General features: G+C 35.2%; 3 protein-coding genes across 3 annotated transcripts; all 3 read left to right on the forward strand.

The window, feature by feature from the left end:
- The first annotated feature begins 443 nt into the window (after nucleotides 1-443).
- LOC145066460 (histone H2B.3-like) lies at nucleotides 444-1,075 on the forward strand. The gene has a single exon (XM_079013717.1). It carries the CDS (start codon nucleotides 523-525, stop codon nucleotides 952-954), a length of 432 nt encoding a protein of 143 aa, XP_078869843.1. The 5' UTR covers nucleotides 444-522; the 3' UTR covers nucleotides 955-1,075.
- A 28,305-nt stretch (nucleotides 1,076-29,380) lies between these two features.
- On the forward strand, nucleotides 29,381-29,977 carry LOC145065477 (histone H2B.3-like). The gene has a single exon (XM_079012463.1). It carries the CDS (start codon nucleotides 29,446-29,448, stop codon nucleotides 29,875-29,877), a length of 432 nt encoding a protein of 143 aa, XP_078868589.1. The 5' UTR covers nucleotides 29,381-29,445; the 3' UTR covers nucleotides 29,878-29,977.
- A 13,717-nt stretch (nucleotides 29,978-43,694) lies between these two features.
- Nucleotides 43,695-44,328, forward strand: LOC145065476 (histone H2B.3-like). Its single transcript, XM_079012461.1, has one exon. It carries the CDS (start codon nucleotides 43,776-43,778, stop codon nucleotides 44,205-44,207), a length of 432 nt encoding a protein of 143 aa, XP_078868587.1. The 5' UTR covers nucleotides 43,695-43,775; the 3' UTR covers nucleotides 44,208-44,328.
- Nucleotides 44,329-72,089: the final 27,761 nt, after the last annotated feature.

Raw genomic sequence — 72,089 nt, forward strand, 5'->3', positions numbered from 1 at the left:
CTTAAATTAATATGATGTAAATATTTTTTTTGATATATATCTCAAAACATATTCATTTGGACGATGAGCCTAGTGAAAAAAATATAACATGCATTTTTTTTTTAAAAATATTCTATTATAATGTTTGTATTCAAATAATGAATGTAAATTTATTCGAAAAGCGTAAACCAACAAATATAAAAAAAAACTTGATGGAGTAGATGCTTCGAACCCATAATCACCACATATGTTTAAAAGATTTGAATTTCATTCCAATTTAAGTTCTAGAAAGTTTTTACCGCTAGAAATTGAAACCTCTTTAAAAATTTCGAGATCCGCTACATCCACCGTTCAATCGCGCTCTAAAAACCAACGGCCAGTAAACACGATCCGCGTCAGTCTAATCCAACCAATCAGATCAGTTTTACACAGCCTATATAAACACATCCCCAACACATCAGCAATCACATCCAAGCTTTCGTATTCCTCTTATTCAAACACATCCTCTCGATTTCCATTTTCACTTCAACTCTAACATTAGCAATGGCACCAAAGGCAGCTGCCGGAAAGAAACCAGTGGCGGAAAAGACTCCAGCTGAGAAGGTACCAGCAGAGAAGAAGCCTAAGGCAGAGAAGAAACTCCCAAAAGACGCATCGGCTGCCGGAGCAGATAAGAAGAAGAAGAGACACAAGAAATCAGTCGAGACCTACAAGATCTACATCTTTAAGGTTTTGAAGCAGGTTCACCCTGACATTGGTATCTCTAGTAAGGCAATGGGCATCATGAACTCATTCATCAACGACATTTTTGAGAAGCTCGCTCAGGAGGCATCTAAGCTTGCAAGGTACAACAAGAAGCACACTCTTTCTTCGAGGGAGATTCAAACTGCAGTCAGACTTGTACTTCCCGGGGAGTTGGCTAAGCATGCTGTGTCTGAAGGTACCAAGGCTGTGACAAAGTTCACTAGCGGTTAGATTGTGTTGATCTGTTGGTAGCTTTTTCAACATGGTTTTTGTTTGTTTTTGTGATCTATGATGTAAGTACTTTGTAGTGGAAAAGTTCTTGAATTGAAATGAAACTATCTTGTTTTGGCAATGGAAGGTTTTGTTTAATCAACCATATTATATTTCCTTTTGGTTTGTTTGTTTGTTTGAAATGAAATTAGGGATGATATTGTTCGTTGATATCTATTTTGTTAGTGTTTTGTAGCAATTAGGTTTCACTTCCATCAGGTGTTTGTGTTTATGCCTCAGGCGACCCAGTTGAAAACGTGAACAAAAGTGTATCATTTTTATAGTTTTGATTAACAGCAGCACTTGTGAGATCAAACGTTGATTTTAAATGTGTTGTCGACCAGTCTTTCTCCGAAGAATCCGGTGAGCAATTTGTTTCTTTTGTTGGTTTAAAGTTGAGTCCACATTTGTTGCTTTGCTTTTAGTAACTACGAGTATGGCGTGTTTGCGCATATATGATAAAAGTCAATCCTGTAATAGCTCCCATAAGTCGAATGATTAAAGTCCTTCATATTTTGGGCGCTTTACCATATGGTGTTGGTTTGAGAGCAAATGGGTGGTCCTCCATTCCAGCTGGTGATCAGATTCCGCACCTCCATTTTTCTGTATTCACTTCTTCATTATGTCCTCTGTAACGATCTTCACCCATAGTGACAAAATGAGAAGAATCGTAACAGAAGGAGAAGCAGAAGAAAAAGAAATAAACTAAATAAGTTTTGTTGAGCAACATTATAATTGAAACAATACAACAATTATGATAAAACCTGAAAAAAAAAAAAAAAAAAACCGAAAAAAAAGGATAACGTCTTATAAAATGGTAATGTATCTTTTTGATTTATACATATTTAATCACAGATTTTATTTTTTTCAAATTGTTAAACTGTACAAAGTTAATACTTATAACCGGCTAATCCAGGTTAGCCGGTAAAATTATTTAATAGGGTAATAAATTTTCTTACTTTGTACAAATTTAATCTTTAATATTTTTGTATACATTTAGTCCTTAATATTTTTATACATATTTAGTTTTTAATATTTTTTTGTTGCAAAATAAGTTATTTTCTTTACGTTTTTCTTACGACATATTATTTGAATAACCGTATAGTGGTGGGATAGGTTGGGTGATCCTGCTATATGTTGTAGACCAAGATATCTGGTGCGAGCCGGATGTAAAGTGTAGGCACAGAGGCTCGAAAAGAGCGGTTGGGTTAAGGCGACATGCCGACAAACCCGGGTATTCCTGACGACTGATTGGACTTGTTGAATGTTGGCATTCCAATCCGATAACTGATTAGGCCAATGTATTCTAATTTGATGAGTGTGGGCTCGTTGTGCATGATAATACGTTTGGTGTATCGAATATTTTGGGGAAAATTCATTAAACTTTGGTCTTACTCAGTTGTTTATGTTTTTAGGTTCTATCGTTGATCGTGGGAAGGCGAAGACATGATTGTACACATTCATCAACAATATTAAGGATTTCGCGTTTCTTATATTACTCTGATTGTACACACTCGATAAATGTATTTTGGAATAAACGTTTTTTTGTTAATAATGGATTTATAATTAGGGACTTTTGCCTTATTTAAAAATGAAAATTTTTTGTTCTGAAAATGAGACGTTACACATAAACATCAACAACCCTACACACTTCATCAATTATTGTCCGATGTAAGATATCGTGTAAAACCTAAAAAAATCATTTATAAGTACTGAATGAGTACAAAAACAAAAATGACTTATTTTGAAACAAAAAAATAGTAAGGACTAAATGTGTACAAAATATTAATGACTAAATGTGTACAAAATGATAAATATATTACTTTATTAAGTCATTTTTTCGGGCTAAACTAGAATAACTGGTCATAAGGACTGAATGTGTACAATTTAACAAGTTGAATGAGCTTTTAAGCCATTATCACAAAAAAACTATGATTATATTTTTATGAGCAAAAAGGACAACTATGTCCATTCCTTTATAAATTATGAAAAAAAATGGAAGTCTAGATTCTTATCATCTATATCATATCATACTATCATACTATATTATAAAGAAAACATTTTCCTTTCACCACATTCACTTGAAACTCCCATGTATTTTTCGTTTCATCACATTCATTTGAAACTCTCATGACTTTTCAATTTCTTTCTAATAATAATTATAAGTTGGTTAATAAGGTTAAATAAATATCAAACTTAAAGTTTAATAACATATAAACTAAATTTCAATATTAAAATAATATTATTTATTTCTACTTATTAAGTGATTTTTTTAACTTTTAACATATTATATTTAATTTATTAGTTTTAATATATTATTGGATATAAACCATTATCATTTGAAAAATACAATTTTGGAACAATTTGTATAACATACGAAAATTATTAATTTCAATATAACATTACAGGGTCAACTTAAATATGAATTTTAGTTTAACTTAAACAACCTAAAAAATAATATGTAAATAGTTAAAAGTGATTAATTGTAGTGTTTTTCTAATAATGATTATAAGCTGGTTAATAAGGCTTAATAAATATTAAACCTAAAGTGTAATCATAAATAAATTAAATTTCAACTTTAAAATAATATTTTCCACTTCTACTTATAAAGTTATGTCTTTAACTTTTAACATATTATAATTGGTTTATTAGATTTAATATGTTTTTGTATATAAATCATTATCAGTTTAAAATTAAATCTTTTGAACAGTTTGGACAAAATACCTAAATCGTAATTTTAGTTATAACATTACAATGTCAACTTAAATATAAATTTATGTTTCACTGAAAAAACTAAAAAATATTTTTTAAATAGTTAAAACTGATAGATTTTAGTGATAAATGCAAAAACGAAATTCTAATCTCAATTTAACTAATATATTTCCTAAAGATATTTTTATAATCGTTAAAAGTTTTCAATAAGTAGTTTTAAATAACTTACAACAACAATAGTTGAAAATAACGCTATATAAATGATTGTATTGTTACCTTTAAAATTGAAAAACAATGTTTGATGTTTTAAATAATTATAATGATAAAAATTAAAACATTAAGCAAATAAATTTTATAAAATTAATTTACAATGACAACAACTATAAATAACATTAAACCATATATATTATATTTAATTTTATTCATGTATAACTTTCGGGTATAAGTCATTCAAACGATTAACATTATGCAGTTATAATAGACTTATATTTTATCATATAATTTAAAATAATCAATACATCATCTCAATTTAGCATACAAATTATTATATCAAATTTAACAACAAACGATTAACATTATGCAGTTATAAGTCATTCAAACGATTAACATTATGTAGTTACAATAGACTTATATTTTATCATATAATTTAAAATAATCAGTACATCATCTCAATTTAGCATACAAATTATTATATCAAATTTAACAACAACGTTATTGTTATATTAAACAAAAATATATTTGTAAAGACTCCAACTATATTGGTGTTTCTGCGCACCGCGCAGACATTCGCCTATTATCTTATAATTGAAACATTTTTCTAAGCATCACATTGATTTGAAACTCCTTTGTATTTTCATATTTTTAAATGACTATATTTCTAAGCACCACATTGATTTGAAACTCTTTTATCTTTTCATATTCTTAAATGACTTTTCAAATGTCTTTTAAGTAATTGATTTAGCATTAAACACCGAACATGCTATATAAACTATTACATGTAAGAAGGATGCATAAGAAAAGGAAAAGAAAAATTCAATAGACACAATTCTTTTAGAACATATTTGTAGTGACGAAGTCCCTAAAAGAGCTCTACAAGTCAATGTTGTGGATGAATGTATCATTTTTTTACTCATAGTTTGATCGTGTTATATTTTTTTCTAGTAGTATAAATGAGACCATTCAAAATCATATGTTTAGATATATTTTGTTTTTCTCAAACCATATTGATTTGAAACCTACATAACTTTTTATATTCCTTAATTAATAACATTTATAATATTTATAAATTTCCAACAATTTTTTGCATTCTCTTATTATATATGTAGTTATATTAGTAAATTTTTCTTACAAAAAGTCGTCATTTGGTTGAAGATATTGTGATTTAAAAGTTTTCATATAGTTGAAGCATCCACGATCCAAATATGATAATTTGAAGAAATGAGTTATGTTGCATTGATGGTAATTGTAATATGATTTTTTTTCTTTCAACCAAAACAAATGAAACTTTTCTATTCTTTCTTTATTTTCAGTTTCTCATTTGATATTTATATGTGATTTTTGTGTATTACTCAATCTTGAATGTGACTCTCCAAACATCATTGTTTTACTTGGAATATATTTCTTATTCTTTTTTTTTTCCGAGAAAAACATTTTGATTGCAGGTTAGTGAAGAATTGTCATCAAGTTTTTATGGTTGAATGGTCTTAAATGAAGAAAGAAGATTCAGAAAACAGATATAGTTTTTTTTTTTTTTTGTTTGAGCAAAGTAGATGAATGTTAGTTATTCCTTTTGATTTGAATGTATATTTATGTAACATTTTTATTTATATATTCAACCACCCGATGTTCTTATTTATTTGATTGTAGTTTTTCTATTTTGATTACATTTATTTTTTATTATTTTTTGTTGGGTTATCGTACACAACGTATTTACAAGACAATATTTAAAAGATAACATAATTTTTTAACATTTGATATGTAATTATGATTGACTTATCATTATATGTTATTTATATGAAAGTAATTTATTCATATTACTACGACAAGAATTACATATGATATTTACGAAAATATATATTATAGACAAAACTTCAAAAATGGTCTCTGTGGTTTTCAAAAATATCAAGTTTAGTCCCTAAGTGCAAAAAAACTCACAGATGGTCATGTGGTTTCAAAACTTTAAACATTTGGTCCTTCCGACTCACTCCGTTAGCATTTCACCGTTAAGTAAGGGCATTTTTGTCATTTCACTATCCAAGGACCATTTATGAGGTTTTTTTTATTACTTTTTAAAATAATAATAATAATAAATGAATAAAATTTAATATGCAAAGGGTCCCACCCATCTCTCTCTCTTTCTCTCTCTCTGTCGTTACCGACAACCATCAAGAACCCAATCACACACTCTCTCTCACTAATCTTTGAAGGGATCCGCTCACTGGAAAATCTGATGTAGTGTCTCAAGATTCTGAATGTGGGCAAAGATGTTCTTTCCAACAATTTGTCGAACACCTTCAGTGTACGACTTATCTTCGCCACTTTCGAACCCGTTAATTAAATTATCAATATCCAGAGCATGCAAATTAAACCTTCCCCTCATACATCCAGTTCAGCAAATAAAAAGATCATGCATAAGGGGGGGGGGGGGAATACGAAATTGAATAAATTGAGTAAAATAAAAGAAAGATTAAACACCTTTAATTGAAATAGTTGGTTGTAGGCAACCAAATTTTGGCGATGGGTATTTGAGATAATTGTGCATAAAGGAGCATGTGGGTTCTCAATACATAATCCCGGTTGATTCGTAAAAAACAACCCCTCCCAGATTACGAATCCTAAATCGACATTTAGAAATTGAGTCTCTGCAAATGGTGATGTTGATACTTAGATTGGAGTAGAGAAGGTTGGAGCAGCTCTTGCGTGCATCACCAACAATGTAGGGTATTAGGTCGAAAGTTTAATCATGAGCAACAATAGCACTAGATATTAGTGTAATTCCAGCCATATTCAGTGTCTCAATATTCTTTAAACCGAAGAGAGCATTGGAATCATAAATAGCACTAGATATCGTCTCGTTGGTTAAATCCAGACCGATAAATGGCCCCCGATGCTGCATTTGGGTCCCAAGACACAAGTCTTAATGATAATGGGGTTGGGGGTCGACTCTTGAAGAAAGTTAGGTTTTAATTTTTAGGTTTAAGGAAAACAAGAATACAGAGGTGGAAGACGACTAGAAGGGATGGTGGTCGCCCTTTCTCTTGTTCAAATCGACGTTCAATTTTGACTTTTTTAGTCAAACATTGTTATTCTATTTGATGATTCCATAAGAGAAATATGTGGGACCCATTATATATTAAAACGATTTTTTTTAAATAACAAAAAACTCATAAATGGTCCCTATAATAGTGAAATGACGAAAATACCCTTCACTTAATGGCCAAAAGCTATCGGAGTTAACGAAAATGACCATTTGTTAAAAGTTTTGAAACCACATGGACGATCCGTGAGGTTTTTTGAACTTAGGGACTAAACATGATATTTTCGAAAACCATAGGGACCATTTTTGAAGTTTTGTCTATATTATATGTGATTTGTTTAACATATAAGTGCACCTATGTATGTTATAAATCTATAAATAAATATCTTTATGTTTGATAATTAAAGGGATTAAAATGACGCATCAAAACCTATTATTTAGACGAATATAATAATAATAATAATAATAATAATAATAATAATAATAATAATAATGATGATGATGATAATAATAATAATAATAATAATAATAATAATAATAATAATAATAAAAATACATATTTCCAAGTACCGCTTTCATTTGAAATTCACACTACAACTCAAGAGTTTTCTAATTATGTATATTTATTAGGTATATTTATTAGTTACAATTCAAGAGTTTTTAACATATTTTTATTAATTAATAATCACTAATAACTTTTTCTTTTCCTTTCTTTTATAAGGCTGTAAAGTTTTGCTCACTAAATGTAACATCCCGAAAATTCAGAAGTATTATTCAAGGGCTAAAGTGTAAATTAAGGAGGGGACTCGACGAGTAGGTGTTCCGACTCGCCGAGTTGGAGTGGGATTTGGTCGCGGGTTAAGTGACCAACTCGCCGAGTCAGTAGCTGGGACTCGACGAGTTGATGCTGAAAGGAGAAAACCCTAACCCCGGGGGTTGTAACCTATATAAAGCACATATCATCCATTCTTCATCCTCTTTACCACCCTTGAGAGCCTGAAAACCCTAGAAATCGAGTGGAACTCCATTGATAGTGAAATTGGAGCTTTTGGAAAGGAAATCTTGAAAAGGGAACTTGAAGACTAAGGGATTACAGCAAGGGAGTGGTATAGATTCGAGGTCTACTTTAGTGGGAGCTTCCATTGGAGTGGTGGAGTTTGTGTCGGAGGTTGGAGCAGCGTGATTTTATCTTTTCAGTCATCAGTGGCGAGGTGAGTTATCCACACTATATCGACAGGGTCTAAGGCACCAAGGCCGACCCTTTATCGGATTGTAATCCGAGTATCGTTGTTATGTTATTGCTTTGCTATGTTTGCATCCTGGTAGTTAGGATGGTATATGTTAGAGACCTGGTTAAGTTTGGTATCCTAGTATATAGGATGATGCTATGCTAGTGACTGGTTAGGTCGGTATCCTGGTTAGGATGATGTTATGTTATGTGATCTGCTAGATCGGTTTGATTGGATGTGAATTGTTATATGATTGTATGTTTATGTGCACATGGTTGTTGGACTGGGGATGGGTTGAGGCGGGTCCTGCTTTGTGTTGTAGGCCAACATACCCAGGGAGGACCGGTTATCCCGAAGGCCCAGCGACCCGTCCGGATAGGCTGTAGGCCCCAAGAGGGCGGACCAGATGCGCCGATGCTCGGGGAGTGGACAAGGCCGACTGAAGGTCCGATGCGGGCGGACCTGTCATACTGTAGACTCAGAAAGTGGACCAGGTGGATTGAAGGCCCGATGCGGGCGGACCAATCACACTGTAGACTCGATGTATATGGCTAGACTCGAAGGGTGGACCAGGTGGACTGAAGGCCCGGTACGGCGGACTAGTCACATAGTAGACCCGAAGTGCATGGTTGTTCTATGTTATGTTATGATATGACATGTTATGTGTATGGTATATGTGGTTGGTATTTTGGGGGTATCTCACTAAGCTTTCGAGCTTACAGTTGTGGTTTAAATGTTTCAGGTACTTCAGGAGACCGTGGCAAGGCAAATGCGTGATCGTACCGCTCCTCATGTTTATGTTTTATGATATGGTTCTGGGAAGACTCTGATAATAATTGTATTGAAAACCTTTTTGTAATGACTTAACGAAACTGGGTTGTTTTTGAAAAGTTTAAATTGGTTGGAATTTTTAGAGCGTTACAAGTTAGTATCAGAGCCTTGGTTTGAGTGAATTGGAGGAACATTCGTGTGAATCCAGTCTCAAATCAAGGAGAGTTTTCAAAAAGAGAATTTAAAATGGTTTTCAAAATGAGTAAAAGAGGATGCAGAGGTACGATCAGCCGGAGCCAGTAAGTAACCCCAAAATACCATACAAGTTATTTGTTTATAAGATATGATAGAACAGCATGCTAGTACTAGGCTAGGGATCTTCAGGAATTGCATGATAGAGTTGCCTGATTTATGATGCATGCTGGCCTAGGGTTTCTTTTTGTATGAGATTTCCAGTGTTCCTCTAGGAGTGAGGGTTGAGTGCTTGTTATGCCTGTTCATCACTAGGGTGTTGTGGTGATACTTGATATAAATATGGGTAGGTGTGGAAGGTAGTATGGGCCTGTACTACTGAAAGCACAGGACCCATACGCGTATCAAGGTAGTCACAAGCCCTAGGGCTGGGTTGAGAGTCGGTTCTCGGGTTAGTGAGAAGCGTCTGATGTTTTGCGGTAATTTCAGTATGGTGGATACGAGGCATGCTGGGAGCGGATCCGGATCAGGATCGGGAGCAAGAGAGGGCGGTCAGGGTGGGTCAGTACCGCCCGAGGTTATTGGTCAGATGAGTATAGACGAGTTGGATGTTAGGATTCGTGAGATCCTGCGTGATGAGGTTGATGCGTTGTTCAGGGCCGAGTTGCCGGAACTGTTTGGGTCGATCAAGACTGCCATAGTCGAGTATTTTGATGAGGGCTATGCAGCTCTTACAGAGACGGCTGCCGCGGCGACTACAACAGTTGTAGCAGCGGAAGGGGGAGGAGCCGGTAGAGGTTTTTAGTATCGGGACTTCGATAATACGAAGCCCCTACCTTCGATGGAGTTCAGGACCCGATTATTACTATGAGATGGTTGTCAGACGTGGAGGGGTGTTTCTTCACGTGTTCATGCCCTGATGATCAGAGAGTGAGGTGTGCTGTGAACCTGTTGAGGCTCGGGGCGAAGGATTGGTGAAGATTGACCACGGGGTCATATTCGGATGCGCAGCAAGCTGCGGTTTCATGGGATCAATTTCGGGAGATGTTCAGTACCCGTTATATTCCATGGGTTGGCTCAGGAGTTCTTGGAACTGAAGCAGGATTCAAAGTCGGTGACGGAGATCAATAGGATGTTCACTGAGAGGGCGATGTTTTGCCCGAAGTTTGATTCGGAGCAGGTTCAGATGTCCCGATATCTGAGTATGCTCAAGAGGGATATCAGGCAGTTTGTATATACGCAGAGGTGCGAGACCTTGCTGGAGTTGCAGGAGGCCACTCGGCGACGTGAGTTGGAGATTGAGTTACAGTTGAGAGAGCAGAGGCAGGCCTCGACATAGTCGCAGTCGACGCCGAAACGGTCCAATACCATTGATACTAGGTTGGGAGATCAGAGCAGCCGCACTTGTGGGAAGTGCGGGAAGGGACACACCGGAGTCTGTAGGTCCGGTGGTGCGTGCCGCAAGTGCGGAAGAGAGGGGCATTATGCGAGGTTTGGCCGTCAGTCAGCCCCAGTTCAAGATATGAGGATCTGTTATCAGTGCCATCAGGTTGGTCACATGAGGGCCAACTGTCCTCAGCTTACTGCAGGACCGGTGCAGGCTCCAACACCAACCACTTTAAGGATTACGGGTGGAGGTCAGGGTGGAGCAGAGCCCGCGAGGGCTCAGGGGCGTGCTTTTCAGCTTATAGCAGAGGAGGTCAGGGCAGAGTCAGATGCAGTTGCGGGTATGTTTCCTTCTTGATATCTTGTTATCTTATGGTTGTTATGGAGTATTATATCTGCTAGTCTTGTTCGCATAATTTATGGTATTGTATCCGTTCGATCTTTCAGGCTTATGGTGTTGTATCCGTTCACCACATTCATTTGAAACTCACATGACTTTTCAATTTCTTTATGTTAATAGTTATAAGTTGGTTAATAAGGTTAAATAAATATCAAACGTAAAGTGTAATCTTATATAAACTAAATTTAAGTATTAAAATACTATCTTACTTCTACTTATAAAGTTATGTTTTTTTTTCAACTTTTAAGATATTATACTTATTTTATTAATTTTAATATATTGTTGGATGCAATCATTATCATTTTAAAGATATAAATTTGGAACAATTTGTATCAAATATTTAAATTATTAATTTGAATATAACATTATATGGTAAACCTAAATATAAATTTTAGTTGAACTTAAACAACCCAAATAATATTTTGCAAATAGTTAAAAGTGATTAATTGTAGTGTCTTTCTGATAATGATTATAAGTTGGTTAATAAGGTTAAATAAATATCAAGCGTAAAGTGTAATCATATATATATATATATATATATATATATATATATATATATATATATATATATACATACATACATACACACACACACACTAAATTTTAGTTTTAAAATAATATCTTTATTTCTACTTATAAAGTTATGTCTTTAACTTTTAACATATTATACTTAATTTATTAGATTTAATATGTTGTTGTATGTAATTTATTATCAGTTAAAGCTACAACTTTTGAAAAGTTTGGATAAAATACTTAAATTGTTAATTTAAATATAACATTACAATGTCAACTTAAATATAAATTTCAGTTCCACTTAAAAAAATCAAATAATATTTTTTAAATAGTTAAAACTGAAAAAATGTAGTGATAAATGCAAAAAGAAAAGTGTAATCTCAATCTAACTAATCTATTTCCAAAAGATATTTTTATAATCGTTAAAATTTTCAAATAAGTAGCTTAAAATAAATTGCAATAACAATAGTTAAATATAATTCTATATAAATGATTATATTGTTATCTTTAAAATCAAAAACAATATGTGATGTTTTAAATAATTATAATGATATAAATTAAAACATTAAACAAATAAATTTTAAAAAAAATTTAATTAACAATAACAAAAACTATAAATAACATTAAACCATATCTTATATTTAATTTTATTCATGTGTAACACGCGGATAGGAGTCTTTCAAATTATTAAGATTATGCAGTTATAATAGATGTATATATTATCATATAATTTGAAATAATCAATATATTATATCAATTTAGTATACGAATTATTACATCAAATTTAACAAAACGTTATTGTTATATTTAAAAAAACATATATTTGTAAATACTTCAACTATATAGGTGTTTATGTGCAACGCACGGACATTCGTCTAGTTTGATTTATAAATGATAAAAACAACTTTGTAGATGCCTATTTGATGTATACATCAAAGTCTAAATGTTAATTTTTGTAAAAAAACGAAAAACTTAAACTTTATGTTATAAAACTCTTTAACAAAAACGTATAATGATGATATATGGTGAATATATATATTAAAAGAGTTTTAAAAAACTATTACAACAACAAAATATAATTTGTGAAATCACCGTTACACCCATTATGCTAAAAAAAATACAAAAAAACTGACATTATTTCTGTAAGGGAAAAATTCAAATATTTTCTTTATAATTTATGAAAAAATAAAAACAAATGATAAAAAAATAAAAACAAACACCTTGTTGGTATCTTCTTCTGACGAAACAGGTACCATACATAATGAAAGTAAGATGATATATGAAACTCAATTCTACATTAATATTCAAGCTATATAAAATATATTGGGGAAAATAACAAAAGAAATCCAAGGACTTCATCATTATATTGAAAAACAAGGTGTAACACCCATATATTATATGAGTTAATTAAAAAATTAAATATAAATGTCTAAATATTTAAGAATTTTGAATTTATAAGAAAATAAAAAAATAATAAATTATTAAAATTGATTTTTTTTAACTTTTAAATTTAAATAAATAAATAAAATAAATTAATGAGTTTTAATATGAGAATTTTGAAATAAGAATGGAAATCCATTAATGAAATAAATATTCATTTATTACTACATTTATTGTAATTATTACATTAAAATATTATATGAAATTTATTAAAATAGAAAAACCCATAAAATGACATGTGAAAAATAAATTAATTTAAAATAACAACAAAATGATATTTGACAAATTGAATGAGAGTGTGACATGTGGCAAAAAAACCCTTCATTTATTAGAGTAAATGGCATGTAATTTGTATTTTCAACTATAATTGATTGAGAGATTTCTTTTTACATGGGTGAATCAAATTAAAAAGGGTCTATATATATCTTTTTGTTGATACCTTTCAATATAAATACATACATACATACATGTATGATGTTTATAATTAAAAGAAACTCTTATTTGTCCAATATATATATTTTTTGAAGCCGATTTTTTTTCAATGTACCTTAATTGTGTATATGGGTACCAAATCCGTTCTTTAATAATAAGTGTTTATAATCTAATAATCATAATCATTCAAAACCCAATTCCCATGCAGGTAATCTACTGAACATATTGATAGATATTATTAATATAATAAAAAAAACATATGAATTATTTAATAAAATGGATAGAAAGAAACCTTGAAACAAACGTCAATCTGTTTATATTTACCGAAATAAACATTTATAGACTTACCAAACATCAATTTGTGTCCTAAAGTTTCAGCAGCACAATACCTATGAAGAAAATAGAAAATATAATTAATGAAAACAAAGGAAAAATATAATTAATACATTAAGTGGTAATAATACCCTGAAAGTGTAATGAGATTTGATTCACATAGAGCCCAATGTTTAAAAACTACAAGTGCAATACCACCACTAATTATTCATGGCGTAGCAAAAAGAGAACAGGGTCAGGAGCACCAAGTAAAGACCGGTCAAACTTGTGAGCTACAGCAAGTCAACATAAAAATAAATTAAGGAAAAGAAAAGAAGAGGTTGAATTATAAAATGATTTTTGTGTTTCTAGTAGCATATGTATCTTTCACCAAAATCCTTCTGCCTTCTCCACTTAATGAGTACTTTGTAATACAAATCATGTCCATTGAGGTTTCCAAAAGGCATTAATCATGAAAGATTAGTATGCTTTGGTCTAAAAAATAACATTAAAATTTTTAAGGAAAGAGGGTACTTTGGTCTTGTTCAAATGCTTTACTCGGTTAAAAAAAAAACAATGTAGCAACCCGATATTTCGACTCTATGTAATGACCTAAAAAGTCAAATATTATAACCACTTTTGAAATAATGAAATTAACTTAGAAAATAAAATGTACAAAAGTCTCTATTGGGTTACCTACTATGTTAGATATTGTGTCAAGGTTTACAGAAACACTAAGAACACTAAAATCCGAGTTATAACAAATAAGTTATGACCATTCTAAAATTTCCGACAAAACCGGCAACACTGATAAAACAAAAAACGCGAAGTTTCAATACAATAGTTTTTAGCCTTAAGTATCTAAATGAAAGTTGTAGATATCATTAAACCGTAAAAGTACGTAAAAAGAATGTCCAAATCTGACTTCGTATGAGGAAGTTATGATTTTTCCAATATCCAGATATAACAGTAGACAACTAAAAACTCGAAATAGAGATCGAGAGACTTTTGGCCGAAACAACCTAAATGAGAATCGAAGGTCTCAACAATAGTAGCGCAATGGTGAAAAGTCTGACGAAAACGGACATCGGATGAAGAAGTTATGGATTTTTAACGGATTTTTCGTGTCCCGGCCCGTTAAACATAATATAATAAAAATAAAGTCAAAATTAGCCGATGAAGTCTAAACGAGAGTTGTAGAGCCTTTTCACACCTACGCGTGCATATAAAGAACGTTGAAATCGGAGCTCATAAGCAAAAGTTACGGATTTTACAAGTTCGGGACACAAAATCCGAGGTTGACTCAGCCTCATGACGTAAGGGGACCAGAATCACGACGTGAGCTCGTGACTGATGGGTTCCAGAGTGTCAGCCACGTCAAATTGTTGAAGAGGATCATGCTGACTAAGCCTCACGATGTGAGGATCCAAAACTCACGACGTGAGACCCCAAATCAGCCCCTATAAATAGAAGCTTAAGGGTGTCGGGTTTGGTGCTCATTTCTTCCCTTCTAAGTGTTGTTACTCTGCGTGATTACCTCGATAAGCCTTCCCGAAGCCCCGATTTTTCATACCTGAGTCCCGAAGGAAGTTCTACACTCCCGAGATCCCCGAGAATCCCGAGATTTTAACTCTCTCTAGTCGAGGTTTTGCTCGATTCTTCTCTCGACTACTTCAAATCAACCACTTCAATCAGGTGAGTTCATACCCCTATAAACTACACTTTCAACTGTTTTATCGATGCTTTTTATACACTTTTAAGGGGGGAATACAAGTAAACACACAGTTATTATCGTGTGTAACATAAAGTTTCACTATATGCTATTTTTATCAAGTGAATCATATGTGATTCATAACCACTACATAGGAACTTTCGTATGAAATATATATTCACGATAACATCTTGTCTTTTGGAAATAAAACTTTATATATATATATATATATATATATATATATATATATATATATATATATATATATATATATACACGAATCAAACACTTTATTTATACTTTAAATATATGTGATCATTTATGTCACTTTAAATGTTATACTTTACATAACAAGTGAGCATTACACTAGGATTTACTATACGAACGAAACACACACTTTGAAAAACAATAATAGGTATAGTTTACGAGAAAATCATGAACATTTTCATACTAGATACACTATATCAAAGAGATATTTTCATACACAAGAACAAATGGACATTTTCATACGTAAACCTGTTTTATACTAAGTTTTGTGAGACATTTCACGTACTTTCGAGTATTCATTTTAAGTCATGTATTATATACCATAATCCCTTATAGGGGGCGTGATTCTTGTGTATAGATCTATACGGGATTGACAATCCCACACCTAAGTTGTTAGCTACAGCTAGGCCGGCAGGCATGGGGTGACAAACGTCATAACTTTCCAACGCCTAAAGAACGTTGTTATAGACATCCTAGTCAAATAGTATGGTTATAAGACTCACATAGAGTATTAAAAACACATTGATTTACGGGGTTTTCAATTGCCTTAGCGATTTATACATAAACCTACTATTTTAGGCATGAAAAGCACTATTGCGTTACAGTTTTGGAACAATTGAACTACCATCTACTATAGTAGAAAATATGAGATTTTCTAGAAACATTTAAATACGTACAAAGCATTTTCATTCTATTTCATACAAACATTGTCACTAAATACTTATGAACTCACCAGCTTAAATGTTGACCTACTCTTTCAAAACTACTTGTATTTCTCAGGGATTCAGTAATAGAGGTAAACTACTTGCATTAAAGAAGGGACGCTGCGGCGTTAGTTTAATTTCATTTTGACATCATATTGTAATTTCTTTTGAAACAAGTACTTTCTACAATATAAACTTTCAAATTACATATATGATGGTTGTGTTACTTTCTTTACTATATATTCAACTGTTTCGATACTACATGAAGTCATTCGCCCTCGAACGATTCCGCCGTTCTGGTTTGGGGGTGTGACAAACAAATTTAACATAATTAAATGCAAATAAAAAGCAGAATTTGACATGCGTAGATGATCAATGTAAAAAATGTTATTTCACTCAAAAGATGCATATTTTGCATCTACTTCATTCACTTCCACATAAAGATTTTGCTTCCACCGAAAAACCCTTCATCGCCTTTCAAGATTCAACCCTTGATTTTTTGTTTGGTGGAATTTGAAACCAAGCATCGTAATCGACGCTAACACTTTCAACATTTGGAAACCGGGAAAATTCCTAAATTGATACAACACAGAAGCCAAAATCGGTAGATGTTGGTGGTGGAGGGACTAAAGGAGCGATGTTGGTGCGACGCTCACTTTGCAAACCCTAAAAAAATGCGATGATTCATAGAGAAAGGAGAACATTATGGAGGAAAATGGAGTGGAAGATAGAGAAGATGAAATGAGAAGAAAGCGGTGGAGAACCAGACAGATGTCGTAGCTCATGTGCGGTGGTTTCTTGATAATAGAGAATAACGATCGAAGATGGAGTAATGAAGGGGTGGTGGTGGAATGAACTGGAAGAATTCCACGGTGAGCGAAGTATGTAACACCCGGAATCTAGAAGGCTAATTAAGAAAAATAAAACATCATTTTGAAAGGTATACTCGTCGAGTTTAAGGTATAAACTCGACGTGTAGGAATTATGAGTCACACGCATTTTCGAAGATCAACTCGACGAGTTGGTCGCTGATATGTGCATATTTAATCATTTATTTTGTATAATATCTTAATATTTCTTGGCTATTTTATCTCGATTCATGAACAAAATGTACTTAATTATGTTAAAATTATATTTTCAGCATTAAAGACACGCTCAAGTGAAAAAGGAAGAAGAACTAGCAATTGGAAGCTTGATAATTAAAGTTTAAAGAAATAAAGCTTAAAAGAGGAAGAACTCGCCAAGTTGGCCATCAAATCGACGAGTAGGTCAGAATCTTCGGGAACCAACAGTGTCTTACCATACACGCCGTACACACGATTTAAGTAAAGAGCTCGTCGAGTCGATGCAGAATTATGAAAATTCTTATATATATCGGACATTCCCGAAACCAAAACACTAGTGGACGACTCTTGGAGACTTTTGGCGACTCATTGGCGATCAAAAGGGTTATTGAAGCTCTGGTTTTTGAGAATTTGGCTTAGACATCTAGTTAGGAGAGATCAAAGGCAATAAACACTATTCTTTTTCTTAATTACTGTAGATATGAGCTAAAAGCTTATAACTTCTGTTTAGAGTATATGAATTTATGAATATGGTGTGATTTTATGGCTTGGATTAATTTGATTTGGTCTTGTTAAGCTTGTTAAAGACCATTATGTGTTGATAACAATTATTTTTCTGTTAATAATCAAGTTGTTGAGTTGCATGAACATCTTCTTAATTGCTTGAATCATATAATTTTGTGAACACAATATTTTATGCCTAGTATTAGTGAATATGAACTTAGGATTAACTAGAAAATAAGTATATTAATGTGTAAGCATGTATGATGAACAACTGTAGCACCTGGTTCCTGGTATGTAAAATTTATCTAAGTGTTTTGCATTTTTAGCCTTGGACTCGGCGAGTTGTAGGCCCGACTCGCCGAGTAGAGACGAGATATGGAGCACGTTTAAGTTGGCGACTCGGCGAGTCCATATTCTGGACTCGGCGAGTCCCCGCTGTCTGATGAAACCCTAAATTTCAAGGGTTTGCACCCTATTTAAGTCATCTTATGCGCCCCCAAGCTCGCCCCCTTCACCCTCAGAGCTCCCTATATCGTCCAACCCTTGTTCCTTGTGAGATTGAAGTGCTTTAGTGTGTTTTCTTGAAGATTTTGAAAGAAAAGGAGAGTAGATCAAGAAGAGAAGAAGGAGGCCAAACATCTTGGTGTTATTTCAGTGATTTCCTTGAGGTATAACTCAGTTTCCCTCTTTCATGCCTATAGTCCCTTATAGCTCCATTAAAGTCCTTCTTGAGCCATTTCCAAGCTTGATTATGAATTAGGGTTTGTAATAAGTTGATTAACCTTTAGATCTAGGCATGATTGAGCTTCAGGAGCTCGGATCTACTGCCTTTGTGGAGCCATATTGCATGAAAGCCCTAGATCTACTCTTTTAGTGCATTTTGAGCCCTAAAACCTTGATTGGTGTTTATTTACACGTAAAGTTGGAAACTTTACGTGTTAATCAAGCCCTAGAAACCCAGATCTATGAATGACATGAGTTGGATTCAAGCAAAATCAAGTATATAGTATTTGCATGTGAAAGACTCGACGAGTCGTTCATCGGACTCGGCGAGTCGAGTCGCGAGTCCCCGAGTTTTCCCCCTTTTCGTGTTTGCTGGGTGGAGTAGTGAGTCATGGGGTGTGACTCAGTGGGTCGGAAGCCAGACTCACTCATGAAGGAACTCGGCGAGTCAATGCCCTGACTCGGCGAGTTCAAGGCAATCTTCTTGCCTCAAGAATAGACTCGGCGAGTTGTTCATACAACTCGGCGAGTCTCAGCATAGAATGTTCTTTGGATGAAGATGAACTCGACGAGTTGTTCATACAACTCGGCGAGTAGGATGAAGGACTATTGGACTTTGGTTTAGTAGGAAAACTCGTCGAGTCAATGTCCAACTCGACGAGTAGAGACGAGATTATGGTCAATCGAATGGATAGGGACTCGGCGAGTTGGCAAGCCAACTCGGTGAGTCGGGTCAACTGGAAGTTGACTTTGACTTTGACTCTTGGTTTGGTTAAGGGTAAATGGTCATTTTACCCTGAGGTCGGTTAGCAGTATTTGACTAAGTGTTTTGTGGGGATTATAGCCGGAGGATCTCCGAGGAAGCAGAAGAAGAAGGCAGTCAGTTCCCACGTAGATCAGCAGCTACTTTGAGGTGAGTTACCTTCCGGTAGCGGTGGGTCTACGGCCACAATGTCGGCCCACCAGTAGGAGTTGTATGTTAGATGATTGTCTTTGTGATATCATCTAGGTTTCCTACTACCTGATACGTTTATATGTTGGCATGATATGTATATGTGATAGTAGTAGAGTTCGGTTGTTAGGACCGAAGGGTAGGTCAGACACCTCAGATATGTCTGACAGTATGTGATGATATGTTTATATGCTGGCATGATATGCTATATGCGATAGTGGTAGTAGGAGGGGAATAGTCCCTAAGTTCGGTCGTTAGGACCGAAGGGGAGATCGGACACCCCATATATGTCTGATAATATGTTATGTTATGATATATGTGATAGTAGCAGTAGGGGTGAAATACTCCCCGAGGATCGATTGTTAGGACCGATGGGTAGTCAGCACCCCAGAATGGCTTGACATGGGTAGTCATCACCCCAGAACGGCTTGACACGGGTAGGTCGGCACCCCAGAATGGCCGTACCGGGTAGGTCGGGTACCCCATAATTACCCGACAGTATGTATGATATGTGATTTTATGGTATGTGGTATGATGGGGGAACTCACTAAGCTTCGTGCTTAGAGTTTTCAGTTTTGGTTTCAGGTACCTCTTCTTCGAAGGGGAAGGAGCTGGCGCGGTAGCGGCACATTACATACATACTTTGTATTCCGCACTATGAGATTTTCCTGGGGATATGTACTCTGATATTATTATATTTTATAAAATGGTTTCCAGACATGCGACATCTTTTATGAAATGATATGATCGGTGAATGTTTTATTTCTAATGTTTTGCTAAGTATATGTTTTTAAAAATGAAATTTTTGGCTCGTATTTTTGGGACGTTACAACAACCATACATGAGTTAATTGAATTGAAAATTTTAGTTAGCTAATATTACAAGTCTTACTTGATCTGAATAAAATAGTAGGAATCATGTTAGTTTAACCAATTGACCATCGTTTGAATTAACCTGTTTGCTAAGGATTAGTAATAGTGAACATTAATCTAATCACTTTAGGAATCGATAGTCAATTATATGTTAGTCCGTTGCACTTGCCATGAAATCAACCATAGGAATAAATGAGTCGAATTTGAACTTAAGTCTCTTTTATCATTGAATCTAGTTACCTTCTAGTTGCTTTAATTGTTAATTGTTTTGTTTAAGTGTTATTTGCTTATTTAAGTCTCTAGTCTTGCCAAACTAGAGAAAACCATCTTTTATTACTTGTTTTTAATTAGGTAATTCTAGTAGTTAATCTTAATTGTTACCGGTCCATGTGTTCGATACCATACTTGCTTGAACTATATTGCTAATTGATTGGTACATTGCCTTTCATGTGTTTATTTTCTGTTTGAAGTAGTAAGATTAAAACTAGTGCATTTTACACACATTAAGTTTTTGTCACCGTTGTCGGGGAACGATTTTAATAGTTATTTTAATTTCTAGTGTTATCGATTATTTGTGTAAGATTTAACTTGCATAAAGTTACTAATTTCGTCATCAATTTACTTAGTTTAAGTTACTAGCTTTTTGTTTTAAATTTTTCGTTTTTATTTTTTGCGTAGGCGTTGAACTCGTCGAGTCCAGATGAAGCAACTCGACGAGTTGACACATTTTTCACTTTCGTTTTTCTGTTTCATTTTGTTCGTTTTACACGTGTTTTCTGTTTCATTTTGTTCGTTTTACATGTATTTTCTGTTTTTCTTTCAGGGATTTTATGATCCGTGGATTAAATACACCTTTGATCCCACCACTTGAAGACCCGAAATAAGGTTTTAAGAAGAACAAGGATAAAACTGTAGGAGAATCTGCAACCCCAAAGAAGTCACCTTTTAAGAATCTCAAATCAGTTTTTGGCAAGAAAAAGGGGAAGCAAGTGGGAGAATCCAACACAACATTGAAGGACGAAGACCCTAAGAAAAAGGAAGATATCGAGTACGAAACATAATTTGAAGAAGAAAGCGAACACGATAACACCATAAGTGACATTGGAGACATACCCATGGGTGAGTATAAGAGAAAGATGCATGATGATACCGGGCCGGGACTCATGCAACCCATGATTCCAACAACTGCTAACTTTGAATTGAAAGGTCACATACTCGCCCAACTCAAGGACATCCCATTCTACGGGAAGATCACGAAGATGCATACAAGCATATCGACGAGGTCAACGACATAGTCGACTACTTCAATATCCCTAATGTGCCTTACAAGACTGTTTTGCTCCGTATGCTACTGGTCACATTTAAGGGCGTCACGGAAGATTAGCTTAAATTACTCCCTCCAGGACTCATCACCACATGAGTTAAAATGCGTGAATACTTTATTGATCAATTTTGCCCTCTCTCAAAAATAGCAAACACTACAAGGAAAAAGGCCATTACCGGCGACAAAAGTCGCCGGCAAAAGTCCCAAAAGTCGCCGGTAATACTAATAGCGGTGATGCGTCGCCGGTACTAAGTCGCCGGTACTGCCTCGTCGCTATTGATCAGTTTGTCGTCGGTAATGATAAAAGTCGCCGCTATTGACTCTATCGCCGCTAATGAGTATTGTCGCCGCTAATAAGCTAGTCGCCGGTAATGACTTTAGTCGCCGGTAAAAGTGTCGCCGGTAAAAGTGTCGTCGGTAATACCTTTTGTCGCCGGTAAAAGTGTCGTCGGTAATTGTTTTTCAATTTTTTAATTTTTTTTTAATTAATGATGGTTGTCGGTGATAATATCGTAGGTAAAAGTGTCGCCGGTAATAACAATCTTCGATTAAATATCAAAACCAATAGTGTCGACGCTAATTATAAAACAAACATCGTATTAAATATCAAACTTAATAGTGGCAATGCATACAAACAAACATCCAAATACAATTAAATATCAAAAGTCATAATATCCGAGTAGCAAAACAACAAAATTTTTACAATCTACCAAGTAGCAAAACGTGACAACATATGCAAATAAAACCATCCTTACATACCATCATCGTCGTTCCCATCGTTTCCTTGATTATTTTGGGATTGAAAAACGAATAAAGTTCATCCCTACATGTCGGGTCGGCGAGCATTGCACGAAGATTTTCCAACTACATAATTAATAACAATATATATAAAAACTTATAAGTTAGATCGTCAAACATAAACAAAAACTATCAAAATACATTGTTATTTTTAAACTAAGATAAAAAACCAAAGTACATTGCTATTTCTTGCACTTGGGACAAAAACCAAATTACCAAACTTTTTAGCAAATAATCACCACAAACCCAAAACTACCAAATCAACATGCATTTTACGATGCTAAAGTAGATTGCTATTTTTAAACTAAAATAGAAAACCAAAGTACATTGTTATATTTTGCACTTGGGACAAAAACCAAATTACCAAACTTTTTAGCAAATAACCACCACAAAACCAAAACTACCAAATCAACATGTATTTTACGATGCTAAAGTAGATTGCTATTTTACCTGTGATGGTTGTGATGGTTGCGAAGGATGTGGAATCGTCGGGAGACCAGAAGGTTTGCGGCCAATGCCTCTAATGTGGTCACGTCGCTCTCCTAATACTTTCTCGAAAGTCACTCTTTCTTGAGCGGGCGTTAACTCACTTTCACCTTGAGTTTGTTCTAACAGCTCTTCAACTAACCGATTTTGTAACTCCCAAAAGTAAGTAACAATAATGTATAAATAAACATTTAAATATATGATAAAATTATAATTAAATACTTACATATTGTTGTTCCGATTTAGCAGTAACAAATACACCATTCTTATCGGTATGAGCTTTGCGAAATGTTTCCACTCTCTTAAGGTTCTGTTTAACTTTAAAAATTAGATTATATTTTAAATAAATAATTACGTGTAACGTATGGTACCTTCTTATAGCAAGTACTGATATACGAGCTCGAACCCCCACGATTCACATTTGTTTGCTTTTCACGGATTTTTTTGTTCCTTTCTGAAGCAATTATGTGTTCGTCAGTTTGAAAATACTCAACTGTCTTCTCCCAGTTATCAACAAGCATACCATCCGGAGGATTTGCCAATGCTCTCGGGATATCTTCATACCCTCCAACCATCTTGAAATATTCTTTTGCGTCGGCTTTACGGTCTCGAAAACCTTTTAACAAGGCTGCTTGAAAACTCTCTGTCAATAGAGTAGCTTGTGCATCCTGGTACATTTGATTGAGATCAAACTTTGTCTACAAAAAAAAAAGTTAACCAAGTAAAAAACAATTATAGTTAAACCTATAAAATATATTTAAATAAATAATTACCGCTAAATGTTGTAATACATTGTCCTTTATATCAGGGGAAACTCTTTTCCAACTCCATTTGTCAAAAGGGACCATCTGCCACATTGTTTTCCCAACTTCTCAGGAAAACATGTCTCCCGCCTCTCCTACGGGATTAAATGTGATATCCCTATCATATTGCATGCCTATTGGTTTCCCCTGGTTCTGCAATATTGCTTTTTCAAGCTTTATATTTTTTGCTTTTCCTCGAACTTTCCTTCGGGCACGTCCCTCAACTACAAATGTAATTAAAAATTATTAGAAACGACATTTAATTTATGATAATTGAACAAAAATAGTAAATAAAAATTCATGATAAGACTTACCATCCTGCTCGTGTTGGCCAGGACCTCTACCACCTGGGAAAGGTGGGTCCTCGGCTCCGTCTCCCCCATGTCCACGACCCATGATAGCAGCCATGGTAAACATAAACAAAAGCCACACTCTTATCATTTCCTGAAAAATTATAAGATATACAAATACAATTTTTATTATAGATACACATTACATAGAAATAAACATTTAGATAGGATTAAACATTTAGATAAGAATAAACATTTCTATTTAAACTATAAATCCAAATAAAGTTCATATTACAAACACATATTACAAATACACATTACATAAGAACTATTTTAATCAGAATGTTCCTCATATCCTTCAATGTCTTCTTCGGTATCATAGTCAGAATCGGTGTCATCGTAATCAGTCTCGCAATCAGAAACATCATTGACTCTACCAGTTGGCGGAGGAACTTCAGATGCACTTTCACATTTTTCCAATCCACATTTTTTTTACATCTAAAATAATACAAAAATTAAGTAATAAAAAAATAAAAAAAATAAATTTAAAATTTTTATTTATGCATTTTTTTAATTAATTTTAATTAAAATTACTTGTAAGTTTTTAAACAATTTTATAATTTTTTTTTGTGTTTTTTTCCAATTATAACAATAATTTATTTTTATTTTTTTTTCCAATTATAGCATCCTTTAACTTATTTTTATGGTAACCGATTATTATTGGTTATAGAAATATAATTTTATGAATTAATTTGAAGATTATAAGTTAACTATATAAGTTATTGATTAATTAAATTGGAGTTAGTTTGGGTAAAAACTAGAAACTTTCTAGTTTTTGTATATAAGTTTTTAAACAATTTTTTATATATATTTTTTTATGTTTTTTTTTCAATTATAACAATAATTAATTTTTATTTTCTTTTCGATTATAGCATCCTACTTATAAGAAAACCACATAATTTTACATAATATATAAGAACATGAAATTCACATAGTTTTACATACATATTATGTTGTTGTATTGTTCTTTTTTACCGTCGAGATTAAAATATATATAAGTTTTTAAACAATTTTATAATTTTTTTTGTGTTTTTTTCCAAATATAACAATAATTTTTTTTTTTTTATTTTTTTTTTCAATTATAGCATCCTTTAACTTATTTTTATGGTAACCGATTATTATTGGTTATAGAAATATAATCTTATGAATTAATTTGAAGATTATAAGTTAACTATATAATTTATTGGTTAATTAATTTGGAGTTAGTTTGGGTAAAAACTAGAAACTTTCTAGTTTTTGTACCAAAACCACATACTTTTACATAATATATAAGAGGATGAAATTAACATACTTTTACATACATATACGACATATACACCAAATACAAATACATACACATACACACAAAATAACATCCTACTTAAACCAAATACATATAATTTCACATATACATAATAACATCCTATTTATACCAAATACAAAAGTTTCACAATCATATACCACATTTACAACAAACATACATACATTCATATACACACAATAATATCCTATTTATAACAAATACATATCATTTTTACCAAATACTCATATACCACATATATACATCAAATACACATACATTGGCATATATACAACAAATTCACATATATTCAAATTAAAAGTAAAATTAGCAAATGAACTTACCTTTGTTGAAGAATTGAAGTTAGAAATTGGTCCCAAAAGCTTTAACCACACCTAATCCAAAACAACACCACCAAAATCAAATATATGAACAATTTATTACCATTCAATCACTAGATGAAGCTAAAAATCAAAATTAACATACAAATTGAAAAGGAAATTACAAAATCAACTTACCTTTGTTGAAGAAATGGAGTTAGAAATTGTTCCCAAAACTTTAACCACACCTAGATTCTTAATAGGACACAATGAGGGAAGAAATTTGCTTGGAAATGGAGAAATACAGCCTTAAAATCGGATGAAGTTGGAATATTGGGGAAGGAAAGAAGTAGCAAATAGAAAGGAGATGGAGAAATGAACCCTCGTCGTGCGTTTTTTTTTATCTGCGAGAGGCAATAGCGGCGACAACTTGACCTTTACTGGCGACTTTTAGCAATAGCGGCGACAAACTGGAGGGAAGGGTACCACGTGTTTTTTCGTCAACTATTAGCGGCGACTATTTTAACTCTTTAGCGGCGACAAATGTGTCGCCGCTATTAGGTTTGATACGATAAGACACCCCACACGTTGGATTAGATATCTCGTCGAACGGTTCATATGCAACAGAGGGGGAAAGAGCGGATCCGGGTGCCAACCCTTTACCGGCGACAAGGGGCTTTAGCGGCGACAATATCTATTGTTGCCGCTAAAGCCCATTGTCGCCAGTAATAGTGTCGCCGGTAAAGGGTACAATTCTTGTAGTGAAAGTGGAAGAAAGTCATTTCAAATTTAGAGCAACAAACAGACAAGTCACTTTATGAGGCGTGGTAAAGATACAAAGACTTGTTAACTGCCCCCACAATGATTTAAACATTCAGCAAGAAGTCTCTATTATTTTTTTTAAATTTACCCCATCATGGAAGATAAGTGTAACATCCCGGAATAGCAAGAGTATAGTTGAAGGGCTAAAAGAGTAAGATTGGAAGGGGAACTCGGCGAGTCCATGGGTGGACTCAGTGAGTAGAGTCGCGACTTGGTCGCGTGTTAAGTGGCCAACTCGGCGAGTCAGTAAGATGGACTCGGCGAGTAGGCGCTGAATGGAGAAAACCCTAAATCCGGAGGTTGGGCCCTATATAAAGAACATTATGTTTCCTCCCCAACCTCCTTATCATCCCTTGAGTTCCAGAAACCCTAATTTCGTGAGGAAACCCCATTGTTGAGTGAATTGGAGCTTGGAGAGGTGGTTGTTGAAGAGATCTTGAAGGAAAAGAGACTTGGATCAAAGGGCTTTGCAAGGATTCGGGTTAATCTTCTTTTGGAGCTTCCTTTTGAGGTATCATTTCATTGTTTGAGCTGCTATTGTCTAGATTCTTCATTTTGGGGGTGTTAGAGATCATATCTTTTGGTGTTTTGGAGTTTAGAGGTTAGATCTGAGGTTGCTACCTCAGATCTGGAATGGAGAAGGGTTGGAATGCCTGAAAGTCCCTGTGTTTGAGTGTGTAGTGAAGCTATCATGTCCCAAACCCTAGCCCTAAAGTGTAAAAGGCCTAGATCTCTTTGGATTCACGTAAAGTTTGCCACTTTACGTGATGGATGAGTTGTAGGAGGCTAGATCTATGTTTTGGATCAATTGCATGGCCTGGAATGCTTCTGTATAGATTCAGACCGGCGGTACTCGGCGAGTCACATGGGTAGACTCGACGAGTTGCTTGAAGATAGGCTGAGACTCTACGAGTTGGAAGAACAACTCGGCGAGTTGGATGAAGGTTGCCTGGAACTCGACGAGTTGGAAGAACAACTCGGCGAGTAGGTTGAAGATAGCCTTAGACTCGACGAGTCTGTTCTTGGACTTGGCGAGTCTTGTCGAAGGGTCCCAATATTTTCTGGTTGAGTCGAGAATTGGTGAGTTAAGGGACGACTCGGTGAGCTGTGTGCGAGTGGACTCAGAGTTGTTGGACTCGGCGAGTCTCGGGGTGACTCGGCGAGTTAGGTCGTGGATTGAGGGAAGTTCTGAGCTTGGGGACTCGGCGAGTCATCGGGTTGACTCGGCGAGTAGAGTCAGTCAGGGGTTGACTTTGACTTTGTCCAAGGGTTGACCAGTGTTTTCTAGGGGCGTTTTGGTAATTGTTGGATATTGTTATGAGTTTAGTGCTTTGTTGATTGTTCAGTGGAGGAGTTCGTGTCGGAGTTTGGAGTAGCGGGATCTTATCCTTTCAGCCGGCAGTTTCGAGGTGAGTTATCCTCACTATATCAACAGGGTCTAAGGCACCAAGGTCGGTCCTTATCGGATTGAGATCCGGGTAGTTGTTGTTATGTTGTTGCCTTGATATGTTTGCATCCTGGTAGCTAGGATGATATATGTTAGAGACCTGATTGGGATCGATATCCTGAGAGATAGGGTGATGCTATGCTAGTGACCGGTTAGGTCGGTATCCTGGTTAGGATGATGATATGATATGTGATCTGTTTGATCGGCTTGTTGACTGTGAATTGCTATATGATTGTCTGTTTATGTGCACATGGTTGTTTGGACTGGAGTTGGGTTGAGGCGGGTCCTGCTTTGTGCTGTAGGCCAAGATACCCAGGGCGGACCGGTTGTCCCGAAGGCCCAGCGAGCGGTCCGGATAGGCTGTAGGCCCCAAGAGGGTGGACTAGACGTGCCGAGGCTCAGAGAGTGGACCAGGCCGACTGAAGGCCCGGTGCGGGCAGACTAGTCATACTGTAGACTCAGAGAATGGACCAGGTGGATTGAAGGCCCGGTGCGGGCGGACCAATCACACTGCAAACTCGATGTATGTGGTTAGATTCGGAGAGTGGACCAGGTGGATTGAAGGCCCGGTGCGGGCGGACCAATCACACTGTAGACTCGAGGTATATGGCTAAATGCGGAGGGTGGACCAGGTGGACTGTTGGCCGGTGCGGCGGACCAGTTCCACAGTAGACCCGAAGTGCATGGCTGTTATGTGATCGGATATGTTATGGCATGTTATGCGTGTATGGTATATGTGGTTGGTATTTTGGGGGTATCTCACTAAGCTTTCGGTCTTACAGTTGTGGTTTAATGTTTTTCAGGTTCTTCAGGAGACCGTGGCAAGGCGAATGCGTGATCGTACCGCAACTCGTGTTTATATTGAGATGAGATTCTGAGAATACTTAAAATGAAATGTATTGAAAACTTTTTTGTAATAACTTTAATGGTATTAGGTTGTTTTTGAAAATTTTAAATTAGTTGAAATTTTTGGTCGTTACAATAAGAAAAAAAATAGCTATAGATTTTCATTTTTGGTCATATGCTATGGTTGTTTTATTTTTCCCTATTTTTATGTGTGTATATTTGTAAGTTATATCTTAGGTTTATTTTTCGAAAAAATGTTAATGTACCGTGGCCATTTATGTATGGTCGTTAATTACGGCCTTTTATGTAATTTTTGATAGCAATATATTTGTAAATTATACTATCATTGTTTTCATTTATTTTCTAAAAACCAACGGCCAGTAATCACGATCCGCGTTAGTCTGATCTAACCAATCAGATCAGTTTTACACAGCCTATATAAACACATCCCAATACGCCAACAAACGCATCCTACATTTCGAATTCTTCTACTACAAACACATCTTCTCTATTTCCATTTTCCCTCCAACTGTATCAATGGCACCCAAGGCAGCTGCCGGAAAGAAACCAGTAGCGGAAAAGGCTCCGGCTGAGAAGGTGCCAGCGGAGAAGAAGCCCAAGGCGGAGAAGAAACTCCCAAAAGACGCATCGGCTGCCGGAGCAGATAAGAAGAAGAAGAGACACAAGAAATCAGTCGAGACCTACAAGATCTACATCTTTAAGGTTTTGAAGCAGGTTCACCCTGACATTGGTATCTCTAGTAAGGCAATGGGCATCATGAACTCATTCATCAACGACATTTTCGAGAAGCTCGCTCAGGAGGCATCTAAGCTTGCAAGGTACAACAAGAAGAACACTCTGTCTTCGAGGGAGATTCAAACTGCAGTCAGACTTGTACTTCCCGGGGAGTTGGCTAAGCATGCTGTGTCTGAAGGTACCAAGGCTGTGACAAAGTTCACTAGCGGTTAGATTGTTTGATCTGTTGGTATCTGGTTTTTGGGATCTCCGATGTAATTACTTTCTAGCTGAAAAGTTCTGAAATTGAAATGAAACTATCTTGTTTTGGTAATTGAACGTTCTTATTAATCATCTTATGTTTCTTTTAGATTGCATCAAATGAAATTGTGCTTGATGGTCTTCGTTTTTATCTATTTTTATTGTTCTGTATCGATTGCATTCGACTCACACCAGGTGTTTGTTTTTATGCCAAAGATCACTCATTTACAATTTTGAACAAAAGGATATCGTTTTTACGCTTTTCATTTTCTCCAACATTTGTGAGAAGAAACTTTGTTTTTAAACGTGGAATTTTTTTTTTTAAACCTTAAAATGACATAACTTATAGAATTAAATAAAATGACATAACGTGCAATCAAAGAGTCCCTTGTGATGAATGCGATTAACAATAGTTTTTTTTTTGTTGGTAGAAAGTTGTGAGGACACATTTGTTGGATTGATTCTAGTTGCCGTGTCTATGGCTTGTTTGCGCATATTGTGTAGGATTCTAAGTTATGGACATGAGACGCAACTGAGGTCCGAGGTCCCAACTCCCAAAACAGCCGAGCAATGTTTTTCTTGCATATATATCATTGCTTTAGAGTTTTTTGTTGGTGTTGTACATTGCATTATATCCGTGTTAGTATCGCTTGGTTATTATACTATATAGTTAGCCCAATACGTTTAATGATGAGCAATGGTTCATGTGAAAACCTAACTCTGATATGGAATGCCTTTGATGCCCTCTAAACATAGATCTGAATTCATGCTCTTGACCGGTGTCCCCAGCGCCATTATCAATCTCCCTCCTATTTCTTTCATCACCTTGATCTTTTTTTGGGAAAATGACTTAGGAGGGTAATTACCTCTTATCCGTGTTCATATATTGGCAACTTCTTCTTTTTTGTACATAATAAAGCAACTAATTTGCTTTAACTGTTTAAATTACACTAATATTACCGATTAATACCTGTTTTAGCCGGTAACTCAAAGGGAAAATGACTTAGGAGGGTAACTACCTCTTATCCGTGTTCACATATTGGCAACTTCTTATTTTTTGTACATAAGAAAACAACTAACTTGTTTTAACTGTGTAACATCCCAAAAATTATGAACAAAAATTTCGTTTTTAATTTAATACTAAAACAATAATTGTCAAACCATCAGGTCCCGTCTGGCATCGAGCCCCGCTTGGTATACAGATCTGTTTCTCTTAGGCCCCGCCCACTAAACACATGCAATCATATAACATGCTAACACATAAAGAAACATATTATACCGTATCCCTGTCATAAGAAACATACTCTGTTAATAATGAGATACGGAACTTCGTCCATACTCAACTAGTTCCAGCCAAGGCTTCAGCAGTGCAAGGTGAGTCTCCTTACTGTGTGAATGGGTCTAAGGCCACAATGTCAGCCCATGTAGTCTATGAGTAGGAAGACTCGGGGGTCAGCCCTAGGCATTGTATGTTAGTATGTTATTCTAGACCAAGGTCCGATGTCGGGCGGGTGCCCGAGGAATGTTTGCATGTTAGATTATACTTGTTGTCTATGTGATACTTGTATGTGCCTGGTAAGGAAGTGAGTGTGGGCGAGGTCCCATATCTCATCACTAGCTGAGTACGGACGATATTCCGTATCTCATTATTAGTAGAGTATGTTTCTTAGGACATGGATATAGTAGACTATGTTTCTTTATGTGTTAGCATGTTATATGATCGTATGTGTTTAGCGGGCGGGGCCTAAGAGAGACAGACTTGTATACCGAGCGAGGCTCGATGCCAGGTAGGGCCTGATGTCGGGCGAGGCCCGATGTCGGAGTATTAAATTAATGGTTTGACAATTATGGTTTTAGTATTAAATTAAAAACGAAAATTTTGATCATTATTTTTGGGATGTTACACAGTTAAAAAAAGTTAGTTGCTTTCTTATGTACAAAAAATAAGAAGTTGCCAACATGTGAACACGGATAAGAGGTAGTTACCCTCCTAAGTCATTTTCCCTTTAAGTTACCGGTTAAAACATGTATTAGCCGGTAATATTGGTGTAATTTAAACAGTTAAAACAAGTTAGTTGCTTTATTATTTACAAAAAAGAAGAAGTTGCCAATATATGAACACAGATAAAAGGTAGTTACCATTCTAAGTCATTTTCCCATCTTTTTTTGGTTCTCTTGCCATGGCTGGAAATATTACTATTAATATGAAACAGTACGTGATAGCGGACATAAAAGCCCTACAATTGCCAACAAATCGGAATGTTTGAACACATGATTTTTATAAAGGGTGGTTAAAAGACATCCCAATTTTCCATCTAGACATATATTTGATTTTTAAGGTTTTTTATTGGTTTAATTTGGGGTAAATGACACAAAAAACACTCTTTTTACAAAAAAAATTCGATTTTGACACCGTTTTTTTTTTGTCAATTTTGACACTGTATTTCTAATTTGTTACAATTCTGACCACTTGACTGGTTAACCAGGTTGTATGCTGACTTGACATGATGACGTGTCAGTTTTTGATGACGTGACATGCTGACATGATATGCTGACGTGTCAAAATTGAATTTTTTTCTCACAAAAAACACTAAGTTTTTTTTTTTTTTTTTTCGATTTTGACACTAAGTTTAATTTTTTCTTTCAACTTTGACACTATGTTTTTTTGTTCCAAATCGAACATCATTTTTTCTAATTTTGTTCAACGTTAACAATTTTTCTATTTGACACTATATAAATATTTTTAATATATTTAAACAGTATAAATATGTTTTTTTTTTCATTTAAAAAACATAGCTTTGTATAAATACATTTTTTTAACACTCAAACCATATTTTTATGTATAAATATGTATTAGTTATATAAAAATTGTATTTTATATTAAATATGCAACTCTAAAATGTGTTTGGAGGTTTGGAGGCGTGTAGTCGACCAAAACTCGGATATCAAGTTTGCAACCCATCAAATTTTTACATCTTATTAGAAGCTGATGGTTAGTTTGATTCTCATGATATAACTAATGCTTTGAATGTAAGAAAAAAAACACATTGTATTTAAATAAAAATGTGGTTTTAAAACGAAAAAAATATGTTTATACGGTTTAAAATTTAATAAAAAAATATATTAATACGGTTTCAAATGTAAAATAGACAAAATTGAACAAAATTTGATAAATGATGTTTGATTGGAACAAAAAAAATATAGTGTCAAAATTGAAATAGAAAATTAAACTTAGTGTCAAAATCGAAAAAAAAAAAGTTAAAATTAGTGTTTTTTGTGGAAAAAAAATCAATTTTGACACGTCAACATATCATGTCAGCATGTCACGTCATCATAACTGACACATCATCATGCCACGTCAGCATTTAACTTGGTTAACCGGTCAAGTGTTAGAATTGTAACAAATTGGAAAACACAATGTCAAAATTGACACAAAAAAACACGGTGTCAAAATCGAATTTTTGTGTAAAAAAAAAGTTTGTTTTGCCATTTACCCTTTAATTTGCATTGTTTTTTGAAAAAAGTAAATTGTAATAGTTTATTATAGGTTTACTTTTAATAAAAGTGTTTATAGGGTGTCTAAGAGGTGTCAATTTAGCAACTCCCTTTTCATAATTAGTAATGTTATATGAACCTTTATGGCATACATCATACCAGCCTATTAGGTCGAATCTTTATATATGACCAATCACCTCCTCAACATTACCCAATCCACATCTATTGGGAACGAGATACCATTCGCCAAATTATTCAAGAAAACTCCCTCATTCTCACATGAGAGTCTTCGAGTGCTTATGTTACACACTTATCAATCTCCAACATAAACTTGCTACACAATCCATTCCTTGTATCTGATGGGTTTCAAGCAAAACATCAATCCTATGGTGTACATGCAAACCCTAATAGCTTTTGGATCTAGTTTGTCTAATGAACATGTAATTGAATATCCAAAGCTATAAACCCTAGATCCAGTATACAATTAATCATATAAACATAGAATAGGGTTTAGATCTGACCATTGATTGTTATATAGCAATAACAATCTAATCCTTGGCTTCAGAAAGCTTAGTGCCTCAAGTGCTACACCTCTAATGGAGTTACAAACACCACTAAGCAACTTGGATGAAGAGGGAGGAGATAGGAGGCACCAAAAACGGCTGGAAACCCTAATCCTAGTGTTGGCCACGTTTTTGGTGCATAGAGGGCCTTTATATACATGTAGGCTATTAAGGTTTACAACTAGGAAACCCTAATCTTGCTGCTTAAGCCCTAAGCAGCCCATGGACTCCTTTAACATATCCCTTGGACGAATTCCTTATGGGCTTCCCATAGAATTCGTCCAACCTATATTATTTAGGTAATCCATAGCCCAATTGCAATTATCTTATAATTACAAATCCAGTCCCCTAAGTTTAATTAATCTCTTTTAGCCACAAAATTAATTCTTAAGTAATTCTTGACTAATATTAATTAAACAATATGATTTCTCCTTTAATATATTATTCTCATAATATATTAATAAATCATAATTAAACCTTTCTCTCCTTAATTCATCATACATGTTGCTATGGTGAAGGCAACCCAAAAGGACCATGCTCATAATCGGGTCAAGTACATACCAAAATAGTTATGGACTTAGACACTAATCCAACAGTCTCCCACTTGGTGAGATCAATGAGGGTCACGTCGTGATCTATCATATAATACTCTCTAACGAACTCACTATATGATTCAGGAAGTGACTGAAGAACCCAGTCAACAACCAATATCTCTGAGATATCGACACCCAACATCCTTAACCTATCAATGTGTGACTTCATCTCTAAGACGTGTGAACACACAAACTTTCCATCTTCATGCTTAATTGCCAAAAGGGCTTGAGTGAGCTTGAACTTTTCAAGCCTTTGAACTTATGGGTTAGGGAGAACAATTGGAGGAAGTGGAGGGAGTGAAGCATGACTCTCATTTCCTTGATCGTATCTCAGAACATCATCTTCATTTGGAAAGCCTGTTCTAAAGGATTTAGGAAGACCATTGTAAGATTCAGACATCTACAAAACGGGAGAAAATTCAAGTCAGTTGATAAGAATCCTTGATGTAACACCCAAAATGAAACATCAAGGCTAGGATCCAACACAATGCTCTACAACCTATAAAAGGGATGTCGTAATCTAGTTGCAGAATATTTGAAGGTAGGTAAATGACGATTTACCAATTTCCACCATGAAAAACGAAAATAAAGTTTAAGTTTTAAATGAATTGAAACTCTTAGATCTTTTGAGATTCACTGAACTTTTCAATGGCATGTTTAATCTCGATTATGCCCTTCAATTTGTGACTGGGATGTCGTGGATCACAAAGAAGGTGTGAATAACCATATGAATCACGTGGTGCACCTAATGCTACTATCACCTAATCAATGTGTCGGTTAGCCACACACGTTCCATTGATCTATGATAAGCATCGAGCCACCCTTCGCTACCAATGTCATCCCCAAATTAGTGTGTCGGTTAACCACACACGTTCCACTAACGTTTGACAAGGGTATGAAGTGTAATTCCATGGATTAGCATACAATTTCACATTTTTCCTAAAGTAACTATGATTTGGGAATTTGTAAAAGCATGTAGTTACTTTGTGCTTCGTTATACTTATAATGGAAGGTTTCTGTCCTATCCTACCCGTTCGGATAACGACCCTCCACTAGTTAAGAGTGCAGTGGGTAAGAGTGGATACCCATTCAATCGCCATTTTATAGGCAATTCTTTTAAACACCCCTTATAAACCAACTTCGTGAATGAGGCCTACTAACGGTAAGACTGACTGTTTACTCATATATATATATATATATATATATATATATATAATTAGACTTTTAATGTTATATATAGTATAGGGTGTATTTTATACTTTTAAAATATTAGGTGGTTTAATTTAGTAAGTTATACTTTTAATTTAATTAAATGTAAACCAAAACTTTATGGGTTTATAAAATCTCTTTTAATTATACACTTTAATTAATTAATAAAACCATAAGGGTGTGATTTGAACTTTTCAAATTACTAGGGTTTTAGAATTTAACATTTCAAATTAAGACTTTTAATTAATTTTAAAATCCAAAACTTGAGGGCAAGTTTTGAAACTTTTCAAAACATTAGGGTTTAACTTATTTAAATTTCAAAAACAAAACTTTTAATTTCAAATTTAAACTATAAAACCTAAAGGGAGTAATTTGAAACTTTTTTTTCACAAGATAATTCAAATCTAAATTACAAATAATCAATATTTATCTAATAAAACAAAAGATTATCTAAATTTGACAATTATCTTCAATTTTGGCAAGGACAAACTCCAAATATTGATAAAAATCAGATTTTATTAATATAAAACGTTTTAGGTAATTATCTACAGCCAAAATAGGAAGAAAATCGTGAAATATAGCTATCAGACCCGCTGACTCGTCGAGTCAGCATTGGACTCGTCGAGTACCCTGGGGACTCGGCGAGTTCAGTCATGGACTCGGTGAGTCTAGCCCCAAAAAGTCAAAAATTTCGAATTTTTATTCAAATAAGCGTCAAGTTCATTAACAAACAGCCATAGACTCTGATACCACTGATGGGTTTCAAGCAAAACATCAATCCTATGGTGTACATGTAAACCCTAATAGCTTTTGGATCTAGTTTGTCTAATGAACATGCAATTGAATATCCAAAGCTATAAACCCTAGATCCAACATACAATTAATCATATTAACATAAAATAGGGTTTAGATCTGACCTTTGATTGTTATATAGCAATAACAATCTAATCCTTGGCTTCAGAAAGCTTAGTGCCTCAAGTGCTACACCTCTAATGGAGTTACAAACACCACTAAGCAACTTGGATGAAGAGGGAGGAGAGAGGAGGCACCAAAAACGGCTGGAAACCCTAATCCTAGTGTTGGCCATGTTTTTGGTGCATAGAGGGCCTTTATATACATGTAGGTTATTAGGGTTTACAACTAGGAAACCCTAATCTGGCTGCTTAAGCCCTAAGCAGCCCATTGACTCCTTTAACATATCCCTTGGACGAATTCCTTATGGGCTTCCCATAGAATTCGTCCAACCAATATTATTTAGGTAATCCATAGCCCAATTGCAATTATCTTATAATTACAAATCCAGTCCCCTAAGTTTAACTAATCTCTTTTAGCCACAAAATTAATTCTTAATTAAATCTTGACTAATATTAATTAAAAAATATGATTTCTCCTTTAATATATTATTCTCATAATATATTAATAAATCATAATTAAACCTTTCTCTCCTTAAATCATCAAACATATTGTTATGGTGAAGGCAACCCAAAAGGACCATGCTCATAATCGGGTCAAGTACATACCAAAATAGTTATGGACTTAGACACTAATCCAATAGTATCTTCATCGGGTACCCATCTAACCATCATGGATACCGATGTCTTGACCTCTCATATGGTAAAATTATCATATCTGGTCATGTAATTTTGACGAATCCTCATTCCTTTTCGATCCTTGACTTCCCACCAATCCCCACCATACACCTTCCTTGATTTGAAGGACCTCACATCCCTAGTGCATCGTCAATTTTTTGAGACACATCCATCTAAGAGAATCCAACCCAACCCACCCCACTACCGAACATCCACCTCTCCTCCATACCACCTCGGCTCTAACCCTACTACCCCATCCTCCTTCTATTCATCCTACGGTCACAAGCTAGAACATGGTATCATTAAATCCACCGCTTGCCTAATCCTTTATAGCACAACTGAGTCACACACCCTCAAATCCCACTTGCATGCCCTTTGTTACCTTAACTGCTTGCCTTATCCGTTATAGCACAACCAAGTCACACACCCTCAAATTTTGCTTGCCCTTTGTTACCTTAACTAGAACATTGCTATAAATGTATGATTTTCTGCTCTTATGTCTAACATAACTTACGCCTTGTTCCCCGTTTTTTTTTGTATATTCATTAAAGGAAAAGGAAGGAAAATTTTGACCAAAAGAAAGGGAGGGGAAGGAAAATATTAATTATACCGTGTTCCCAAGTTCGAAGGAACTGAAAAGAAATGAGAGGAAAATTTTAAGTTTTTGTGTTCCCAAGTTTGGAGGAAAAAGAAAATAAAACTTGAAATTTTCCTTCCCCTCACTTTCTTCCCAAATCCGCCCAATTTGGAAGGAAAATATGACTCCAAAATCCTTCCCCTCCCTTTACTTTCCTTCCATTAATGAAACTCGGGAACACGATTTTCCGTCGACACCCCTCGCTTTCCATCCGTATCCTCCCATTTCCCTCGTTAAGTAGAACTCGGGAACAAGGCGTTAGGTAGTTGTTCTGAGGCCTCCAAGGGGAAATATTGTTCATTCTATGTGGTCATTTAAAAAGATATACAACTTCATTGTTACTATTGAGTATTGACCGGTATAAAAAACATTTGGTCGCTAAAGAGAAAAGTCAACGACCAAACATCGATTGTGCTTGATTGTCAAACCATTGGCGATTTGATATCTTCTCAACATAACTGTCTTTTGTCACTGATCGATTCATCAGTTATGCATCAATAACACTTTCTTGCATGGTCACTTAAACAAGACTCTTTACATGCATCGACCTCTGAATTTCGTGACCTCGATCATCAAAATTATGTATGTTATCCCTAGAAATTCCTATACAACATGAAATAGGCACCACATGTGTGGTGGAATCGATATGCTGAGTTTATTACTTGGGTCAGTTTCCAACAACAAAACTAACTCCTCACTGTTCATCTTCTAATGGGGGATGGTAACACCTATATTCTTTTCTACGTGGATGAAATTATCTTGAATGTTTCTTCCTCTTACTTAATTATTCGAAATACCATTTCTCAGTTCCCGACCGAGTTTTCTAGGACCGATTTCAACGTCCTCTCATAGTTTTTGGGTGTTTCAGTGGTCTGCGACAAGACTGGTGTTTTTCTCTCTCAACACAAATATGCGTTCAAACTTCTAGTGTGGGCACACATGTAAGCCTACAACCCTTGTAGCACTCTCACAAAATTCTCAGTCGAAGCTCGATCTCATGGGTCCCACATTGTGGATCCCATTTATATCGTAGTTTTCAGGCGACCTCTAGTATTTGAGTTTTACTTGCCCCGATATCTCCTATACTACACAATAAATATACCTCTTCATGCATGACCCTGTATGTAACATCCGGTTTCGGGAAATTTCTTATTTACGAATGACAAACTTTAATTTAGTCAAGGGTAGATCTCGGGATTCAAAGGATAAAGTTTGGCGAGAAACGGTTAGATCATTGTCTTCTAAAAACCACAATTGGTAGGAGATAAAGTAAACGAAAATTTATAGGAGTTGTGTGTGGTTTTCTCGGTTGTGGATAAGGCTGTGATAGTCGCCATGATCAATGAATGTGAAAATCGACCTATGTGGTTGTGTTTTTTTTTTTTTTTTTGGTTTTGATACCAAATCAGATCTGGTAAATATGTATATTTCTTATTATCATGCATAACATATAAAAGGGATATATATATATATATATATATATATATATATATATATATATATATATATATATATATATATACTTACATTGTGACATCCCCATTTTTCACGGCCAGAAAAAGACCGATTTTGTTTATGTTTTGTAAAAATCAGAGTACTTCTTTTCATAAAAATGTTGCGGAATTTGTTCCCATAAAAACATGTTAAATACGTTATCAAAACATTTTCGAATAAACGTATTTTATTCATTTTAAAACGTTTGGGATATCATCGTCAATACAAAAATATAAGCATAAACAGAACCTACATTTATTTACACTAGTGATCTACATGTCTTTAATCTCTCAGTGTAATGTGACTTCATAACAACATTTGTGATATAAATAAACTGAGTGGGTCAGGTTGGGAAACCTGGTGAGTACATAAGGTTTTCAACCCACAATAATATAATTATTATGTTCAATCATCAAACAATTAACCCAATTTCCCATCCCCATTATCTTCTTTATTCCTAAGTACCCTCCATAAGGATTTATCCTAAGGGTGGTCTCCTACATCATATTTTACCTCTCATCTCCTTACATCGCATCTCCTTTTATGTTTGTTCCTAAGGACTTTCCCTAAGGATCATCGCCTACATCGCCTAGACAGTATTGATTCAGGGATTACTCCCTCAATATGTGCCCACCAAGGGTTAGGGTATCATCGCATGAATACGTAGTTACAACATTGCCTGAACTCGTAATTCATAGTAAGGGGTTTGAGTATCATCACATGAATACATAGTTACAACATCGCCATAACTCGTAATTCATCACCTACAGGTTATGAGCCTGCTGGTGTTTCCACGGGGTTGTCTATAATAGTCCGTGGTCGCCATCTATACTCTGGTAGATGACTACATCTCCAAATTGTCGGACAAGGTTGTAGTATCCTGCATCACTGATTTATCATCACCTATCTATCCTCACCTAATTTTCATCACCTTCCTATCATCACCTATCTCTCATTATTTTATTTCATCACACACCAACTATTTCATCTACCCATGTTTTATCCCAACATATTTGTAGATATAAAATAAATATACTGTTTAAATCATTTAAAACATGTATAAAATCATTCATCCAACATAGACAACAAGTATTCAGATAATATGCACACATAACACGTAATTTATGTAAATACTTCATATCTATGTGTAAGATGAAAGTAACTATGCACTCACTTGAAAGGTGGTGACTGAGCACTCGGACAACGTTTCGATACTCTCATAACAATTTCCTTTGATAAAACCTAGTATCAATACCACTAGGGTTTAGTCTAACGATAACCACGACAAATTAATACTCTGACTATTATTATTATTATATAAGCGTTAAAAACACTCAATATAACTCATAATAATAACCTAAATAATTATTTTAAGGACCTAATAACATTACTATAATTATTTGGAAACTATATTAAAAATTGCGTAAGCGTAGCTCACTTACAGCAAATTTTCAAGAAAACCGGGCTTTGCTGGAGCAACGTTCCCGAGCCGAAAGTCTCTTTTCTCGGGACTCCGGGAGCCTCGGGGCGTCCTTCGGGTGCTAGGGGGTTTACCTAGGCTTTAGGGGGCTTAAGGGGGGCTAGAGAGAGAAAGTGGAAGGGAAAGGTGTGAGAATGAATGGAACCCGACACATCTATTTATACTGTGAAATACTGATGGACTCGCCGAGTAGGAGGACCTACTCGCCGAGTTGGTGCCACGTTTCATCATCTGATGACTTTCCTTGGAGAGAAAGCAATGGCTGTGATCGTGTCACGTCACCCAATATCGCGTATGAGCCTCTTGACTTAGAAAAATCATAACTCTCGCATACGAGCTCCATTTTCGACGTTCTTTATATCCACACGTAGGTAAAATCAAGATCTACAACTACAACTTTCATTTAGACTCCATCGGATAATTCCCGACCGATCTTAAATTTAACCGTAGGAGGAGTTTAGACTGTTAAATGACCGCGAAGAATTCATAACTCCTTCATACGGACTCCGTTTTCGTCTATCTTTTTACCATTGAGTTCCTATTAATAAGATCTTCAACTCTCATTTAGATCGTGTAAGCCAAAAACCGCTCGAAGTAAAATTCGAGTTTCGGGTCGTGCACTGCTAAGCCGAATCTTAGAAAAATCATAACTTCCTCATACGAAGTCAGATTTGGACGTTCTTTTTATGGATGTTCTCGGTTTAACGTATACTACAACTTTGGTTTAGATCACTAAGGCTAAAAATTCATCTATCTTAAATTCACTATTTACGTCTCCCGGTGTCGTCCGGTTTTGCCGTAAAACTTCGACGGGCCATAACTTCTTCGTTATAGCTCGGATTTCGGCGCTCTTTATATATACGGAAACCTTGTTACATATTCTACAACTTGGTTAATATTATTTATTCTAAATATTATTTTGTCGAAAAGTCATTTTCGACCCCTATTGCCTCTAAATTGTAACGCCCGGATCTGCGGGCGTTACATACAGTCTACTCCTAGTACTAATATTATCTTATCTGATAAAGACAATCTCAAAGTAGGTTGCTATTTTGAAATATTATTGAAGTTGGAAAATCTATAAAATAGCAACATACTTTGATATTGTACTTTCATTTTTTTCTCTGTCACTTGTAAAACTTTAAAATAACAACCATTTTTACTACCACAAATCTAATTTTATTTTTTTTCATTAAAACTTTGTATTTTTTTTTATTAAAACAATAAATTATATTTTGTATTTGGATGCCATATAGATTATAGATTAACAACTAACAAAGGGTATGTATTGAGTATTGAGTTATTTTTTTGGAGTACCTCCATTGTACGTAAGTACCCCTTCATTAGGTTTTCAAATGTATGTATCAGGGTTTTTTCATTCGAACATCTGAAAACAAGGAACTTATTATTACTTTTCCAATGTTAACCCTATAATCAAACAACTTTGTTTATGTAAATCTATAAATTTTGTTGTTAAAATTCACAAAAATGGATATATATATACACACACACACACACACATATATATATATATATATATATATATAATGAAAGTATCATGCTATATTAGAAAAAAGTTGAAAGTAAATTGCACTTTTTTTTATTTACCTCAATCATGGAAAAAAAATACAAAAGATATCAGTGTATTTTCATTTTTTTTTTGTTTCTATACCATCATTGTTTTCGTTTTGTTATTTTCAGTTACACATTTTCCTCATTTTTTCATCTAATTCTGTAAATTTATGTAATTTAATTTACTAAAGACCTTTAATGTATATATTTTTTAAAATCTAAACACAACCACCATCACAACAATATACATTCATTTTTATTTTTGTCATATATAACATCATTGTCAAATGTTAATTAATAACAACATATTTTCAAGTTTGATGCAAAGTCAAAAAAAAGTTTAAGAAAATGGCAACTTTACGTGAAAGTAAATTGCTATTTTTTCATTTACCCCATCACGGAAGAAATGCGAAAAATAGCATGACTTTTGTTTTTTTTTGTCATGTGCTATCATTGTTTTCTTTTTCCTCTGTTAGGTTCATTTTTTTGAATAATGCAATTACTGGCATTTTAGGTAAAATCTTCAGAAAAATTCCAAACTTTTGAAAAAGTTTCAATTTAGTCCCAATTTTTTTTGAATAGAAAAATCTAAGAATTTTGACGTGTTGAGCAAGTCACCTATACCACATGGTTAAAAAAGATTAAAGTGTAAGGTTTAACCGGTTTCTTGGATTTTTTTATTTAAAGAAAAGATTATGACTAAATTAAAACTTTTCCTGAGACTATTTTCCAAATTTTTAACTGAGATGAGGATTATTAAGGACATTTTATGTAAAAAAAATAACTGGGCCATACCTTTAACATTTGCAATCAATTTTTTTTTTTGTTTTTTTTTTTTAAACAACAAACTATGCTATTTCTAATCTAATCCTAAACACCATCTATGTCTCCTAATGAGACTTGAACCCATGACCTCTCATTTGAAAGAGTCACTCCTTATCACTAAACCTTTTGTTTATTTTTGTTTTTCAAATAATTTGATAGCGGCGTTCTCTCTAAAATAGCAACATATTGACTTTTTGTTAACTATACCATTTTAGGGACCTTTTTTTTGAAATAGTTTTGATAGCAATCAACGGCCAGTAATCACGATCCGCGTTAGTCTAATGTAACCAATCAGATCAGTTTTACACAGCCTATATAAACACATCCCAATACGCCAACGATCACATCCTACTTTTCGAATTCATCAACTACAAACACATCTTCTCTATTTCCATTTTCCTTCCAACTGTATCAATGGCACCCAAGGCAGCTGCCGGAAAGAAACCAGTAGCGGAAAAGGCTCCGGCTGAGAAGGCACCAGCGGAGAAGAAGTCCAAGGCGGAGAAGAAACTCCCAAAAGACGCATCGGCTGCCGGTGCAGATAAGAAGAAGAAGAGACACAAGAAATCAGTCGAGACCTACAAGATCTACATCTTTAAGGTTTTGAAGCAGGTTCACCCTGACATTGGTATCTCTAGTAAGGCAATGGGCATCATGAACTCATTCATCAACGACATTTTCGAGAAGCTCGCTCAGGAGGCATCTAAGCTTGCAAGGTACAACAAGAAGAACACTCTGTCTTCGAGGGAGATTCAAACTGCAGTCAGACTTGTACTTCCCGGGGAGTTGGCTAAGCATGCTGTGTCTGAAGGTACCAAGGCTGTGACAAAGTTCACTAGCGGTTAGATTGTCTTGATCTGTTAGTATCTGTAGTAATCTGGTTTTCGTTGGTTTTTGGTATTCCTGATGTAATTACCTTCTAGGTGAAAAGTTCTGAAATTGAAATGAAACTATCTTGTTTTGGTAATGGAATGTTCTTGTTAATCATCTTATGTTTCTTTTTGATTGCATCAAATGAAATTAGGCTTGATAGTCTTCGTTTTTATCCATTTGTATTGTTTTGTAATCTGGTTTTCGTTGGTTTTTGGTATTCCTGATGTAATTACCTTCTAGGTGAAAAGTTCTGAAATTGAAATGAAACTATCTTGTTTTGGTAATGGAATGTTCTTGTTAATCATCTTATGTTTCTTTTTGATTGCATCAAATGAAATTAGGCTTGATAGTCTTCGTTTTTATCCATTTGTATTGTTTTGTATCGATTGCATTCGACACACACCAGGTGTTTGTGTTTATGCCAAAGATCACCCAGTTACAATTTTGAACATACGAATATCGTTTTTATACTTTCATTCACTCCAACATTTGTGAGAAGAAACCTTGTTTTTAAATGTGCAATCAGAGAATCCCCCTCTGATGAATGCGATTAACAATTGGTTCCTTTTGTCGGTAGAAAGTTGTGGCCACATTTGTTGCTTTTGATTTTAGTTGATGTGTCATGGCTTGTTTGTACATATATTGTGTAGGAGTCTAGTTTATGGACATGAGATGCAACTGAGGTTCGAGGGTCCCAACTCCCAAAGCAGCCGAGCAAATGTTTTTCTTGCATATCAAACAGATCAATGCTTCAGAAAGTTTTTATTAGTGTTGTACATTGCATTATATCTATGTTAGTATCGGTCAGTTATTATGCTGTATAGTTAGCCCAGTATTGGCCCAAATGTATGAGCATTATACACGTTTAATGATGAGTATATTCGATTTTGCATAATTATCTCCTGATTTTCCTCCCCATCAAGTAATCTGTTCCTAGCCGGCAGCCATGGGGAATGGAACAATCATCCGTAAAGAAGGTCAAAGAAAACCATGTTGACACCAATTCTCTATGCTACATTCACGATGCTGGATACTATGCTTTCGACCCAAACTTGAGTCCTATACCAGGTTCGAATTCTGAACAATATTGTGCTCTCTTATGCTATATTTCTAGAAGCCAACATTGGCGTGTAAAAATAGAGAGGATAATTGTTGGATAGTGGATTGAGGTTGTACCCAACACATAACACATTGAGCCGAATGACTTGAAAACAAAATGGTATCCACATGTTGACATTTTATTCATAATTATGCGGTTTGTAGTACAAGCCTTTATGTGTCCTGCGAGCTGTGGTGTTTGTCTCCTTGACTGTGAGTAGGGGTGAGCAAAGGCGGGTACCCGGCCAAAATGATAGGAACCGGAACCGGAACCGTCTACATTGGCTCTTTAGATTTAGGAGCTGGTTAGACGTAGTTCCAACACCGGGTACACGGTTTAAAAATTTTTCTAAAATTTTCTCAATATAATCATGATTATAATACTCATAATTTAACAATTCGAACCTTTTATTAAAAAAAATGGTTTAAACCCACCTCTTTTAGACATAAACTTGTTTAAACCGGTTCAAAATATAAACACTCCTTGACAACTGACAAAAGTAGGCACACCTAAGAAAACTATCAAGGCTTTCCCTTCTAATCATTCCATTTTATAAGGAGTTGTATTCCTTCCCATGAACGATGTGGGACAAGAACGATGTGGGAGCCAAGGTGCGCCATGGCGTGAGGCGCGGCGTCGCCGTTACGAAAAGCTTCAAAACGTTGCTGGTAGGCGTGGCGCGTGGCAAGTCGTGATATGGCGTGCCATGACGTGTTATGGCGTGTTATGGCGCGTGTTTTTTCGTTTGAGACGTTTTTTTGCTCTTTTTTTATACCTTTTTCTAATCGGACATACAAGTATTGTGTTTTTTATTAACTTTCTGTTATTAGTTGTTGATATAACACTTCTAAAAACTAGGTATATTTGATATAAATTTATATTTATGTGGTAATATAATTATAAATTAATACAAATTTGCCGCCTTACATCACGCCTTGAAAAACGCCATGGCTCGCCATAACTCGTTAAGCTTGAGGCTTGGCCTTGCCGCCACGCCATGCCTCACACCTTTTAGAACCTTGAGGAGGATTGAAATCAAGTTTTCTTTATTACTTCATCACCTATGTTTTTTTCATTTACATTTATTTTACATATAATTTTGCTTAAATATATAAGTGGCTGGTTACATGAAATTCATTTTAACTAGAAAAGATTCCTCGGCGTTGCCGGGGTCGGAAGATATTACTTTGTAAAGTAAAGTAACATGTTGAATTGCATTGAAATAATCTAGTAAAGGAAGATAAACAATGTCATCTAATTACATAAGTAAAGAAATCTAAATCATTATTTCTTGCAATAAATGAGGAAAATAAAGAAATGGTCTCACAAATTGAACTTTATAGCCATGTATGGCAGCGGCCGGAAAACCAACCCGGAAAATATAAACCGTTGTTTTTTATCAATTAATGTGAGGGTATTTTGGTCTTTTAAGGTAGTAGGAACTGAATTTGTGACGACGGGTAAATCATATGGACCATTTATGTAATTTTGGTGGTGGTGATGGTGGTGGTGATGGTAGCTGGTGGGTGACTTTATGGTATTGGGTGAGTATTTTTTTAATAAATAAAACATTAATTTAAAACCAAAAAGAGAAATATAAATTAATAAAAAAAAATCGGATTAGGAGTAATAATTTCGGTTTCCATCGTTGTCCTCAATGTGTTAAATCTGGTAAACCACAGGGAACAATCGTGTGATTTTGTCTAACAATAATAATGATAATAATGAGGGACCATTTCTGCCAAAAGACTAAATACTAATAATATGTAATAAAATGCTAGGGTTATGAAAAATTCAAACTAAAGTGAAAGGGTTGTATGTGAACAAAAACATAAAGGTGAAGGGTTGTAAGTAGTTTTTTAAAAATAACATAAGTTGGAGGACCAAAAGTGACAAAAAAAATTGAAAAAAAAGAGGAGCAACATAACCTTAAGGACCAATCTTGCCAAATACTTAGGAAGTTTACTACTCCTAATTTTCATATATATATATATATATATATATATATATATATATATATATATATATATATATATATATATATATATATATATATATATATATACTAGGTGTAAGACCCATGTATTACATGGGTTCATTTAAAAAAAATATGAAATTCTAAAAATTTAAGAAGTTTAAATTTATAAAAAAAAATTAGAAAAATATTGAATTATTAAAATTAAAGTGTTTTTCTCCTTTAAATTTAAACATATAATTTAGATAAATAAACAAAGAAAACTAATGGGGTTTTAATTTTGAAAATTTGGAATTAGAAGGAAAGTCAATTAATGAAATTGATATGCATTTATTATTACATTTATTGAAATTAATATATTTAATAAATTATTATATGGAATTTAAGAAAAATAAAAACAACCACAAAATGCCATGTGGAAAAAATTTAATTGAAAATAACCACAAAATGACAAGTGGCATAATCAATGAGAGTGTGCCATATGGCAAAAAGATTTTAATTTATTAGAGTATATATATATATATATATATATATATATATATATATATATATATATATATATATATATATATATCAAAGCTCCATTAGGAAAATCAGGTAAAAAATGATAACTTTAATTCACTCTAATTCCAACGAAAACATAATATTAAATCTGAAGTTTTCAAACGTGATGTATAATTGATTATATATATATATATATATATATATATATATATATATATATATATATATATATATATATATATATATATATATATATATATATATAACACAAGAACCGGTTCTGGCGGGTATCCAGCGGGTTAGAAAAAATGAGAACCGAAACCGGAACCGCTTTAGGCGGTTCCAAAATTATTGGAACCGGAACCGGAACCGCTTAAGCCGGTTCTGTTTCCAGAACTGGTGGTTATGAGGCGGCTCCGGTTCCGTAAGCGGATACCATGTTCCGCTGCTCACCCCTAACTGTGAGGTGAATATTCTTACTATACCATATACACACACTAGGTGTCGTTATATGCTTGTTGTCTTTGTGACTCTTGCTTGTATACTTGTATGATATATACATGTTCGGTTAAAATGGTCATGTTGGATTGAAACCGACCCGTGGGGTTGAAACAAAGCCATTTGCTGAAATAGGCTATTGGGTTGAAACATACCTGTTGGATGAAATAGGTCGTTGGGTTGAAACACACTTGTTGCTTTATGTATGGATGTATGTGGTATCTTCGGGGAACTCACTATGCTTTGTGTTTATGGTTTTAAGTTTAAATTGTTTCAAATTTTTTGGTAACGAAGGAAGGCTGCAACTTGATTGTATGGCATCCATTGGTGATGTCCGCACTTAATAACTCTTAATCTATACTCTGATTAATGTTTTGAAACAAATGATTTTATTTAGATCCTTAAGGATGTAATTGGAACAAATGCTTTGAATATTTAATGAAAATTTACTGTGAAATTTAGGATATTACACTGGAGAGACACATTTTCACGTAGTCAAACTATTATTCGCTATATTCGATGCACACTTGATTTTGGTCTTCAACTTCATCTATCGACCATATCCGCATTGATTACTTACTTAGATGCCGACTGCGGGGTGATGCTTGATTTATTAATGGTCCATCAATGAATATTACGTGTATCTCATTTACAACGTTATCTCCTGGTCCTTTTAGCATCATGCCACCATGTCCCGATGTAAGGTGCTGTTTTCACGACCAATTTTTTCATTTTATTTAAAGTAAAACTTCCTAGTTATAAAACCATTATAAGAAAACCATCTGTTCCTAATTACAATTATTAAAAATCAGAGTGTTATAATGAACACAAAATCCTCAATGCTGCTGATGAGTGTGTACAATCTCAGCTTCGCCTTACTATAGCCACCGATGATACCTGAAATAATAAACAACTGGGTAAGCATAAAGCTTAGTGAGTTTTCCCCAAAATACCTTATACGATAAACATACAAGCATGCATAACGGCCCAAAACCTCCCGGTTGGAATGCCCATGCCCAATCAGTCCTTGGACTTGAAAGACAACATGCAACGGGTCCAATCAACCATCAGGATGGAATACCCAGGGTTTTTTGGCTTACGACCTTAACCCAACCACTCCTCCCGAGCTTCCATGCCTACGGCTTATAGCCGGCCCGCACCGAGTATCTTGGCATACATCACAAAGCAGGACCGCCTCAACCCACTATTACCATATGTCAACATACAAACTATCAGGATCAAGTTGATACATAATACATGAAAACAACAATCATACAACTCACTACCGCCTAGTAGTCCTCTCATAATATACAGTCTTGCTACTAGCTAACCTTCATGAAATGCGTAACCATAAGTACCCAGAGGTGAGATAACCACCTGAATAGATGATCCTACTCTAGAGCCACAACCAAACGAGGAACATGCAAGAAAGCCCAGATCAAGAGTTCTCATGCTATCTTACATGAATACATACAATCCATAGGGTACTCCACTAGATGATAACTAGTAAGTACAGACAGACACACAAATCTAACAGATCACTACATCATAGTAACATCATATATACCAGAATATAGATCTAACAGATCACTACATCATAATAACATCCTATATACCAGGATATATATCTAACAGATCACTACATCATAGCAACATCCTATATACCAGGATACAATTCTAATATATCACTACAACATAGTAACATCCTATATACTAGGATACAGATCTAACAGATCACTATAACATAGCAACATATTAAGTACCAACAATCTAAGAAATACAGATCTTCGACCCACGGGTACAATAAGGCAAAACTCACCTGAAATGAAGAAACCCGAAAAACTGCGACACGTTTCCCTTTCTGCACTGTGTGCTCCCGCAAATCCGCTAATCACAAAAAACCAAGTAAAACCTTAATCATCAGTCTAAAACTATCAAGTTTGGTCAGAAGTCAACAGTCAATGAAAGTCAACAAAGTCAAAGTTCATGACAGCTGTGTACGCATAACGTACACCTCGTACGCCCATCATATGCGACATGATCTTATTTCTCCATTAAGTACTTTATCACTTAATACCTTTTGTCCAGAGCTCAGATCTAGACTCAAAACATCGACTTAAGTTATAAAGTTTCCATATTTATGACTTTCAATGGCTAGAAAAGGTCCAAAAGCCAAAACCCTAACTTATTAATCCATTAAGACATCATAATTATTGCATGGAAGGGATAAAAGGACCAAGATCACATTTTTATGGTTTCTAATAGCTTCATAATGGATAAAGTTTCCAACTTTATCCATTTGAATGGTCCCAATAACAAGATATAGTCTTTAAGTGTCAAAGGGACCAAAAATGCATCTTTTTTAACTTAATCCATTAAGTCCAAGTCTCCAACCTTTTGACCTGAATCAGTATGATGTTTAGATGGATAAAGTTTCCCACTTTATCCATAACAAGGTCACAAAGTTTCAAGATCTAAACTTTTTGCACTTAAAGTGACCAAAAGCTCATAAGACCCAAAACTAGCTAAGATATAACAATTCCATCATCAATATTTAAACTTTATACCTCCAAAAGAAAGATCAATGTAACGCCCGCAGATCCGGGCTAGTAAATTTAGAGGCAATAAGTGTCGAAAACGACTTTTCGGCAAAAGATTATTTAGAATAAATAATCTTAACCAAGTTGTAGAATATGTCATAAGGTTTCCGTACATATAAAGAACGCCGAAATCCGAGTTATAACGAAGAAGTTATGACCTGTCGAAGTTTCGCAACTGAACCGGCACGATACCGGTAGGCGTAAATAGTGAATTTACGATAGAGCGAGATTTAGCCTTAGAGATTTAAGTGAAAGTCGTAGAATACGTTAAACCGAGAGTGTCCATAAAAAGAATGCCCAAATCTGACTTCGTATGAGGAAGTTATGATTTTTCGAAGTTTCGGATTAGTAGTGTACAACCCGAAATTCGAATAATAGACCGAGCGGTTTTAGCCGACACGACCTAAATGAGAATCGAAGATCTCGTTAAGAATAGCGTAACGAGAAAAAGATGGGCAAAAACGGACGTCGGATGAAGAAGTTATGAGAATTTAACGGACCAATCCTGTCCCGGCCTGTTAATAATATAACTTTTAAAATAAAGTCAAAATTAGCCGACGAAGTCTAAACGAAAGATGTAGAGTACATTCCCACCTTCGCGTGGATATAAAGAACGTCAAAAACGGAGCTCGTACGCGAAAGTTATGAATTTTTAAAGTTGAAGCATGAAATTGCGAAGTCTGTTGCAAATCCGATGACGTGGCGCGATCTAGTCCGTCCATCGCTGATCTAGCCTCACATCCGATGATCGCCATGTCGCCCTCGCATACGCCAAGCGTCCGAAGTCAGTACGCCCCGCGTACCCTCGCCCTTATCTTCTTCCGGAGTGCGAGACAGCTGGTCCGAGGTGGCAACCTTATCCGAGCCTTACGCCCAGCGTAGCCAAGGACTACGCCCAGCGTAATCCGAGGCCTCGCAGGCTATAAAAGGGGGCCGAGAGTTCCTCAATTTTCATACATTTTCACTTCTCTCTCTACAATAGCTCTCTCTCTAAGTGTCCTAAACACTCTTAAACCCTAGGGAACCTCCCTACCACCCGAGGGAAGCCCCGAGGCTCCCGGAGTCCCGATAAAAAAAGGTCTTTCGGTTTCGAAACGCTACTCCGAGCAAAGCCCGGTTTTCTTTAAAATCCGCTGTAAATGAGCTACGCTTACGCAACTTTTAATATAGCTTTCAAATAATTATAGTAATGTTATTAGGTCCTTAAAATAATTATTTGGGCTATTATTATGAGTTATATTGAGTGTTATTTAACGCTTATATAATAATAATAATAGCCAGACTATTAATTTGTCGTGGTTATCGTTAGACTAAACCCTAGTGGTATTGGTACTAGGTTTTATCGAAGGAAATTGTTTTGAGCGTATCGAAGCGGTGTCCGAGTGCTGAGTCACCACCTTTCAGGTGAGTGTATAGTTACTTTCAGCTTAAACATAGATATGAAGTATTTTATATAAATTACGTGCTGTGTGTGCATATTATCTGTATACTTGCTATTTATGCTGGATGAACGATTTTATACACGTTTTAAATGATTTAAACTGTATATGTATTTTATATCTACAAAATGTGTTGGGTAAAACATGGGTAGATGACATAGTTTATGTGTGACAAAAATAAAATGATGAAGAGGTGATATAGACCATGAGGTAAGGGTGAGAGGTGAACCATGAGAGAATCCTTTTACCCAAGTGATGTCCCCGTCATCCAGCAGAGTATGGATGACAACCACGGACTATTCTAGACAGTCCAGTGGACACTAGCAGACTCGCAACCTGTAGATGTTTTGAACTGTGTATTCACCAGGTGTACTCTGAAAACCCATCGACATGTTTTGCGAGTGGATTCTCGGAAACGATACTGTCAATAAACGAGATAAAACCCATTGACCTGTATTGCGAGAGGAGTCTCGGAAACGATACTGTCAATAAACGAGATAAACCGTGGGAACTATGGATTTAGTGCCTGTTGAGTAAACCTTGGCAACGATGGATTTCGTGCCTATTCCTTAGGATAACCCTTAGGAATAAATAAACGAGGAATATCTGAATTCTTAGAGTAGAATAAAAAAAATAATGGGGATGTGTAATTGGGTTGATTGTTTAAATGTTTAAACATAATAATTATATTATTATGGGTTGAAAACCCTATGTACTCACCTAGGCCTGGCAATGGAGCGGGTTTTGACCCTGATCCGATCCAAACCCTTAATAATTATACAGGTTTGGGGCACAGTTTTTAATCCGTTTACCCGTTAACGACCCGTACCCGTTAACCCTTTTATTAAAAGGGTCGGGTATGGATCATCACCAATCCGCTCCGTTTATAACCCTCCCCATATAAATTTCAGAATTATACATTTATATTTTATACTTCCTAAAGTTTACTTTAAAATCCAATCGAGAGTCCAAAGAGAAAAGGCCAAAGACTAAACTGTTATTACATTGGACTCGAGGACTAAACTGTTTTTACATTGGACTCAATTTCTAGATTTCCAGTCTTCTCCCAATAATCATGATGTCATTTCATTTATATTTCATCATGTAATCACCAATTTCATTTACAAATCAATAAAGTCATTTATCAACCGGAAGAAAATTTGTAATTTCTATTCTCTGTCAGTGCAATCGATGGTCAAAAACTAATCGGAAGTAACTACAATAATGAATTTAATTCCAATCGAACATCCACGAGTACGTAATGTGTATACTAAATCAACTTTTTTTTACATGTAATAAATGTGATTTTATGATTTAAGTAAAATGTGTTTGATTATTCAAAAAACCTACAGGTTACGGGGCGGGTTTGGATATCTGTTGCTTCGGTGGATAAGGGTATGAGTTTGATTATTCAAAATCCTCCGGGTTACGGAGCGGGTTTGGATCGGATTTTGAAATTTGTTAAAAGGGTTTGGATCAATGTCGATTCGCTCCAAACCCGACCCATTGCCAGGTCTATACTCACCAGGTTTCCCAACCTGACCCACTCAGTTTATTTATATCACATGTGTCGATATGAAGTCACATTATATTGAGAGATTAAGGAGATATAAATCACTAGTGATAATGAATGTAAGTTCTGTTTATGCTTATGTTTCTGTATTAATGATGACATCCTAAACATTTTAAAATGAATAAAAATACATTTCTTCAAAAATGCTTTGATAACGTATTTATCATGTTTTACTGGGAACAAATTCCACAACATTTTTATTAAAAGAAGTACTTTGATTTTTATAAAGCATAAACAAAATCGGTCTTTTCTGTCCGTGAAAAAATGGGGATGTCACTGTTGGTACCAGAGCACTAGTTTAAGCGAACTAGGAATATGGATTTATTTCTAGACTTAAACTTAGAATGCTAAGCAATGATTGTGAGGAGTGTGTCTAATAGATTTAGGTAATACACCTGAATAGACACAAGCACTAGTTATATTTTAAGAATGATGCCTAACATGCTTTTATGTGCTAAATGATTTATGATATGCATTATATGATCGAATTTATGGTCTATTGCCGACCGAATCTGGAAACTTTATGTGTTCAGGTTTCTAAACGTTTAATTACGGTATTAGAACTGACATGTAACTTTTCGGAGTAATAGGGAGATTTATACGTCTTTCGTAAATAAAATTTTCCTATCTTAAATTCTCGCCTCGGTACACCGAACGTCTGATTTGGTGCATAGATCAACATGGTGAGCACTAGAAGCGGATTTGGAAGCAGTAACCCACAGCCCGAGCCACCAGTGATTAAGCATGTGCCAGAGGTAGCAGCTGTACCTGGGCCAATCACGATGGCCGGAGTACAAGCAATGGTGCGGATAATTCATGATCAACAGATGGAAGAAACAAGGCGTTTACTTCAACAAAGTAAGGACGAACTTACTGTGCCAGTACGCCAGACACCCACTCTTGAGGCGACCATCTGGGTTACTAAGTCTGTCGATGAAGTGATCAACGGTAGTATTGCCAACAAGGTTGGTGTTGGCAAGAAGAGGAAATTTGAGGGGTCTTCAAGGTCTGACAAGAACAACATTTTCTCAAAGTCTGGAGGAGTAAGTGAAGCAAAATGGTGTGACAAGTATGGAAGAAAACACAACGGTAGATGCCCTAAGGAAGTAATATGCTTTAAATGCGGGAAGAGTGGTCACTATGCCCATGAATGCCCAACCGAGGAAGAAGTTTGCTTTAAGTGTAGTAAAGAGGGACACTTCAAGCAAGAATGTCCGATGAGAACTACAAAGCCAAGTGTACCATTGAAGCACCATGGGAGGTACTACGAAAAAGTAACTTGTTTCAAGTGTGGAAAGCATGGGCATTATGCCGATGAGTGTACATTCAACACCAGAGTGTGTTACGAATGTAATGAGGAAGGGCACCTCAAGCAAGACTTCCCAAAAAGGAAAGGAGTTACAAAGCCAAAGACACCACTGAAGAGCTATGGGAGATGCTACGAAGAAGTGACTTGTTTTAAGTGTGGGAAGAACGAGCATTATGCCAATGTCTGTACATCCAGCAAAAGGTTCTGTTACGGATGCAGGAACAAGGGACATATATCAAAGGATTGCCCGAAGAAAAATGAAGCAGCAGGAGCGAATGCACCTCCAGAGCTAAGGAACATCCTTGACAAAGCAGCTGGTAATGTAAGGAATCAAGAGTAAGGACGAATGACCGAAGATCAAGTTATGAAGTAGCCATGTAGATAGTACCACGTGGTGTAGCCTATTAGAGGCATAGTCTAGGGTGAACTTGAACACCTATGTAATAGTTTCAAGAAATAATAAATCCTTCGTTTTGTTATCTGGTGTGTTAAACTGTTATGTGATTTACTTGTATGGTGACTTGGAGACTACGAGACAATACTTGGGACGAGTATGAGTAGGTGTGAAAGGTAGTAGAGGCCTATACTACCGGAAGCACATGAATCACGCTTGGATCAGGGAAAGTGACAAGGTTACCAAGAAGCTAGTAATTGATACCGTTTTATTCAAGTATGTCATTACCATCGTTTCAGTAATGACTAAGAAGATGATTGTTATTCCGACCCTAGTGGTCATATCACATTGAGTCCGACTACGATGAGTAGGTTACGTGGTTCAGAGAACCAAGTTTGATATAGCGTCCGAATTAAACCAAACGATTAAAATCAAAGCGGTCAATAGAAGTGTCACGCTCGTTGTTAAAGAAGTTGGTAGCTAGAAATGCTACATGTTAAAATGTGATTATATCACATTAGACGATGAAGGAAGGCATATTCCATTCCGGAATTTGACTCTAAGAGACCTGAGTCTAAGCGTTGCTATATACGATGATAGGTCATTAGAATATGACATATCGGTCAATTGTAGTAATCAAATTAACTTATCCTAAGTTTGTTAAGAAGAAGAAGGAGTCTCTGATAAATAATGAGCTTGTGACACGAAGGTCATGATTGAAAGTCTAACGAGCAAGAGCAAGATCGAGCATCGCCTGCAGTCAAGGAGTCCAAGAGATAGATACTCATTCGAAGAAACGAGAAAGTTACGATTATTACCTAAGATGAAGAGATAACGTATGGAGTCATTATACTATCCTGTTTCGTTGATGATTCCGGGACGTAATCATTCTAAAGGGGAGATAATTGTAACGCCCGCAGATCCGGTCTAGTCAAATTAGAGGCAATAAGTGTCGAAAACAACTTTTTGACAAAAGATTAGTTAGAGTAAAAAATCTTAACCAAGTTGTAGAATATGTCACAAGGTTTCCGTACATATAAAGAACGCCGAAATCCGAGTTATAACGAAGAAGTTATGACCCGTCGAAGTTTCGCAATGGAACCGGCACGATACCGGTAGGCGTAAATAGTGAATTTACGATAGAGCGAGATTTAGCCTTAGCGATTTAAACGAAAGTCATAGAATACGTTAAACTGATAGTGTCCATAAAAGAACGCCCAAATCTGACTTCGTATGAGGAAGTTATGATTTTTCGAAGTTTCAGATTAGCATTGTACAACCCAAAATTCGAATAATAGACCGAGCGGTTTTAGCCGACACGACCTAAACGAGAATCGAAGATCTCGTTAAGAATAGCGTAACGAGAAAAAGATGGGCAAAAACGGACGTCGGATGAAGAAGTTATGAGAATTTAACGGACCAATCCTGTCCCGGCCTGTTAATAATATAACTTTTAAAATAAAGTCAAAATTAGCTGACAGAGTCTAAACGAAAGATGTAGAGTACATTCCCACCTTCGCGTGGATATAAAGAACGTCGAAAATGGAGCTCGTACGCGAAAGTTACGAATGTTTAAAGTTGAAGCATGAAATTGCGAAGTCTGTTGCAAATCCGATGACGTGGCGCGATCTAGTCCGTCCATCGCTGATCTAGCCTCGCATCCGATGATCGCCACATCGCCCTTGCATACGCCCCGCGTCCGAAGTCAGTAGGCCCCGCGTACCATCGCCCTTATCTTCTTCCGGAGTGTGAGACAGCTGGTCCGAGGTGGCACCCTTATCCGAGCCTTACGCCCAGCGTAGCCAAGGACTACGCCCAACGTAATCTGAGGCCTTGCAGGCTATAAAAGGGGGGCGATAGTTCCTCATTTTCACACATTTTCACTTCTCTCTCTACAATAGTTCTCTCTCTAAGTGTCCTAAACACTCTTAAACCGTAGGGACCCTCCCTAGCACCCGAGGGAAGCCTCGAGGCTCCCGTAGTCCCGAGAAAAAAGGGTCTTTCGGTTTCGAAATGCTACTCCGAGCAAAGCCCGATTTTCTTTAAAATCCGCTGTAAATGAGCTACGCTTACGCAACTTTTAATATAGCTTTCAAATAATTATAGTAATGTTATTAGGTCCTTCAAATAATTATTTGGGCTATTATTATGAGTTATATTGAGTGTTATTTAACGCTTATATAATAATAATAATAGTCAGACTATTAATTTGCCGTGGTTATCGTTAAACTAAACCCTAGTGGTATTGGTACTAGGTTTTATCGAAGGAAATTGTTTTGAGCGTATCGAAGCGGTGTCCGAGTGCTGAGTCACCACCTTTCAGGTGAGTGTATAGTTACTTTCAGCTTAAACATAGATATGAAGTATTTTATATAAATTACGTGCTGTGTGTGCATATTATCTGTATACTTGCTATTTATGCTGGATGAACGATTTTATACACGTTTTAAATGATTTAAACTGTATATGTATTTTATATCTACAAAATGTGTTGGGTAAAACATGGGTAGATGACATAGTTTATGTGTGACAAAAATAAAATGATGAAGAGGTGATATAGACCATGAGGTAAGGGTGAGAGGTGAACCATGAGAGAATCCTTTTACCCAAGTGATGTCCCCGTCATCCAGCAGAGTATGGATGACAACCACGGACTATTCTAGACAGTCTAGTAGACACTACCAGACTCGCAACCTATAGGTGTTTTGAACTGTGTATTCACCAGGTGTACTCTGAAAACCCATCGACATGTTTTGCGAGTGGATTCTCGGAAACGATACTGTCAATAAACGAGATAAAACCCATTGACCTGTATTGCGAGAGGAGTCTCGGAAACGATATTGTCAATAAATGAGATAAACCTTAGGAACTATGGATTTAGTGCCTGTTGAGTAAACCTTGGCAACGATGGATTTCCTGCCTATTCCTTAGGATAACCCTTAGGAATAAATAAACGAGGAATATCTGAATTCTTAGAGCAGAATAAAGAAAATAATGGGGATGGGTAATTGGGTTGATTGTTTAAATGTTTAAACATAATAATTATATTATTGTGGGTTGAAAACCCTATGTATTCACCAGGTTTCCCAACCTGACCCACTCAGTTTATTTATATCACAGGTGTCGATATGAAGTCACATTATATTGAGAGATTAAGGAGATATAAATCACTAGTGATAATGAATGTACGTTCTGTTTATGCTTATGTTTCTGTATTAACGATGACATCCCAAACGTTTTAAAATGAATAAAAATACATTTCTTCAAAAATGCTTTGATAACGTATTTATCATGTTTTACTGGGAACAAATTCCGCAACATTTTTATTAAAAGAAGTACTTTGATTTTTATAAAGCATAAACAAAATCGGTCTTTTCTGGCCGTGAAAAATGGGGATGTCACAATCAAGGTGAACAAGGTCTGGATCTATAAGCTCCAATACAACTGAATCTTCTCGAATTAGCTCCTTCTTCTCCAAGATTCACCAAGAACACTTCAAAGCACTTAAAAACACATTCTTTTTGCTCACAAGGCTCAAACTAGGGTTAGGGTTTCAAGGGAGGATGTTGAAGGGGTGGAGGCTGAGAATGGAATGGATTTGGGGAAGTTAAGGAGCTTAAATAGGACCCAAGACACGAAATAGGGTTTAGGTTCTGATTGCGTATGCCCAACATACTCCTGGTATGCCTATCGTACCAGGGATGCCTAGTACGCCCAACGTACTCCCCATATGCCCAACGTTAGGGTTTTAAGGGAGGATGTTGAAGGGGTGGAGGCTGAGAATGGAATGGATTTGGGGAAGTTAAGGAGCTTAAATAGGACACAAGACACGAAATAGGGTTTAGGTTCTGATTGCGTACGCCCAATATACTCCTGGTATGCCCATCGTACCAGGGATGCCTAGTACACCCAACGTACTCCCCGTACGCCCAACGTACGCGGCTAACACAAAATTTTCCTAACTTCAAATGGTCGTAACTTATTGGTGCCAACACCATTTTCGATGTTCTTTATATCCACAAAAAGGTGTTAAACAACCCCACAATATTATCTAGATATCTTGGACTAAAAATTTCTCGCACAAAAATCCATATTTCATGCAAGAACCCGGACTATGACTTTTCCATTTTTACCCTTCGACCCAAAACACAATTCAAGTGTTAGATCTCTCAACCATCATTACCTCCTTCCACAAGGTCTAATTTTTACCTCCTTAAGGCCCAAAGGCTTTACACAATTGACTTCCGACACACGACCCTAAAATAAGAAATGACGGAAAACAGGATGTTACACCCGATACAACGTTGAAGAAGTATACATGGCCATAGCTAATGTTGTGGGATGTTGGCTTCTGAATCTCTTACGTGAGTTACATTGTCTGTGTCAAAAGCAACCATCTTTTATTATGATAATGTTACTGTTGTCTATCTTTCAACCAATCCAATTTGACACCAACACATGAAGCATATTGAGATTGATATTCACTTTGTATGAGATAAGGTCACCACTGGGCAAATTCGTGTTCTTTATGTCCCTTCCACCCTTCATTATGCATATATCTTCACAAAGGGACTACCATTATAGCTTTTCACTGATTTTTTTATCTAACTTTAGTGATCATCTTCACCCTCTCTCTTAAACTATAAGAGAGTATTATTGTTGTACATTGCATTGTATCTATGTTAGTATAACACAATTATTATGTTGTATATTTAGCCTAGTATAGGCCCAAATGTATCTATATTTTTTCATATTTAGTTATTGGTAATCATTCATAGACAAAGCTGATCTGTGACATCCCCATTTTTACGGCCAGAAAAGACCGATTTTGTTTATGCTTTTTAATAAAAATCAGAGTAACTTATAAAAAAATGTTGCGGAATTTGTTCCCAAAACAAAATATGATATAAATTTATCACAACATTTCTTAAAGATATGTATTTTCATTACATTACAAAAACTCGAGATGTCAATCATCGATACAGACCATAAGCATAAACCAAAAAAAAGTAATAAACATCTTAGGCCACAAAACATAATCTGGCCTCAAATCCATAATCACTTGTCAAGTCATCCAAATATGCTTTTGCCACTACCTGTAGTACAAGAAACTGAGTTGGTCAAGCTGGGGAGCCTGGTGAGCATATAGGGTTTTCAACCCACAATAAGTAAGTTTATTATTTTCAACAATCATTAACCCGATTACCCGTTCCCGTTATCCTCACCTTACGTCCCTAAAGCATCTATCATAAGAGACCTATCCTAAGGAATTTCATCGGGATGGACACTACTGCTAAGGGGATTCCTCAACCATAAGTGTCCGTAAGGCAACCATGGGGGGATGGAGTACACCGGTGAACACTTCGTTCACAAACACCTACAGGTTGCGAGCCTGCTAGCGTTCCATTGGACTTCCTAGAAAAGTCCGTGGTCGTCATCCATACTCCGTTAGATGACTGGAACAACGTCAACGTTGAGGCCTCTCATCATTATCTACTTATGTTCTACCCAACATATTTGTATATATAAAATACATACATCGTCTAGATCTGTAAAACAAAGTTTACATCTTTTATCCATCATAACTTTCAAAGCATAAAATATTTATACGGTCTAGATCTGAAGAAAAAGTTCAGATCCGAAGGAAAGAAGTTCAGATCTTTCATCCAACATAGATCTCAAAGTATACAGTTTAGATCTGAGATGAGAAAGTGTAGATCTGAAGGAAAAAGTTTTACATCTGAAAGAAAGATTAGTTTATCTACTTATGTTCTACCCAACATATTTGTATATATAAAATACATACATCGTCTAGATCTGTAAAACAAAGTTTACATCTTTTATCCAGCATAACTTTCAAAGCATAAAATATTTATACGGTCTAGATCTGAAGAAAAAGTTCAGATCCGAAGGAAAGAAGTTCAGATCTTTCATCCAACATAGATCTCAAAGTATATAGTTTAGATCTGAGATGAGAAAGTGTAGATCTGAAGGAAAAAGTTTTACATATGAAAGAAAGAAGTATAGATCTTTCATCCAACAAACATCTCATGTAAACAAGTAATTTTTATATATACATATAGCACATAATTTATATAAAATACTTCATATCTATGTGTAAGATGAAAGTGACTATACACTCACCTGATAAGGAGTGTTTTGGACAGCACCTCGCTTCTAAAAATAACCTTCTTTGACGAAACCGGGAAGTTTGCTTGAAAACCGGGCTCTGCACGGGCAGAGTTTCAAACCGAAAAACTCTTTTTCTCGGAGACTCCGGGCTCTCCGAGGCTTTCTTCTAGTTCTAGGAGGGTTCCCTAGGGTTTAGGGGAGTTGGAATGGGTTAGAGTGAGAAAGAAGTTAGAGAGAGAAGTGGAAATGTGCAAAAAACATGGCTGCCTTCGCACCCTTTATGTAGGGCCTGAACCTCGGACTACGCTGCGCGTTCGGAAGGGCTACGCTGGGCGTAGATTCAGATAAGGTGCGAGGTGGCGGTCTCCAGGTGGTGCGACGTGGAGCTTGCTGGGCCGAGGAGTGCGAGGCGTACGTTGGGCGTACCGAGCTCGGACGCGGGGCGTAATGCAAGGCTACGTGCCGCAATCCGAAGCGAGTTCCTTGATCAGCGATGGATCGCCCAGATCGAGCGACGTCTTCGATTTCGCTATAGGCTTCGCAAATTCAAGTGCAAACTTTAAAAATTCGTAACTTTTGCGTACGAGCTTCGTTTTTGACGTTCTTTATATCCACACGTAGGCGGGAACGTACTCTACAACTTTTGTTTAGACTTCGTCGGCTAATTTTTGATGGGTTTTAGTCATAAGACATCCTATGTGCTCATACAAACTCTAATGCTTGGATCTAGGTTTCTCTATTGTACATGTAAGTTATCCAAGACTATAAACCCTAATTCTAACATTCAAGTAATCATATTAACATGAGAATAGGTTTAAGATGTTACCTTGATTGTTATGTAGCAATAACAATCCCAAATCTCCTTGTATTGACGTTAGAAAGCTTAGAGTCACAATTGTCACTCCTCTAATGGTTCACAAACACCATAAGCAAGAGGATGATGAGGAGAGAGGATGGAGGCTGCCCAAAAACGTGTGTAACCCTAGAATGAAGCTTCACCACGTTTTTGGTCCTTAAGGGGTCTATATATAGTGAGGCTATTAAGGTTATCTAACAAGGAAACCCTAATTTGGATGCTTAAGCCCTAAGCAACCCATGGACCCCTTTCTTTAAGGCATTGGACGATTTCCTTATGGGTTTCCCCATAGAATTCGTCCATTCCTTATTTAAAGGCAATCCATGGCCCAAATTGCAATTATCTTATAATTACAATTCCAGTCCCTTAAGTTTAATTAATCTCTTTTAGTCACAAAACTAATTACCAATTAATTATTGACTAATATTAATTAAACAATATGATTTCTCCTTTAATATATTATTCTCATAATATATTAATAAATCATATTTAATCCTTTCTCTCCATAATTCATCCTATCAAGTTGCTTTGGTGAAGGCAATCCAAAAGGACCATGCACCATTGGGTCAAGTACATACCAAAATAGTTATGGACTTAGACACTAATCCAACAGTCTCCCACTTGGATAAGTCTAATAACTATTCTGCGTATGACTTCAGATCCTGATCTGCAATCGTAGCTTTCCAAAGCCGCTGTCAACTCTAATCCTATCAGATACGCGTGTCCATAGATAAGGGATCATATATTCCTCCATTCTAGATATCGTATGAGACATGATTTCAAAACAGTCTCTTTGTACTATATCTCGATTCCCGATTTATGACGACTGACTAATTGAACAAATCAAATTAGCCCTAGCCCGGCCGAGCATTTACGTTTTTCATCACAAAATCATCGAGGGGCCCAAAGATATCACTTTTATCCTATTTTGGATAAAAGGAACGGATAAACTTTGATACAATGCTTGCTTGCACTCACTCACCGAATCACACACAACAATATGTTTTATAACACCAAGTTACTAGTGCGTTTACATATTATCAATGTGCAACCGATTTGCAAGATACAACTCACACATCTCGGTTTCAAGAATATAAGATGTTATCGTCTCACCAATCACTCGTGATACAATTCATGGAGTGATCCAAGTGAGCGTGGGTTTAATCCAATGCTCAAATCATATTCATAAGCACTCATGAACGTTGCAGCAAACATTTGCTTATGTCTAATACTCTTTTAGACAATCCACACACCAATTAACGACAATCTTCATTCATATCTACTTCCAACATATGAACGACTGTGACCCGTTCGAATAATTTGACTGTCCTTAACCAATTAAATTATTCAGGAAGTCAAAACATGCAAAGTGAAACACAAGAATAATACTAATCCCATATGGCCTCAAACCTTTGAGTATAAATAAAACACCTTTTATTTATCACCATATCGATTACTCATTATTTGTCGTTTCGGGTAATCAACTTCTTACTTGAATTACAACACTTGTCCCATGCTCCTAACATGCACACAATGTTTACCTATGGTTCTCACTTTGTGAAATAGATCACATTGAACACATTTCCAATCATACTCATTTCACAACTCCAAATCCTTTTTCATAACTGAAAGAATATCAAATTCTTGCTACTTATAGAATATGCTAGATTCTAACATTTTATGCAATGATCCTTTCGTAATATCACTGCACCAAAGTCATAAAGACTGTTGTCAATGATATTACAAAGTCCTATATCGGACATTGTTACAAGACAATTCCTTAGATATGATGTCTCTCACTCAAAGTACATTCCTTTGAACATCCTTTTGCATAAAAGTTTCTAATCTAGTCATAGATTTTTCAATATTCAATTCCCAATATGGACACGTTTCCATATTTTCCATATGACAACTCATTCTTAATAGAATCTCATCTACTCATAATAATGTCGATATGATCCATCCAATATGGAAACATTTCCATATTTTCCAATACTATACTTCCAACTACTCACAAGCGACCAATCCTCGGCTAACTTTGGATTGTCCTTTGATAGTTGTTTAATTATTTTAGTAAAACCGATTCTTTTCCTTTTTCCCTCTAAATGCGCTAGACATTTGGAAAATTTTAGAATGGTCAAATATCATAGCATTTGCAATCGATCCAATACCCGAAGCGTATGGGACACGATGCATAAAGATTTGATACTTTATCAATCTTCTGCCATAATATTTTATTTGCTATGTTCTCAAAATTCGAATTGTGAAGAGGAATGCCGTAATCATAATCGAATTTTTAAGAACACACTATGTACCCTTGACTAAATTTATTAACATTTCTCAACCTAATCCTTTAGATTTGAAATGAAGCATAATATTCTCTCCCTTAATTATAGCAAAACAACTTTACAACCCTTACGACTTTGCAAGGTATAACTCTTGTTTTCTATAATTAATATTGCCATAATATTTTATCATGATGATTATTATAAACATAACACTTATGCTCCCAGTAGCTTCGACATGTATTCAGAAACAGCTAACTTCCAGAAAAAACAATATCTATTGAATTTCTTAAGTCCATGTTTCTAATACTTAATGCTTTAACAGTCTTTTATCAAGGCCTCTTAAACTTATACACCTTTGCCTTAGATAGCTCATATGTGTGTCTAAACAATTAAGACTAATTGCCAAACCTCACAATAATGGAAAGGGATACCGTAACCATAATCGAATTCAAGAATGCAATTTTACAATCACTATCTTCTTAAAATCTTTCTTAGTGAAAGCATTTCCTCACAATCATTTTCATGAAGGAGGAAATCTTATGACACTTAGATTTAAACGGTGTATGTGTTCCTATCCATGTGAATTTGTTAAAACCAAGGTTTACGACAAATTCAAACTCATATGGACCGAACTTTCTTAATCTCGATTTCTTGCCTTATGGTAGCACAGCTGCCCACCACGTCTTCCAAGTAGTTAAGAAGCTCACCTTTTCTTATCAATGTACTTTTCATTGATCAAGGTCCTTGCCTTTTATGCATTCAAATGAGAACTCATAGGACTCACATGCATAATTAACTCGATTGGATCGGCACAGAAACAAAATAATGTCAACACAATGGGTTATAAACCTCAACTCGTGTGCTAGTGATGATCGATAAGGTCTATTTGATTTGTTCTTGAAACCTTTCAAGACCAATAAGACTCCCACTGACTCCTTGACATATAAGATTCTCTTGTCAACAACCATTTCTTGACAAACAAATATTCAAGAGTTAGTGTAGGTTTTACCAAAACACTTCATAAATCGGTCCTAGTTGGTCTTTGTCTTATCCAAGACATCACAACTTTCCACATTTGATGAATGTTATAAACCTTCTTAATACTTATCACTCAATGTCACACTCTTAACATTAAGACTTGTTTTGGAATGATGTATGATTGACTTATTGATTTAACCATTTCTTCAATCCTTGATTCCTCTTCTTAAACATACAATTGTACTAAGACTCACTTAGAGGATCAATTGAGATATGGTTCTTAATCATTAAGACCTATCATAAAGCATAAAAGGTACTCTCCATTCTTCTTAGAATGGAGAAACTTTTATCTTTCTGCCTACATGATTCTTCTTATTCGTTTTGCTATTGATTTAAACCTTTTTAATCAATTCCGAATTACACTTAATCTTATAAGTATAATCATATTTACTAAACTTTTAGTAAACTATGACGAATATCTTGTTACTCTTATGGTGAACTTGATCAACACGCAACTTTGTGTATTCGATCTCCAAGTCCTTCACTTGACACTTTGTCAATGAATTAGTCTAATTTCCAAATGTGAAATTTCTCATTCATCGTGCAACCAAGTTGCATGATTCCAAGTTTCTATCCAATTGAAACTTGGGCGATGAGAAACTTTCCTTATTCGGTAAATTCTTCGACATTTCCACAAATAACATTATAAGAATCAAATCCATTATTGCTAATATTAGAAACCTTCAAACATCAATTTTCATGCATGCCATTGCAAGGATAAATAAATAATATAAAATCAAAATTTATTTTATTGCGTAAAAATTTGTCCTTACAATGCAATTCATTGAAAAACTATGCTAATACATCTTTCTTAGCAATCTAATTCTAACTCTAAGTAGTAGCTCAAGAATCTAATCTTCGAGAAATGAGATCGAAATCCATTCCTTCACGGTTAGATTCTGCTCACTTCTTCCCTTAAGCTTCCTTTCTTTTCTTCGATCCTACAAAACATCAATTGTAATCTTATCACATTATGTATTATGAATCTAGAATAGAAGCTTAAAATAGTTAGTTAATGGATTTTACCTATATTAGAGCCATACGTTTCGACTCTCCCATCTCTTAGATCTCTTAGGTAAATGGGGCAGCTTCGTCTCCAATGCCCTTTCTCTTGGCAATAAAAGCAAATTGACTCTTTTGGAACATGACAGGGAACTACTTCAGACATTGCCTTTCTCTTATGATCAAGCTTTTCGATCATGGCATGTCTTTCGTTGCCATTGTCCATATCCATGAAAGTAGATTCACCAATCAACTTTGCTTTTCTATTGCACCAAACGATTGCTGATTCAGCAGCAATAAGCATATAGGTGAGATCTATAAGGGTCACGTCGCGGTTAATCATATAGTACTCTCTTACGAACTCACTATATGAGTTAGGAAGTGACTAAAGAACCCAATCAACAACTATCTCCTTACAGACAACGGATCCCATCATTCTTAACCTATCAATGTGTGACTTCATCCCTAGGACGTGTGCACACACTGACTTTCCTTCTTTATGTTTACTTGCCAAAAGGGCTTGAGTGATCTTGAACTTTTCAAGCCTTTGAACTTGTGGGTTAGGGAGAATAATTGGAGGAGGTGGAGGAAGTGAAGCATGATTTCTTGTTCCTCGATTGAATCGTGGAATATCATCTTCATGTGGAAAGCTTGTTCCACGGGATTTAGGAAGACCATAGTTGTCGAACTTTGACTCTACAAAACGGGAGAAAACAAATTCAAGTTAGTTGATTGATTGATTCCTTAGTAAATCACCCAAATGAGATACTAAGGCTAGGACCCAACACAATATTCTACAACTCGGGAGAGGGATGCCGTCACCCAAATTGCAGAACATTTGAAGGTAAGTGAATGACGATTCACTAATTTCCAACATGAAAAACGAAAAAGAAATTTATGTTTTAAATCTATGAAAACTCCTAGATCCTATGAGATTCATTGAACACTTCAATGGCATGTTTAAATCTCGATATGCCCCTCTTGTTTGTGACTGGGATGCCGAGGATCACAAAGCGGGTGTGAATAACCATGCAAACTTACATGGTGCCCTCACATGTTACAGTCACCTATTCGATGTGCCGGTAAACCACACACGCTCCACCGAACTATGACAAACATTGAGTCACCCTTTGCTACCTTTGCTTAGAACCATTTAGTGTGCCGGTAAACCACACACGCTCCACTAACGTCTTTGCAAGGGCACAAAGTGTAATTTCATGGAATTGCATCAATTCACTTTTGCCTAAGTAACTAAGATTGGGAATTTTTATGAAAACATTTAGTTACTTTAATAATTCATTATACTTATAATGGAAGGTTTCGTCCTATCCTACCCATTCGGCTAACGACCCTCCACTAGTCAAGAGTGCGGTGGGTAAGAGTGGATACCCATTCTATCGCCATTTTATAGGCAATTTCCTTAAACACCCCTTATAAACCAGCTTCGTGAATGAGGCCTACTAACGGTAAGACTGACTTTTACTCATACATATATATAATGTTAGACTTTTAATGTTATATATAGTATAGGGTGTATTTTACACTTTTAAACTACTATATGGTCAAATTTAAACAATTATACTTTTAATTCAATTAAATTGTAAACCAAAACTTTATGGAATTATTAAACTTCTTTTAATTATACACCTTAATTAATTAATAAAACCATAAGGGTGTGATTTGAACTTTTCAAAACAATACTAGGGTTTTAGAATTTAACATTCCTAATTAAACTTTTAATCAAATTTTAAATTCCAAAACTTGAGGGCATGTTTTGAAACATTTCAAAACATTAGGGTTTTAACTATTTAAATTTCAAAACAACAAAACTTTTGGGTTCAAATTTAAACTATAAAACCTAAGGGGAAAATATGAAACTTTTCATAACAACAAGGATCAAATAACAAATAATCTAAATTAACATTTAATCACATAATTATCCATATTTGATTTATTTAATGATTTCTTGCAAAACAATTTACCAATTTAATCAAAATAATTAATCAATTATCACATAAGGAAACAATTATCTTATTAATTGATAAATATCTTCAATTAGATCAAGAATATAGTCAAATATATCATAAAAACGGATTAATATTGATCTAATATGATAAGACAACTATTCTTAAGCATGGACTCGTCGAGTCAGCATGGACTCGGCGAGTGCAGCTATGGACTCGGCGAGTCGAGCCTCCAGAAACCAAAAACTCGAAATTTTCAAACATATAATGCATCAATACAATAGAAACCAGTCTAGGCTCTGATACCACTGATGGGTTTTAGTCATAAGACATCATATGTGCTCATACAAACCCTAATGCTTGGATCTAGGTTTCTCTATTGTACATGCAAGTTATCCAAGACTATAAACCCTAATTCTAACATTCAAGTAATCATATTAACATGAGAATAGGTTTAAGATGTTACCTTGATTGTTATGTAGCAATAACAATCCCAAATCTCCTTGTATTAACTTTAGAAAGCTTAGAGTCACAATTGTCACTCCTCTAATGGTTCACAAACACCATAAGCAAGAGGATGAGGAGGAGAGAGGATGGAGGCTGCCCAAAAACGTGTGTAACCCTAGAATGAAGCTTCACCACGTTTTTGGTCCTTAAGGGGTCTATATATAGTGAGACTATTAAGGTTATCTAACAAGGAAACCCTAATTTGGATGCTTAAGCCCTAAGCAACCCATGGACCCCTTTCTTTAAGGCCTTGGACGATTTCCTTATGAGTTTCCCCATAGAATTCGTCCATTCCTTATTTAAAGGCAATCCATGGCCCAAATTGCAATTATCTTATAATTACAATTCCAGTCCCTTAAGTTTAATTAATCTCTTTAGTCACAAAACTAATTACCAATTAATTATTGACTAATATTAATTAAACAATATGATTTCTTCTTTAATATATTATTCTCATAATATATTAATAAATCATATTTAATCCTTTCTCTCCATAATTCATCCTATCAAGTTGCTTTGGTGAAGGCAACCCAAAAGGACCATGCACCATCGGGTCAAGTACATACCAAAATAGTTATGGACTTAGACACTAATCCAACAGTGACTTTATTTTAAAAGTTATATTATTAACAGGCCGGGACATGATTGGTCCGTTAAAATCTCTTAACTTCTTCATCCGACGTCCGTTTTCGTCCATCTTTTTATCGATACTCTCGGTTTAACGAACACTACGAATTTTGTTTAGATTACTAAGGCTAAAAAGTCCTCTATCGTAAATTCACTATTTACGTCTCCCAGTGTCGTGCTTGTTCCCTCGCGAAACTTCGACGGTGTCACACCCCCAAACCAGATGGCGGAAACGTCCGGGGGTGGAGGACTTCATTTGTAGTATCACAATACATAATTCATAGTAATCAAAGTACAAACAACCATTGTATTTAAAAGTATAAGTATTTACATGTGTTCAATCATTGTATATTGAAACCAAAATAGTAATACAAAAGAAGAAGATATGACTCATAATGGCTCCATCTTCTCAAAAAGCTCGGGGAGTACCTGTTATTATTTCCCTGAGAATACAAGTAATTTGAAAAGAGAGTATCAATAATAAGTTGAGTGAGTACATAAGTCTTTATGTGTGAAAGGGTGTCTTTGTATCTTGAATATTTTCTGTAGTATGTGAAAAGTAGTTTTATTCCCATAAAACCGTTCTATTTGTAAACCAATGTATTTGTAAAACTTGTAACTGAGAGTGTGCCTGGATTCACCAGTTGTTATTGAAAACTATAGTATACCATTATACTTTGTATTTTGTAAACTGGTACTTTAAAGATGTACTTACGTTTAGTTGTTTATACACTAACGTGTTGTTAATATCTTTTTATTGAGTTATTATAACCATACTAAGACATGAGCGCCTGAAACAAACGCCTTGTGAGCGTTTAAACTGGTGATAACAATTGCCACTCATTGGCGTGTATGCCTGACTGTAGCTAGCAGCCTGAGTGCGGGCTTGTCAATCCCGATATAGATCTACACACAACTTGTTTCGATCCCCGGACTGGAGATTCTGGTTATAATGTTAGGGCTTTACCTTGGTTGTCTAAAATGAATTAAACAACCTGAATTGAATGTATCATAAAAAGCATATAAACGTTACATGTACATCAGTTATGAAAACCCAATCATTCTGAAATAAATGATTGACAGTATGTTCTTGAATTAGTATTCCGAACATGTATTTGACAAGTGTAAATCCTTGATTTGTTTTGAATTAAAACCCTTGTTTCATGTAAAACAGTGTATTCTTGTATACTTAAATCATGAATTATTGTTCTATGTATCATAAATTATACCTATTATAATCCTGATATAGATCTACACACAACTTGTTTCGATCCCCGAACTGGAGATTCTGGTTATAATGTCAGGGCTTTACCTTGGTTGTCTAAAATGAATTAAACAACCTGAATTGAATATATCATAAAAAGCATATAAACGTTACATGTACATCAGTTATGAAAACCCAATCATTCTGAAATAAATGATTGACAGTATGTTCTTGAATTAGTATTCTGAACATGTATTTGACAAGTGTAAACCCTTGATTTGTTTTGAATTAAAACCCTTGTTTCATGTAAAACAGTGTATTCTTGTATACTTAAATCATGAATTATTGTTTTATGTATCATAAATTATACCTATTATAATCCCGATATAGATCTACACACAACTTGTTTCGATCCCCGGACTGGAGATTCTGGTTATAATGTCAGGGCTTTACCTTGGTTGTCTAAAATGAATTAAACAACATGAATTGAATGTCTCATAAAAAGCATATAAACATTACATGTATATCAGTTATGAAAACCCAATCATTCTGAAATAAATGATTGACAGTATGTTCTTGAATTAGTATTCCGAACATGTATTTGACAAGTGTAAACCCTTGATTTGTTTTGAATTAAAACCCTTGTTTCATGTAAAACAGTGTATTCTTGTATACTTAAATCATGAATTATTGTTCTATGTATCATAAATTATACCTATTATAATTTATATGTACTTTATGAATTGGTAAATAACTATTTTTTCATGTAATCCTTTGCTCAACATGTTACAAAGGGTAATTAAACTAACGAAATAACTTTTATATTTATATACATATACAATTTTA

The sequence above is a fragment of the Lactuca serriola genome, chromosome 8 (assembly GCF_051521515.1).
Source record: "Lactuca serriola cultivar US96UC23 chromosome 8, Lser_US96UC23_V15, whole genome shotgun sequence".
Lineage (NCBI taxonomy): Eukaryota > Viridiplantae > Streptophyta > Magnoliopsida > Asterales > Asteraceae > Lactuca > Lactuca serriola.

Excerpts from the sequence above, each read along its gene's own strand:
- LOC145066460 (XM_079013717.1), top strand. The coding sequence starts at position 523 with ATGGCACCAAAGGCAGCTGCCGGAAAGAAACCAGTGGCGGAAAAGACT.
- LOC145065477 (XM_079012463.1), top strand. The coding sequence starts at position 29,446 with ATGGCACCCAAGGCAGCTGCCGGAAAGAAACCAGTAGCGGAAAAGGCT.
- LOC145065476 (XM_079012461.1), top strand. The coding sequence starts at position 43,776 with ATGGCACCCAAGGCAGCTGCCGGAAAGAAACCAGTAGCGGAAAAGGCT.